Source organism: Salmo salar, chromosome ssa09, assembly GCF_905237065.1.
Source record: "Salmo salar chromosome ssa09, Ssal_v3.1, whole genome shotgun sequence".
Lineage (NCBI taxonomy): Eukaryota > Metazoa > Chordata > Actinopteri > Salmoniformes > Salmonidae > Salmo > Salmo salar.
In genome coordinates, this window is record NC_059450.1 from 119356270 (window position 1) to 119427399 (window position 71130).

At 42.5% G+C, this 71130-nt stretch overlaps 5 protein-coding genes and 1 long non-coding RNA gene across 7 annotated transcripts in view; 4 read left to right on the plus strand and 2 right to left on the minus strand.

The window, feature by feature from the left end:
- The first annotated feature begins 1160 nt into the window (after positions 1 to 1160).
- On the plus strand, positions 1161 to 2320 carry LOC106612740 (homeobox protein SEBOX). Its single transcript, XM_014214197.2, has 2 exons — positions 1161 to 1416; positions 1524 to 2320. Exon 2 carries the CDS (start codon positions 1668 to 1670, stop codon positions 2148 to 2150), a length of 483 nt encoding a protein of 160 aa, XP_014069672.2. The 5' UTR covers positions 1161 to 1416; positions 1524 to 1667; the 3' UTR covers positions 2151 to 2320.
- Positions 2321 to 5971: 3651 nt separating this feature from the next.
- Positions 5972 to 8201, minus strand: LOC106612664 (transmembrane protein 199). Its single transcript, XM_014214059.2, has 6 exons — positions 7606 to 8201; positions 7439 to 7512; positions 7253 to 7342; positions 7074 to 7116; positions 6846 to 6958; positions 5972 to 6758 (listed from the first exon to the last, which is right to left on the minus strand). The coding sequence occupies exons 1-6, from the start codon at positions 7787 to 7789 to the stop codon at positions 6663 to 6665; spliced, it is 600 nt and encodes a 199-aa protein (XP_014069534.2). The 5' UTR covers positions 7790 to 8201; the 3' UTR covers positions 5972 to 6662.
- A 6338-nt stretch (positions 8202 to 14539) lies between these two features.
- LOC106612662 (uncharacterized) lies at positions 14540 to 16414 on the minus strand. The gene is made up of 2 exons (XR_001330340.2): positions 15217 to 16414; positions 14540 to 14933 (listed from the first exon to the last, which is right to left on the minus strand). It is a non-coding gene; the product is annotated as an uncharacterized lncRNA (long non-coding RNA).
- A 98-nt stretch (positions 16415 to 16512) lies between these two features.
- LOC100380766 (polymerase delta-interacting protein 2) lies at positions 16513 to 31351 on the plus strand. 2 transcript variants are annotated; one of them, XM_014214056.2, is made up of 11 exons: positions 16513 to 16752; positions 26035 to 26116; positions 26437 to 26534; positions 26619 to 26718; positions 26832 to 26907; positions 27173 to 27280; positions 28061 to 28206; positions 29019 to 29045; positions 29209 to 29334; positions 29571 to 29650; positions 30023 to 31351. In XM_014214056.2, exons 1-11 carry the CDS (start codon positions 16571 to 16573, stop codon positions 30135 to 30137), a joined length of 1140 nt encoding a protein of 379 aa, XP_014069531.1. In that variant the 5' UTR covers positions 16513 to 16570; the 3' UTR covers positions 30138 to 31351. The 2 variants fall into 2 exon arrangements, with proteins under 2 accessions (XP_014069531.1, XP_014069532.1); XM_014214057.2 differs by having other exon boundaries at positions 16514 to 16752; positions 26041 to 26116.
- Positions 31352 to 32314: 963 nt separating this feature from the next.
- Positions 32315 to 60578, plus strand: LOC106612661 (leucine-rich repeat-containing protein 75A). Its single transcript, XM_014214055.2, has 4 exons — positions 32315 to 34124; positions 41476 to 41613; positions 50351 to 50463; positions 59352 to 60578. The coding sequence occupies exons 1-4, from the start codon at positions 33870 to 33872 to the stop codon at positions 60178 to 60180; spliced, it is 1335 nt and encodes a 444-aa protein (XP_014069530.1). The 5' UTR covers positions 32315 to 33869; the 3' UTR covers positions 60181 to 60578.
- An 8264-nt stretch (positions 60579 to 68842) lies between these two features.
- Positions 68843 to 71130, plus strand: part of crk (v-crk sarcoma virus CT10 oncogene homolog (avian)) — a 6066-nt gene continuing 3778 nt past the window's right edge. Inside the window, 2 exon segments of the mRNA NM_001165381.1 lie at positions 68843 to 69362; positions 69737 to 70299. Coding sequence (NP_001158853.1) covers positions 69143 to 69362; positions 69737 to 70299 — 783 coding nt within the window. The 5' untranslated portion in view covers positions 68843 to 69142.

Genomic DNA, 71130 nt, shown 5'->3' on the forward strand with positions numbered 1-71130 from the left:
TCCAGCTTCGTTCAGAAATGTAAATTTTAGGATTTGTGTACGTTGGTGTATTTAGAGCTTTTCTCAGAAGTTGAACGGCTGTTCATGGGAATGGAAATCGATCACTTGGCTAATTGACTTCAATACACAGGAAGAAAAAGTGTGAAACCAGCCTTTGAAGTTGCTAGGCTTTTTCCTGTGTAAAATAATAGTTAGGCTATAGTTTACTTTTCGTTCATCCTAACAGCAAATGGAGGGCTAAATAACAAATATGACTCTCGCAGTGAACATGGTAGGATACATTAGGCCTATGTAGATTGACTTTGTGCGTCCAACAAGGTCTGCCTGCCCTGCGCTCTAACCTCCACGGGGTTCCTCTTTGCAGTCGATTGCCCTGGGATGAAATCTGACAGTCTGACACAGGGAGTGTCAGACAATAGCGACAGCGGAAACAGCGGGTTTATACACCATTGCTGCTTTCATCTGTTTCTTGTCAATTCGTGGCAACGTCACCATCTGCAATTCAGGATTAGAGAGGTGGGCACTAGGCTCCACTATAGGCCTATAACACCTGAACGTGCCCAGATTAATTTGGAGTGGACCGTGGGCGGTATGGGATTGAGATGGGAGTTCCCGCTATAAGAGGGCACCGCTACCCAGCACTGAGCGCATCATTTACGCATCAACAGACCGAGCTGTAGAATTATGTCTCTCTTCATCAATCATGAATTCACTGCACACAGACTGACTGACCAGAAAGAGATGGATTTTACAGCACATTTTGGAGACCAAGGTCAATGTAAAGGTAGGCTATGTAAATAGTTTTCAAATGTTCAGGCTGTAGCCCTATTCGTAAAAGCTTACCATCAACGTAAAAAAATGTTACAATAGTGACAGTTATATTTGTTTATTGACTTTTATAGTTTCCTTTAGGATTATTTTATTATGAATAGCATTTATTAATTATATTGTCAATATTCTGTCTAGATTTTGCCTAAAATAAATAGAGCACAAAGAAACAAACAAAAACAAAGTCCTAACATATAGAAAGATATCCATTGATATAAACAGAAATGCAGATGAAAAGAAAACGAAAACATACGGTACATTTCGTTTAATAATTGTCTTGAATAATTTTAGAACGCTATACCGGTATTTTGGACTGCTTAAATAATCATCAATGAACCATATGTTTGGCCAATTTCTCACATTTTTGGTTTTTGTTGTTGTTAAGACGTAAGGAATGACAATGGACTTTCATCACCCGAACCTGAGAGAAGCGGGTGTACAGAGGGCCAAAGGAAGCGCAAAAGAACCATCTTCAGTCGCGCACAATTGTCTGAGTTGGAACAAGCTTTCGCTCTGACGCCGTACCCAGACATCACTCTCCGTGAACGCTTGGCCACACATACGCATCTAGCAGAAAGCAAGATACAGGTTTGTGCAGTGATTATAACTAAAAGTGAGTTATTTACACTTTCTGTATATATCTATGCATTTAGGCTAGAACAACATATTTACCTGACTCTACTCATTGTTCATAGGTGTGGTTCCAAAACAGACGGGCAAGAAGTATCAAGAGTGGAAGACTCACCAAATCAACTAAGCCTACTTCTGGAAGAGGAGGTGCAACGTGCCAACCTATCCCAGTGGTCCCCTCCCCTGGTCCCTCCTTCACTGCAACCACAATGGGGGAGATGTTCCGACCAGACCAGATTCAGTGCGACGATGGTCAGCAGTTCTACTCCGACTGGATCCGTCTCTACAGCAACCCTGTGTCTCATACGCCTACACCCGTCTCCCCAAACCTGGCAGAATCCCTACTGTGGGAGGAAGACCGCCGATCTCACCTGGGATCTCTTGCTACTACCACTGCACCCATTGGAAGGCAAGCACACTCCACACGGCCATACCGGGATGGGTTCAACCAGCCCTGTGTGGGCACTTCAGGGTATAGGAACTTTAATCTACAGACTCTAGCTGGGTCACAGGCCAGATATGGTCACCAAACCTCAGTGGACCAGGTTGTCCCCTCCCATCCACAGCAGATGTACTGGGATGTGACACAAGGACAGGGTCATCATCCTCAGGTGGGCCCTCAGACCTCCATCGGATACATCTCAGACCTGATCTATAATGCTGCTATTGTCACCAACTTCCTGGAGTTCTAATGTCCTGTCCCTGCTTACCTATAGCCTTGTTGTCCCAGCTCTGGTGGTGCTGTCTTGCCATGAGTTGGCAAGACAACACAAACAGATGTGGGACCACTAGGCTATACCACTTGCCCAATACAGTACCTTCAGAAAGTATTCACACCCTTTGACTTTTTCCACATTTTGTGTTTCAGCCTGAATTCAAAATGGACTAAATATTATTATTTTTCTCATCCATCTACACACGATACCCCACAATGACAAAGTGAAAACATGTTTTTAGACATTTTAGCAATTTTATTGAAAATGGAATACAGAAATATAACATTTACATAAGTATTCACACCCCTGAGTCAAAATACTGTATGTTAGACTCACTTTTGGCAAGGATTACAGCTGTCTTTTTGGGTAAGTCTCTGAGTTTTGCACACCTGGATGGTACAATATTTGCACATTATTCTTAAAATACTTTAAGCTGTTAAATTGGTTGTTGATCAATGCTAGACAGCCATTTTCAAGTCTTGCCATAGATTTTCAAGACGATTTAATTCAAAACTGTAACTAGGCCACTCAGGAACATTCAATGTCATCTTGATAAGCAACTCCAGTGTACATTTGGCCTTCTCCTGTGAATTTGTCTCCCGGGTCTGTTGGAAAGCAGACTGAACCAGGTTTTCCTTCAGGATTTTGCCTGTGCTTAACTCTATTCTGTTCCTTTTTATCCTAAATAAAACTCCCTAGTCCTTGCCGATTACAAGCATACCCATAACATGATGAAGCCATCACCATGCTTCAAAATATGAAGAGTGGAACTGAGTGATGTGTTGTGTTGGATTTGCCCCAAACATAATGCTTTGTATTCAGGACATAAAGTACATTTCTTTGCCACATTTTTTGCAGTTTTACTTTAGTGCCTTATTGCAAACAAATGCATGTTTTGAAATATTTGTATTATGTACTGGCTTCCTTCTTTTCACTCTGTCATTTAGTTTAGTATCGTGGAGTAACTACAATGTTGTTGATCCATCCTCAGTTTTCTCCTATCTCAGCCATTAAACTCTGTAACTGTTTTAAAGTCACCATTGGCTTCATGCTGAAATCCCTGAGCAGTTTCTTTCCTCTCCAGTAACTCAGCTAGGAAGGACGCCTATATCTTTGTAGTGACTGGATCTATTGATACACCACCCAAAGTGTAATTAATAACTTCACCATGCTCAAAGCGATATTCAATGGCTGCTTTTTTATTTTAGGTGCCCTTCTTTTCGAGGCATTGGAAAACCTCCCTGGTCTTTGTGGTTGAATCTGTGTTTGAAATTCCCTGCTCAACTGAGGGACCTTACAGATAATTGTATGCGTGGGGTACAGAGATGAGGTAGTCATTCAAAAATCATGTTAAACACTATTATTGCACACAGAGTGAGTCCATGCAACTTATTATGTGACTTGTTGAGCACTTTTTTACTCCTGAACTTGTTTAGGCTTGCCATAACAAAGGGGTTAAATGACTCAAGACATTTCAGCGTTTCATTTTTAATTAATTTGTACACATTTCTAAAAACATAAATCCACTTTGACATTATGGGGTATTGTGTGTAGGCTGTAACCCAAGAAAATGTGGAAAAGATCAAGGGGTGTGAATACTTTCTGAAGGCACTGTATGTGTGTTGTCTGTCTCTCCACATTGGCAGAATTTGTGACCAATTGTAACATTTTGTTTTTATTTTGTTGTTAAATGTGTGAATCTTATGTCTTGTGTCTTTCATTAGCTTGTGAATAATCATAATAATCGTTTACTTCATCCAAAGAGGAATACATTGATTTATTTCACCATAGTAATGATTGACTAGAAGTTTAATATGACCTTTTTAAAACAGTTAAATAACATAATATATGGTTACAGAGATAGGGTTACCTATAGGATAGCCCTCTCATAGTTTTATTTTGTAGGGTCTTTGATGGACAAGCAGCTTTCTGCTGAGTACAAGAGGACCCATATGCATTACATACTGTAATGCTACATAGTTGTTTACTGAGGTATTTGTATTCTATCTGACATAGAATCATCTCTCATAGACCCATTTGGTCTGTTATTCATTCTAGGCGGATTTGATTCAACATTTAATGTTTCCAGGGAGTATTATCTTTCAAAATATCCTGATTAAAATGATTTCTTGTGGCAAGATACCATGACAGAAATAATTATTTTCCAAATAAAAACACTTTTTTCCAATAATATGGGTTGGACAGAGAAAAAAATGAATAATAAGAAATAAATTAAAACTGAAGCTCAGCGTCTATCAGCTTACCAGCTCTTTAATTCTAGCTGGGTTTAAGGTCTCCAGTGAAGTATTACATGTGAGTAATACAGTCAAGATATGACAAGAGCACTATGACAGTTCACCCCAGCCTGCTGGACAGTGATCTCTCCATATCATAATAATCTTTAATACCAAATAATCTTTCAATAAACCCTTAATCTGGGTGTCAAATCTCAGATCTTTGAGATACTTTTTTTTATATTCCAGATGTAGTTACATCCTTTAATCTTTCAACTGATATGAAAGGAAATTGTCCAGAGATGTAGTATAGGTGGGGGGGAAATCATAACACAAGCCGAAGTCAGATATCGTATTAAAATGATTTTGAATCACGAAAAGAGATATGTGTTGTCATGGAAGGGATTTAAGTACTACACAGCTCCTAGGGTAACTGTAATTGGTTTGTTTGTTTGTGGCCTGTAAAATCCATCTTTCTCTCTAATTCACCTCGAAACAGATAAGTGCCGATTGGCAGTTGAAGACAATACTGTCTGCCACATCTGGAAGCAGGTAGCTGGATGCTCGAACAGGCTTCCCCAAACTCAGTCCTGAGGCCTCCCCTGGGTGCTTTTGCCCTAGTACTAAACAGCTGATTCAAATAACCAACTCACCAAGCTTTGATTATTTGAATCAGCTGTGTAGTGCTAGGGCAAAAACCAAAAGGTTCACCCAGGGGGGCCCCAGGACTGACTTTGGGAAGCTGGCTGGAATAATATATTCACTATTCATAAACAACCCTATTCTCCAAAGACACTGCCTGTGAGTTTTTCTAGCCCAAGTATAGGCTACTACTGGCATGAATAGAAGTGATAAGCCTTTCATAATGTGAATGTGTTAACTGTACTCAGTCTGATGTGAGACAATTGTTACTCAAAGTTTACCACTTGCCTCAATTTACTGTAAATGGACAGGTACAATGGACAAAAACAACTTTATTTTATTTCCAATAGAACATGGAATATCCCTAATATTACCAGGGCTAATAAGATCAATGTAAGGGTAAAGTGGGACTTATCAAGAATTGTTATGAAGCAGCTCAAAACTTCAAGCCTAACCATAGAGGGGGGTTTGTGTACACACACACACACACACACATACTCATTCAAGGGTTTTTCTTTATTTTTACAGTTTTCTACATTGTAGAATAATAGTGAAGACATCAAAACTATGAAATAACACATATGGAATCACGTAGTAACCAAAACAGTGTTAAACAAATCAAAATATATTTTATATGAGATTCTTCAAATAGCCACCCTTTGCCTTGATGACTACTTTGAAGAATCTAAAATGTATTTTGATTTGTTTAACACTGTTTTGGTTACTATATGATTCCATATGTGCTATTTCATAGTTTTGATGTCTTCACTATTATTCTTCAATGTAGAAAACAGTACAAATAAAGACAAACCCTTGAATAAGTAGGTGTGACCAAACTTTGGACTGGTACTGTATGTATGTGTGTGTGTATATATATATATATATATATATATTTTTTTTTTACATTGAACCAAACTGATCTTAGAGTTTGTAATTACATGGCTGCAAATTTTATTGAGAAGACAAACAATATTGAGTAGACAGAAACACACTGAAGGAGTGTAAAGTACAGTATGAATAAACTATTGTATGAAAAAATCCCTGATCCCTCCTAGTAGGAAATGATCCTACATGTTCTTTTAACAGGTCCTATAAAAGCTAAATGGATGGAAATAAATAGATAAATATCCCAACTTGTTCAGTGCACATTAGTAAATAAATGAGCTGGGAAACACGGAGTCAACATCATCATGATAAAGCAACGATGGTAAAGCACAAACAACTTTTACATCTGGGTCACATTCAAGATCTTCACTCTAATCCGTTTTCAATTCATGAATAACATTGGACAATTCTTATCACTAGTTTTGGGGTTAAGTCAAAGCTGTACATTAACTTCCATTCAGGTAGCCTAGCGGTTAAGAGGTTGGGCCAGTATCGGAAAGGTTGCTGGTTCGAATCCCCGAGCTGACTAGGCGAAAAATCTGTCTATGTGCCCTTGAGCAAGGCACTTAACCCTAATTGCTCCTGTAAGTCGCTCTGGATAAGAGTGTCTGCTAAATGACTAATGTAAATGTAACCCCTTTGATTTCTGTTTTGAAGTCCACTGGTGGGTCAGGTAAGGGCATAGTTCTCCAGCAATGTGTTCTGTTGATTAGAACACAGACTGGTGCTATGGTTCTCCTAGCTCTCCCTCCATGGTCCGTACCAGAACATACAGCTCTGCCAGGCCAACTACGGACGCAGCAATCACTGCAGATATCACCCTCTGAAACACACAATCAAATATGTCAACAAAGATACTGATTCTTAAACAGGGGTTTGAAATGTGAGGGATCTTTGTATGGATTCTTACCGCCGCTGTCTCTGTGAAGAGGTATTGACTGCCGAGATAGGAGCAGGCGAACGTCGCCACCACTGTCACTAGGAAGTTTAAGACCGTCACAACAGCAGCTTTTGCTGAGCGCACTAGACACACACACGTCAACATTAGAGGAGGGAGGGTTGAGGAAAAGGTAGATGGAGACGATAGTGACAATCTTAAGAGACTATTTGCATGCAAATGTTTGAAACCCATAGCAACCTTCTCTCCCAAAGTCCGCCAATGTCTCCCGACGATTCATTTGCTGGGGGGGGGGGGAGAAGTACTCGCATGAATCAACAACCAAAACACTAAACGCTATCATATATTTAGGCTGGCTGCCATGTGTCAATCCAATACGTACAGTAGGCTACATGCTGAGTGTGGACTGTGCAATTCACCTGAGTGTTTACATTCCGTGTGATCCTGTTGTATTCTTCATTGGCCAACTTGGCTCTGATTCGCTGCAGACGAGCCACGAGCACAGGGTTCTGTCACAAAGAGGGTGTAACGCTTTAGTGTAGTCCTCATGACGGAGATCAAATGAAGGGGTTGAAGGAATAACCATACATCGAGGTCTCACTTACTCTGGGGGGCATTTCAACCTTAGGCAGGTGCAATGAGCTGTCCTCCAACAACTCATGAAGGTAGAAGGGTTGACCTGAGAGGAAGATAAAGTACACATAGGCTAGTACTTAATTCGTGAAATGTATGACCTTTGCAACTATGTTTATATAACTGTGTTTATACATACCATTGTCTAGCAGACATTTATGAAGTTTTCTTGCAGTTCTGAAAGACAGAGTTGATGGTTGCTCCTGTTGAAGAATATCTTCCAATTCTTTCTGTAGTTCTGTTGGAACTGAAGCCTCATCCTTCTCCAGCAAGTCTCTTACCCTCTCTCGAAATGTGTTTCCAATCACAAATGACGACGCCATTCTCTATAGCTAACGTTAACTGTCAGATTTATGTAGTTAGTTACAATGAACTGTGCTGACAAGTGGCTGGATTAGCTAGTTGTTGTTCGCCCGTAGCTGGCCGAGCAGAGTTAGCCAGCTGATCTAGCTAGCTACAAGTAGAGAATGCTCTGGCTACAAGTATAGCTAACAACATTAACTAGCAAACCTAAGACCAGGAGCAAACGTTGGCAGTTTATACAGATGATCCATTCCCAATTCTTCACAAATGGATACATTTAGTATTAATCTAATCATTGTATCAACTACCCATTTTAAATTGTCCGATAACGATGAGAGTTTAGCTAATTTTAGTAACTAGAAGTAACGACAGGAGAGAGAAAGCTGTCTTTGAAGCATCTATGTTCACCTTGTGACAGGATCTGACGTACGTAGCTACTTCCACTAAAAAAAATGTTTTTTAAATACTGTGTTACTGAACCTTAATACATCCAAAATATTCAGTATCAACAGAAGTGTACGCCATTTTTATTCCTCTTGGTAGTGGAACTTCTATCTCTAGATATTCTGAATAATGTAAATCCACATGGCTTATCCATTTTTAACAGAGAAATCTAAATGTCCCAACTGGCTGATGATACTACTATTATTTTTTTTAAAGACAAAGACCTGGTCGTCCATGCTCTTAATGCTATCACTGCACACTCTATTGCATCTGGATTAAAACGTTTCTAAATGTGAAATCTTATGTTTATATGACTCTGATGATAAAGAAATAGAAAAATATTCCTGTACAGGACTGTGTTAAATATTTAGGAAAACATTTGTCAAAAAAACAGACAACGTATGAATTGCTCTCCTAAAATTAAGAAAACCAAGAATATATTTAATAATTGTCTACAAAGGGATCTTTTTATACTTGGTAGAGTACTTCTGTCCAAAGCAGAGGGACTGTCTCGCTTTGTGTACCCCACATTATCTTTATTTGTAAATCCCTCTACCTGTAAAGAGATCAACAAGACCTTTCTTGACTTCATCTGGAAAAATAAGTCTCACAAACTAAAAGAGTCAGTCCTCTCAAATAAAAGAGCTGAAGGAGGTCTGGAAGTGTTGGATTTTGTTGACATAAATAACACTTTCAAGATCAATTGGTTGAAAAGATGTTTGATCAATACAAATTCAATTTGGTATTTCATTCCAAACAATGTTTTTAATAAGTTGGGAGGTCTTCAATTTTTACTGAATGGTAATTATATTCCTGATAGATTACCCGCTAAATTGGCTAGGTTCCACCAAAAAGCTTTAATGTCCTGGAAAATATGTTTCCTGCACATTTTTTCCCCACATAAAGCTTTTTTTGTGTGTAATAATTCAGATATAACTGTAAGTCATTGTTCTACCCCAGCGGGCATGAGAGGAATATAGACTTTGTTCTTGATGTTTTTGACAACGGGTAATATTCTTGCATATGAACAATTTATAATATTGAATAAGATTCCAATACCTTTCAGAGAGTTTATTTCTGTGATCAAAGCCGTTCCCAGTGGTCTAACTACACTAATGAAAACTCATCTTAGCTTTGGTAATGATCACAGAGTTTATCCAGAACTCAGATTGGAAGGCGAGGGCTTACTTGAGAAATCTTGTTGTAATAAATACATAAGACAAATTTTCCATTCACGGAACCATCTGACATTGTCTGGAAAAAAGCTTGGTTGATGCCTTACAAATATTGTATACCAAGCAAATTTAAGGAAGTACACTTTAAGATTCTACATAAGATCTATCCATGTAATTCTATGTTGTCCAAATTTGTGGCTACTGATGATATCTGCGTTTTCTGTGAAAAAGAAGGCAAAAATCTAACTCATTTGTTCTATGAATGTCAATCTGTGATAGATTTTGGGGGAAACCTTGCAGAATACTTATTTAGCTTTTTGAACACTACCCATGTTTTTGACATGAAGGATATATGTTACTATAGCAATGATAACAAGACCATTGAAATGATTGTGATTTTTTTTTAAATTTTTGTTGCCAAATACTTTATACACAAACAAAAATTCCATAATTCTATACCAAAATTATTATCCTTAGTGAATAACAAAAATAATAACATCATCATAATGAGATGTTTTTCTGAGTGAATAAAATTGCACTAGAATTGTTGTTATTTTTTACAATTATTTCTTATATATATTTTTGGGTTATTTATATATTTTATTTTTTATATGTATTTATTATTTTCTTGTTTATACCTGTGTTTTGTTTTGTTAGACATGTTTGATGTAGGAATGTCAGTTGTTGTCACGCCCTGACCGTAGAGAGCCCTTTTATTTCTCTATTTTGGTTAGGTCAGGGTGTGATTTGGGTGGGCATTCTAGATTATGTATATCTATGTTCTATTTCTCTGTTGGCCTGATATGGTTCCCAATCAGAGGCAGCTGTTTTTTGTTGTCTCTGATTGGGGATCATATTTAGGCAGCCTTTTCCCACTGGGGTTTTGTGGGATCTTGTTTTTGTATAGCTGTTAGAAGCCTGCAAGACTTTACGTTCGGTTTGTTGTAGTTTTTTATTTTGCCGGTGTTCATTTTTAATTTTTGTGTCTTTGTTTTGTATGTTTGAAATGTTCTTGTCTGTATGCCTAAAACTGTACATGTCAACATGTTTACACAGGGCACAGCCGTAAAAGATATCCAGGTCTCAGTCTGTTTTCCCTGTTAAAATAAAGATTTTTTTTTAAATAAAGGAAAAAAATGTTTGCCAACCACGCTGCACCTTGGTTTCCTTCGTACAACAAACGTGACAGTTGTAGATATTATGAATAAACATACATATATATATATATATATATATATATATATATATATATATATATATATATATATATATATAAAATAACAAATAAAAAAATACTGTAATTTCAAACACAGTTAATAATATACAGTATTTGTATACATGTAGTGGAAATAATTATTGTGTTGATTTTTGTGCAGGTATTGTTTTCAAATATAGCTATTATTTCGATTTCCTTACCACTTTGCATTGTGGTTAATTTCAGGGGAAATAAAATAATGAAGCTAGTTCAATGACAATGCCTTGAAATTAATGATTAATAATTAAAGCCCCACTTAGTTTTCCTTTCTTTAAATCGTCATTTTATGTATAATAAGTCACTGTGTGTTTTATTTAAAAATATATATATATAACTAACGTATTTCCCTGATCCTCCTTGGGCCACTGAAATGCTCAGTCGAACTGTGTGGGCATGGTTATACAAATGTTAATATATTTGCATATACATCCCTACTGGCTGATAGAATCATCTAGAGAACACCCCCTTACCCCTTCAAAAAACTATAAACTAAAAAACAGGAGATCATCACATCACTGGAACTAAGGAGCCTAGCCCGAACCATGAAAAGCAGCCCCAGACCATTATTCCTCCTCCACCAAACTTTACAGTTGGCACGAAGCATTCGAGCAGGTAGCGTTCTCCTTGTATCTGTCAAACCCAGATTTGTCCGTCGGACTGCCAGATGGTGAAGCGTGATTCATCACTCCAGAGAACGCATTTCCACTGCTCCAGAGTCCAATGGCAGCGAGCTTTACACCACTCCAGCTGACGCTGCTCTGCCATGGAAAGCCATTTCATGAAGTTCCCGACGAACAGTTATTGTGCTGACGTTGCAACCAGAGGAAGTTTGGAACTGGATAGTAAGTGTTGCAACCGAAGACAGACAATTTTTATGCGCTATGCGTTTCAGCACTCAGCGGACCTGTTCTGTAAGCTTGTGTGGCCTACCACCTCGCTGCTGAGCCGTTGTTGCTCCTACAGTAGACGTTTCCACTTCATAATAACAGCAATTGACCGGGCAAGCTCTAGCAGGGGATCAATTTGACAAACTGACTTGTTGGAAAGGTGGCATCCTATGACAGTGCCATGTTGAAAGACCCTGAGCTCTTCAATAAGGCCATTCTATTGTCAATGCTTGTTTATGGAGATTGCGTGGCTGTGTGCTCCATTTTATACACCCGTCAGCAATGGGTGTGGCTGAAATAGCCGAATCCACTAATTTGAAGGGGTGTTCCTACACTTTTGTATATATAGTGTATTTATATTCTGGATACTGGTCCGTAAGCTAACTTCCTGCGATTCTTTTGCCATGGTGTTTTGTACTGTGTATTTGAATACTATATTCTCGACATAGCTCCTTCTATTATTTCTACTACTGTACATTGCATTTTATTTATTTAACCCTTATTTTGTGGGTGTTCGTAAATTCACCCTGGAGTGCCAGAGTGCACTCAGAGTGCGCTCTTGGTGTTCTTAAATTCATAGCGTTGTCAGATTGTCTGTTCATAAATTCAGAGTGTTTTGCTCTTGGAGCGTTCAAAACGCATGCTGGACTCTCTGGCCAAGGAGTAGGGTTGATCTGAGCGTTCTGACCTCACAGCGGCAGTAAAGCACCCAAGCTAACAGGCTGAAGTTGGCAAGCTTGCTTGCTAGCTACTTCCAGACACAAATGAAAGAACACCCCACTCTGACCATTTTACTCGCCCTAGAAGAGCTGGTTAGGCTGTTTTCATGTTATCTAAAGCATTGGTGTCTGTAACTGTGCTGCTGGCAACAATTTAATGATGTTTTTTTGCCGACGTTTACTGACACCGGTCATATTCAACAGGTGTTGCACGTTCGTAAATTCCTCAGTTATTCTGCGCTCTGGCACACTCAGACGAGTTTGCTCTGAAATTGGAGTAGATAGCCAGAGTGAATTTATGAACGCACCCTTTACCAGGTAAGATGACTGAGAACACATTCTCATTTACAGCAACGACATTTACAGCAACGAGTTACAGGGGGATGAATGAGCCAATTGGAAGCTGGGGATGGTATGAGGGGGCAGATTTGGAATTTAGCCGGGGGTAACACCCCTAGAGTCCACAGAGACGAAGCTACTGTCCCCAATCACTGCCCTGGTGCATTGGGATATTTTTATTTTAGACCAGAGGAAAGAGTGCCTCCTACTGGCCCTCCAACACCACTTCCAGCATCATCTGGTCTCCCATCCAGGGACGGACCAGGACCAACTTAGCTTCAAAGGCAAGCCAGCACTGGGATGCAGGGTGGTACATTCTGTTCTGACTGTTAAGAAAAATTTCCAATAAAAAAACACAAGAAAACTTTAGTTAAGTTCAGAGAACATTCTAATAATGTTATTTAAAAACATATAGATTTTATTCTCAGCATAAACAAAACTTTATCATCTTTCTTGTTAAGTGTTTTCAGGTGTGCTGGCCTCGCCACTAATTGGCCACACATTTTAATAAGTTCTTGTTTCCTTTGAAATGGAGTCTGTTGGACAGACAAATGAACAGCTTTGTTTAAGTAAAGAAACAAGGCATGCTAGCTCCATCCTGGTGGCGCAGTGGACTAATTCCCAGTGGTGTAAATTATTTAAGTAAAAATACTTTAAAGTACTACTTAAGTAGTTTTGGGGGTATCTGTACTTGACTATTTATATTTTGGACAACTTTTACTTTACTACATTCCTAAAGACAATAATGTACTTTTTACTCCATACATTATCCCTGACACCCAAAAGTACTCGTTACATTTTGAATGCTAAGCAGGACAGGAAAATGGTCCAATTCACACACTTATCAAGAGAACATCCCTGGTCATCCCTATTGCCTTTGATCTGGCGGACTCACTAAACACACATGCTTAGTTTGTAAATTATGTCTGAGTGTTGGAGTGTGCCCCTGGCTATCTGTAAATAAAATGGTACTGTCTGGTTTTCTTAATATTGGGAATTTGAAATTATTTACACTTCTACTTTCAATACAAAGTATATTTTAGCAATTACATTTACTTTTCATACTTGAGTATATTTAAATCCAAATACTTTTAGACTTTTACTCAAGCAATATTTTACTGGGTGACTCACTTTTACTTGAGTAAAGTAAACATACCTTAATAGAAAATTACTCAAGTATGACAATTGGGTACTTTTTCCACCACTGCTAATTCCATGGATAGACAGAAGATTATAGGTTCAAATTTCACAGATGCTGTCACAATAAACAAATGTATTTGTTTTCATGATTCATGTCTAAGGAAACTAACTTCCATGTGTCCTATCTGTGCTTGGAGTTAAAAAATAAGTTTGCCCAAAATAAGCTAGCAGTGTTATTAAAAGACTTATTGAAATATTCAGTGAAAGTTAAGGAAGTTATTCAAAAAACAAATAACCTGTAATTTTGTTCTCAGAGCGTTAATAAAATCTCCCAGGAAAACTTTACTAGAACCAGAGTAAAACATTCTCAGAACCTACCTGCAACCTAAAAATAAACGTTCCCTGAACAGGCAAAATGTTCACTTCCGTTCTTAGAACGTTTAAAAAAACATTCAGTTTTACCGGTACGGCAACTTCTGGCTTTGTTCCCAGAACCAATGGGAAACCAAAAACGTACCTTCCCACAACTTCCAAGGAATCAAATTTGCTAGCTGTGTATCTTTTCAAGTTATTGTTTTAGAACCCAAGCTCTGGAAGGTATAACTTGTTCACATTAAAATGTAGTTCTATTCTGATCCTTACAAAATAAGGAACACGTGTTTTCGTGACTGATGGCACTTTTCTAAAATTCTATGACATTTTCCATGATCAGACACTTTATCCAGATAGTAAATTAAACACCATCTGCACCTAAAACAATTACAGAAAGCACTGAGTCTTACATATGATAAGGACAGACATACACAAGTAATATAATATCCATAAACAATAACTTTATTAAAAGAATAAGGTTAGGGGAATATATTGTCTCATTCAAACCTAAAAACAAAGTGCAAGTTAGGGCCTACATTACTATCATAACCATATCATACATTAGGAGTTAGCAAGACCCGGCTAGAGGGATCTGGGACCAGGCTAGAGCATTTCTACGACCTGCACCACCAGTTTAGCATGTATAGCAGCCACCTCTGTCAGCATCAAACTAGAAGGGTTAGGGAGGAACCAGTTCAGCTGCTTCTCTGCCAGTCGATGTTCACCTGTCTGTCCTGTGTATGTGTGTCTGTGTCTCAATCTCATACTCTTCATCCTCAAGTAGCTCCTCCTCCTCATTTTGCAGGCCTTTCATCAGCGATGACCCTTTAGCACTTAAGAAATGGGATCATGAATGTAAGGGAATTGTGTAGCTACAAGTTATCAACCTGTTTGCAAGGTGACAAACCCCCCCAAAACATTATTTTTTTTACATTTTAATATCTGATAGTCCATAACTGAAATATTTATGCTCATGTATGCCTGTAATTAGTAAAGTCACAAACCAACCAGCTAGACCAGGCAGGATGATTTTATTACCAAACTGACCACAAAGACTGAGCTTTCATAGTCATGTGATATATTATCAAAAGATTAGGCAATACAAAGACCAAATACCCGAAGTGCTGCTTGTACATCCTCATTGATTCACTGGTGAAGAAGAGGCAGGATATTTTTATGCTTAAGACAAATTCCAGAAAAATAGGTTAGAGTTAAATATGTATTAATTCTAACATCTCCTGTAGCTAGTTATTGCCTGTTGACGGCTGCAACAGTATTTCAATCGAGTACATGCTTAAATAACTGAATGAACAACAGAAACAGAATACAATATGGACATGTCTTAATGAGGTACGGCCACGTCTCCGATGAATGCTGATGACAGATGCTGGTAACCCTTTGCTGGGAAACAGAGTGAAACGCTTAAGTTAAATGAGCTTTCAGACCAGCCTTCCTGATTGAACTTTTGCAAACTACATTAAAATTCACAGAGGTTGCCTGCTCAAGACTTAACCTGCTTCCAGCCAAACTAAGCACTGGCAATGCAGACACACGATAACTAGCTACATTGTGAATACGGAGTTAGCGTAACTATGCGTTCAAACAGGGCTGCAATGAAAACGAATGGGCATACAACTAATTATTATCTTCAAGCTTTCAAGCAAGACATGGCAATGGACAAATTGCATCTGAGAAAAGCTGAAAAACGGACCCCTTCTGGCGCAAACTTTATTTTGTTCCGTGTTACAACGTATTGTACGTAGTTTATTATAGAAAACAACGACCTAGCTATACTTACTGTGTAGACAATGTAGTTAGTTACTGTAATAATAGCCTGTTTGCAGTGGGGGGGAAAAGTACCCAATTGTAAAAGTTAAAGTCTCCTAGCAAAATACTACTTGAGTAAAAGTAAAAAAGTACTTGGTTTTAAATATACTTAAGTTTCAAAAGTAAATGTAATTGTTAAAATTAGTACATTGAGGTAGAAATAACACTCTGGAATTGTGTGTGACTGCACTAGGCCTTTAAATGGAGATACTTTATAAACACAAGAGTACCTGATGCTAAGGTTAATCTTTTTAGGCCCAGTGCAGTCAAAAACACGATGTTTATATATATTTCCACACTATAAGGTTGGCATAATACTGTGAATTTGCGAAAATTATGATAGTGGTGGTATCAATAGACCAATAAGAAAGATGTCCAAACCTCCGCCAAAAACAGCTCGTTTTCAATTTTCCCCTCCCGACTCAGAACACTCCCAGACAGTCCTAGCTAAATTCTTGCTTGAGAAATTTCTCTTTGCCAGGAATATTTTTGACCATTTTAATTGAAAATAATTACAGTATTGTTACCCAGAAAGTATTTGATATTGAGATAAAAACGGCTGCATTGGACCTTTAAATCAACTTTTTAATTCGCCCGCTTTTATACACGTCAGCCTCGGCGTGCTTGTGCAGAAGTAGGAAAGATGGCTGCTTGTGCAATACGACGAGGCTTTCTGACTACTGTCAGTAAATACAACAGGAAACACACACATAGAATATTGAGTATTATTGAAGGGAGTAGTGGACTTGAGGTGAAGAGACCCCGGTTACCGTGTTTAGCATGTGGATTGCCCAACATTCAGCAGACGAGGTTTATGTCGTCACGGTAAGGGCTACCTTCTAAGCTAATGTGACCTAGCTAGCGAACGTGAGTTAGCAAGTTAGCTAGCCAGTTCGTCCACTGTCTTGAATGCTGCCCAATGATGCATCAATAGCAGCCACGTTGTATTCCTTCTCGCATCCATGCGATCTCCTCCTCTCACCTCTTTCCTTAGCTTGTGGATTTATATGCACAACACATCAGCTGTATGTGACCAGGCGGAAAAAAACAGCCTACATCGTTTTCACCATATTAGCTAAAGTAACGTCAAAGTCAGCATAGCTAATAGAACAAACGCGTTAGTAAATGCGATACAATCATGCAGTAACGTTAGTGTACAGTCAGTAAGCATTTACACCAGTGGGCCCCTATGGAAATAAATTAGTAATACCAAAAGCTTACCTTGACTTGGAAGACTTCCAGTGTTGTGTTGGGAAGTCGCAGCCAGCTAGCTAACATAGCATTCCCCTGTTTCAGTAGGCTAAACCAGCTAGCTGCATTTGCTAAGTAAGTGATGCTTCTCCATCATTTTGGAAGAAATGTAATGTATTTGTTAAACTATTGTCTTTCTCTCACTTTGAGTCAACTACTCACAACATTTTATGCAGTGCTAACTAGCTGTAGCTTATGCTTTTAATACTAGGTTCATTCTCTGATCCTTTGATTGGGCGGACAACATGTCAGTTCAGGCTGCAAGAGCTCTGATTGGCTGGGGGGAGAATCATGAGCCTCCTATGTTTGGTATTGAAGTCAATGTACCCAGAGGAGGACGGAAGCTAGCTGTCCTCAGGCTACACAATGGCGCTACCCCACAGAGTGCTGTTGAAGCTACTGTAGACCTTCTTTACAAAATAATGTTTTAATCTGTTATTTGGTGACGTGATTATATTTAGTATATTTTTATCTAGAAAGTATACATTTAATATTTTACCATTTAAATTTTTATGAAATTCACTGAGGATGGTCCTCATCCTCCTCTGAGGAGCCTCCACTGATATACACTACCGTTCAAAAGTTTGTGGTCACTTAGAAAAGTCCTTGTTTTCCATGAAAACATAAATTAAATTAGTTGAAAAATGAATAGGAAATATAGTCAAGATGTTGACAAGGTTATAAATAATAATTTTTAATTGAAATAATAATTGTCCTTCAAACTTTGCTTTCATCAAAGAATCCTCAATTTGCAGCAATTACAGCCTTGCAGAACTTTGGCGTTCTAGTTGTCAATTTGTTGAGGTAATCTGAAGAGATCTCACCCCATGCTTCCTGAAGCACCTCCCACAAGTTGGATTGGCTTGATGGGCACTTCTTACTTACCATACGGTCAAGCTGCTCCCACAACAGCTCAATAGGGTTGAGATCTGGTGACTGTGCTGGCCTCTCCATTATAGACAGAATACCCGCTGACTGCTTCTTCCCTAAATAGTTATTGCATAGTTTGGAGCTGTGCTTTGGGTCATTGTCCTGTTGTAGGAGGAAATTGGCTCCAATTAAGCGGCGTCCACAAGGTATGGCATTGCAAAATTGAGTAATAGCCATTCTTCTTCAAGATCCCTTTTACACTATACAAATCTCCCGCTTTACCACCACCAAAGCACCCCCAGACCATTAGATTGCCTACGCCATACTTGACAGATGGCATCAAGCACTCCTCCAGCATATTTAATTTTTTCTGCGTCTCACGAATGTTGTTCTTTGTGATCTGAACATCTCAAACTTAGATTTGTCTGTCCATAACACTTTTTTCCAATCTACCTCTCTCCAGTGTCTGTGTTCTTTAGCCCATCATAATCTTTTCGTATTGGCTAGTCTGAGATATGGCTTTTTCTTTGCAACTCTGCCTAGGCCAGCATCCCGGAGTCGCCTTCTCACTGTTGACGTTGAGACTGGTGTTTTGCGGGTATTATTTAGTGAAGCTGCCAGTTGAGGACTTGAGGCGTCTGTTTCTCAAACTAGACACTCTAATGTACTTGTCCTCTTGCTCAGTTGTGTACCGGGGCCTCCCACTCCTCTTTGTATTCTGGTTAGTGACAGTTTGCACTGTTCTGTGAAGGGAGTAGTACACAGCGTTGTACGAGATCTTCAGTTTCATGTCAATTTCTCGCATGGAATAGCCTTCATTTCTCAGAACAAGAATAGACTGACGAGTTTCTGAAGAAATGTCTTTTTCTGGCCATTTTGAGCCTGTAATTGAACCCACAAATGCTGATGCTCCAGATACTCAACTAGTCTAAAGAAGGCCAGTTTTATTGCTTTTTTAAATCAGAACAACAGTTTTCATCTGTGCTAACATAATTGTAAAAGGGTTTTCTAATGATCAATTAGACTTTAAAATTATAAACTAGCTAACGTAACGTGCCTTTGGAACACAGGAGTGCTGATAATGGACCTCTGTACGCCTATGTAGATATTCCATTAAAAATCTCATGTTTCCAGCTACAATAGTCATTTACAACATTAACAATGTCTACACTGTATTTCTGATCAATTTGATGGTATTTTAATGGACAAAAAAAGTGCTTTTCTTTCAAAAACAAGGACATTTCTAATTGACCTCAAACTTTTGAACGGTAGTACGTACAGTTGAAGTCGTAAATTTACATACACTTAGGTTGGAGTCACTGAAACTCGTTTTTCAACCGCTCCACACATTTCTTGTTAACAAACTATAGTTTTGGCAAGTCGATTAGGACATCTACTTTGCATGACACAAGTCATTTTTCCAACAATTGTTTACAGACATTATTTCACTTATAATTCACTGTATCACAATTCCAGTGGGTCAGAAGTTTACATACACTATATTGACTGTGCCTTTAAACAGCTTGGAAAATTCAAAAAAATGTCATGGCTTTAGAAGCTTCTGATAGGCTAGTTGACATCATTTGAGTCAATTGGAGGTGAGTGGATGTATTTCAAGGCTTACCTTCAAACTCAGTGCCTCTTTGCTTGACACCATGGGGAAATCAGCCAAGACCTCAGAAAACAATTGAGACCTCCACAAGTCTGATTCATCCTTGGGAGCAATTTCTGAACGCCTGAAGGTACCACGTTCATATGTACAAACAATAGTATGCAAGTATAAACACCATGGGACCATGCCGCTGTCATACCGCTCAGGAAGGAGACGCGTTCTGTCTCCTAGAGATGAACATACTTTGGTGCGAAAAGTGCAAATCAATCCCATAACAACAGCAAAGGACCTTGTGAAGATGCTGGAGTAAACGGGTACAAAAGTTACTATATCCACAGTAAAACGAGTCCTATATCGGCATAACCTGAAAGGCCGCTCAGCAAGGAAGAAGCCACTGCTCCAAAACCGCCATTAAAAAAGCCAGACAACAGTTTGCAACTGCACATGGGGACAAAGATCGTACTTTTGGGAGAAATGTCCCCTGGTCTGATGAAACAAAAATAAAACTGTTTTGCCATAGTGACCATCGTTATGTTTGGTGGAAAAGGGGGGAGGCTTGCAAGCCGAAGAACACCATCCCAACCGTGAAGCACGGGGTGGCAGCATCATGTTGTGGGGGTGTTTTGCTGCAGGAGGGACTGGTGCACTTCACAAAATAGATGGCATCACGAGGAAGAAAAATGTTGTGGATATATTGAAGCAACATCTCAAGACATCAGTCAGGAAGTTGATGCTTGGTCACAAATGGGTCTTCCAAATGGACAATGACCCCAAGCATACTTCAAAAATTGTGGCAAAATGGCTTAAGGACAACAAAGTCAAGGTATTGGAGTGGCCATCACAAAGCCCTGACCTCGATCCTATAGAAAATTTGTGGCCAGAACTGAAAAGGCGTGTGCGAGCAAGGAGGCCTACAAACCTGACTCAGTTACTCCAGCTCTGTCAGGAGGAATGGGCCAAAATTCCCCCAACTTATTGTGGGAAGATTGTGGAAGGCTACCCAAAACTTTTGACTCAAGTTAAACAATTTAAAGGCAATGCTACCAAATACTAATTGTATGTAAACTTACGACTCACTGGGAATGTGATGAAATAAATAAATCATTCTCTCAACTATTATTCTGACATTTCACATTCTTAAAATAAAGTGGTGATCCTTAGACAGGGAATTTTTACTTGGATTAAATGTCAGGAATTGTGAAACTGAATTTAAATATATTTGGCTAAGGTGTATGTAAACGTCCGACTTCAACTATACATACATACATACATACATACATACATACATACATACAGTCCCAGTCAAGTTTGGGCACCTCATTGAAGGGTTTTTCTTTATTTTTACTATTTTCTACATTGTAGAATAATAATGACATCAAAACTGAAATAACACCTGTAGTAACCAAAAAAGTTTAAACAAAAATAGATTTTAGATTCTTCAAAATAGCCACCCTTTGCCTTGCCAAGAGTGTGCAAAGCTGTTGTCATTCTCTTAACCAGCTTCACCTGGAATGCTTTTCCAACAGTCTTGCAGGAGTTCCCACACATGCTGAGCACTTGTTGGCTGCTTTTCCTTCACTGCAGTCCAACTCATCCCGAATCATCTCAATTGGGTTGAGGTCGGCTGATTGTGGAGGCCAGTTCATATGATGCAGCACGCTATCACTCTCCTTGGTCAAATAGCTCTTACACAGCCTGAAGGTGTGTTGGGTCATTGTGCTGTTGAAAAACAAATGATAGTCCCACTAATCGCAAACCAGATGGGATGGTCTATCGCTGCAGAGTTTTGTGGTAGCCATGTTGGTTAAATGTACCTTGAATTCTAAATAAATCACAGACAGTGTCATAAGCAAAGCACCATCACACCACCACCTCCATGCTTCACGGTGGGAACCACACATGCGGAGATCATCTGTTCACCTACTCTGTGTCTCACAAAGACATGGCAGTTGGAACCAAAAATCTCCAATTTGGACTCATCAGACCAAAGGACAGATTTCCACTGGTCTAATGTCCATTTATTGTGTTTCTTGGCCCAAGCAAGTCTCTTCTTGTTGGTGTCCTTTTGGTAGTGGTTGCTTTACAGCAATTTGACCATGAAGGCCTGATTCACACAGTCTCCTCTGAACAGTTGATGTTAAGATGTCGGTTACTTGAACTTTATTTATTTGTGCTGCAACTTCTGAGTTGCAGTTATTCTGGGTCTTCCTTTCCTGTGGCGGTCCTCATGAGAGCCAGTTTCATCATAGCGCTTGATAGTTTTTGCGACTGCAGATGAAGAAACTTTACAAGTTCTTGAAGTTTTCCGATTTGACTGACCTTCGTCTGAAAGTCATGATGGACTGTCGTTTCTCTTTGCTTATTTGGAATGTTCTTTCTATAATATGGACTTAGCCCTATTTGGTTTAATACCATCTTCTGTATACCACCCCTACGTTTACCTTGTCACAACACAACTGATTGGCTCAAACGCATGAAGAAGGAAAGATATTCCACAAATTAACTTTTAACAAGGACACCTGTTAATTGAAATTCATTCCAGGTGACTACCTCATGAAGCTGGTTGAGAGAATGCCAGTAGTGTACAAAGCTGTCAAGGCAACGTGTGGCTACTTTGAAGAATCTCAAATATATTTTTATTAGTTGAACACTTTTTTTTGGGGTTACTACATGATTCCATATGTCTTTTATAGTTTTGATGTCTTCACTATTCTACAATGTAGAAAATAGTAAAAATAATGAGTAGGTGTGTCAACTTTTGACTGGTACTGCATATATCTAGCTACTGTAGGAAAATAAATGCTATGCTAATGAATTTAACGTTGATTGCGCAACACTTGGCAAGAAGTCAGCTTGGATAGAAACTTGCAGAACTGAACTTGCAGAAACGGGAAGGTGCCTAGCTATTTATGATTGGTAGATATTTTGCGTAGAGCTACAATGATTGGCACATTGCACAAGCTCCTGTTGTCAGACAAATCAAGTTGTTGTTAGTATATCCCAACTTACAAATCAAACTCTGTTTGTCATATCAAACAGTGTCATATGTTGGCACTTTGTTGCACTTGGTGACACTCACAGCTTATAGATAGACCTTAACTTGCAAGCAAATCTGTGCATATTTTCAGTATTCATAACTAGACAGACATTTTCTATTTACAAGCCATCAGACTGCTGAACACTTGAACTGGACTGACCACCTGCTCTGACTCTCTGCACCTTAGCACACAAACACATAGTGTACATTCATGCTACACTCACATCATGACTGCTGCTACCAGACTCTTATTATCCTGCTCAGTTTATACACCCCCCCCCTTCCCAATACAAGTGTAAATATTGGATTCAAAATTGTGCCTTCCTGTATTATACTTATGAAAAAAATATATTTCTCGTTGCATTGTCGAAGGAACCTGCGAGTAAGAATTTAGTTGGACGATGTATACCATGTGTAGACCCTTCATAAAACTTGAAACAAGTGTTGTTTTCAATATCCAGGCAAGACATGGCTAGTTTCCAAAGAAAATAACAGAAAGGTTGTGGAATGTTACTATGTGCTGCAAGTAGGCCTGTCCCTGACACACAAATCTTAGTCGACCCGAGAGTCATCTGTAGATTGGTCTAAATTTGTAAAGATATTTATCCATATATAGAAACATCCTATGTGTGTTAATCAAATAAACGATATGTACTGAGCTTCTCTGGCGCTTTATTAAGCGCACAGTTTGAAATTAAGACACACAAATGACTAGAGGGAGTCCGACCGCAATTGATTTGATTGTGCCAGGCCGGGCTCAGACTGCGCCGTGTTAAATGACAGCGGTTGACTGCGTGACTATTGCCCGTTGTGGGTCTCTCCTCCATGCTGCCGGGACCACCACAGAACATCAACAGTGTCTGTGTTGCTGAAGCTCTAACAAAATTACAGCCATTTCTGACTGAAAAGTTCTGTTACCGAAATCCCACATTTGTTTAGGAAAAACATTCCATATTCCCTCACAAGCAAAGATTAAATACTGCTGAATTTGTGAAATTGTTTATCCGACTTGTTGTGAGGCTTGGTGCTCACAGAATCAGTAGGCTATTAAACAAACACTCAAACAGGCAACAGAAGCAGGATCTGTCTTATTTCTGTAGATGGATGATTTATAAAGTCAGGAACATTTTAACGTTAGACTGTTGGTTATAGACCTAATTAAGTTGGCATTTCGTCTCCTCGCTTTTCTTAGACAATGAAAGTAAGGGCTGTTTTGTCATCTCTAACTCCACTCCTGCCTCCACCGCATTGTTCTCAACACCAATATGCTGGTTAACTTTGCTTCTATGGACGTAGCAACGTGGTCAAGGAAAGGTGCCAATTCAACAGCGCACTGATGGGTTTCAGAACCACGGACAGCAACCGCTATCCAATGTGGGAGAAAGTGCATTTGTTATAAAATATTATTTGCACCATTTGTTCATACGTAATATAACCATATAGAATTTCACTAGCACGTCTTAGATTGATGGACCGTGCCATCCTCACGCCCCCAACAGTGGATCAGTCCACTCACAGATGTCTTGTACACCATGATTTATTTGTGTTACTGCTCGACTAAAGAAATCTCGGTCGACCAACAGCCTATCGACTGGTTAACTAAATGGGGTCAGCCCTAGCTGCAAGCCTGGTTGTTTTCAGATAGGTCAAAGTGGGAGTGTAGTAGAGGTCTTCTCATGTCCTAAAAGTTGGCTCCGGGACCCGAGAACAATCGGACCCAAACCTGAATGCACCTGACCCGTACCCTAATGGGTCTGAGCCTAGACCAGACCCAATTTGGACCTGAGTGACAAAATTACATTTATCAGCCCTGTTGCTTTTCTGGTTAACGAATAGATCTTTATATGTTGGCTAGGCTTTCTATAAGTCAATAAATGCACTTTATTAGTGTGAAATACATATGCTATAGACCCGACTATAGCTCTGTATAGCCTATCAGCTGTAGTTCCATAGACTCAATGACAATCAAACCTGAAAAGTTAGAATTTTGGACCCGGGCCCCCTCGGGTCTCCAGTGTTTGGGTGAACCTGTGAGAACCTCGAGTGTCGACTTACATAGACACTAAGCCACCTATCTAGGAAAAAGTGACATTAGAACACTAGTAGTAAGTTGGCAACATTTTGGCCTATATTAGCTAGTTCACTTTTTGTTTGAGTGGAAGAACGTAGAGAGCTTTAGACCCATCTACAACGCCTGATCTACTGTTGATTACATAAGAGTGCAGGTTGGCTTGAGCCAGCACAGTAATGAGTCCTATTTATTTGCCTCCCTCGTGCCAAGGGAATAAACGTAGAGGGGGTGGAGGGCTTGGGGTGACATGGACCCCACCATGTTAGCAATTAGAAGACCGATCCAGCACCAGCTTGTAATTCTGTCTATACTTTACGTAAATCTTGTGTAAGGTATTGCTGTCCTGTTCTTTCTCTCTCAATGAGAACTTATTTTTGTTATGATAATCTCCATGAAATGAGGAAACATTGTTACTGATCTGACCCTGTGTTTTTAACAATGTATTTGTTCTGGTATTTCACCAGCCTGGTTGTTTTCTTGTCAGCACAGATATTATAATCCAAGGGTCAACCTCTGCCAGTAATCCCCAACATAGCTGATTAACACACAAGCCTTTGGTCAGATCTCTTCCATATCATCTGCCAATAATATGGATATCTAGAAGAGCCACGCAAAACTAAATCCCCCATCTATATCACTCCCCAATGTTTTGAAGAATAGATCTGTCCAAGTACGAGTGACTTGAACACAGCCAGCTGTTGTTCACAATACCTTATTGATATAATACTGCAAAGGGAATGACAAAGATTAGACTTGGTATTTATGTTTGTTGAACTTTGATAAATCTAGGTGTTTTATTCAATTTCTCTGATTTTTAGATGAAGCTTCAGTCCAAGGGGGATGACTATGAGATGACATGTTGTGTGTACTAGGTTCCATTTCCAAGCTGTTACAACACTTGGCTATGTGAGACTAATGTAGTTCTACAGTGTGATGTAAGGTCTTCTTGGGTCCAAAAGGTTGGAAAAGACAATCCAACCCGAACAGACCCATTCATAATAAAAAAATATTTAAAATAGGGGGACCAGAGAACGATCGGACCTGACTACAACCATACCTAGACCCAACCCATACACTAATGGGTCCAAGTTTAGACCAGAACCAATTGGACCCAAGTGACAAAATTATGTTTATCAGCCAAGTTGCTGTTCTGGTTAACAAATAGGACCTGGGTCGGATTTCAGGTATTCCGGTTCGGGTGGACCCGTGGTGACCTCTAGTGTGATTATTGTTCCTGGTTGTCATAGTGTGGCCTGTGTTTGGCAGGAACAGGCCAGAGGGGAAGGTTCTGGAGACGGTGGGAGTGTTTGAGGCGCTGAAGCAGCACGGCAAATATGAAACGGGCCAGGTAAGAGGGGCAGCACAATGCGTTTACCCACCCAGACCAGAACTATTGGTCAGCCCCCATAACCATAATTATCTTTTGCCTCGCTGTCCTAGATTTTAAACATTAGGGGGCGGCTTGATTCCTCGACACAGATTATGCCTAATCTTGGACTGAAAATAGATTTTTCATTGAGCTTGCTTTTTAGTGTTGGATTAGTCATAATCTGTGTCTGGGGAACTGGTCCTAGGTGAATGTACAGTAGGCCTAGCCTATACTGTAGTTGCCCTTGTCACAAAGGGTGTTTCCAACCTCAAGTCTGTTCCTCCATGTTCTCTCCTCAGCTCTTCCTTCATAGTGTGTTTGGCTACAGAGGGATCGTGTTGTTCCCCTGGCACGCCCGTATCTATGACCGAGACGTCATTCCTCCCATGTCTGACAGGTGCGTATAACATCTTCTTAGAAGTGTGTTTTAATGGTGATATATTTTTTTATAAACATTTTTACACCCATGTCCCGTCCTCAGCAAGCCAGAGCCTCCTGGTTCACACGGGTCAAAAGAGGTGAAGGGGAAAACTCATACTTACTACCAGGTCCTCATCGACACGCGGGACTGTCCTCACATAGTACGTAACCTCTGAACACTACCAATGTAATGCCATTGTTCTTGCTGACTAGGCCTAAATGATGACATACCAGACTGCTAGTCTTCTAGTTGTTTGTCCTGTTGTGTTGACAGTCTCAGAGGTCTCAGACAGAAGCAGTGACGTTTCTGGCGAACCATGATGACAGCAGAGCCCTCTATGCCATCCCAGGTAAACACATGACCCGCTGCTCCCTGTGTAGTAAATGGCTACGTGGTTGGATTTCTTTTCAAACGGGACAATTTGAATTCTCCCACCACCCACAAAAATGCGTTGAGTTCTTATCAGGAAATGGCACTGTCAGTGTGTGTGTGAATAATCTTGGCTGCCATGTGATTTTGTATAACTAACCTAGTTACTTCCTTGTACTACTTCTGTCCCTGCCAGCCTCCCTGCTAACTGGCGTTTTGCCTGGCTGTCAATGTGTGTGTTTCAGGTCTGGACTATGTGAGTCATGAAGACATCCTGCCCTACAACTCCACAGAGCAGGTCCCCATCCAGCACGAGCTGTTTGAGCGCTTCCTCATGTTCAACCCTGACAAAAGTAAGTTCTAGCCACTCGCTGCTTTCCAGTTCCCACGTGTCATTTCATTGTACAGCATAGTACACACTGAGTGTACAAAACATTAAGGACACCTTCCTTATATTGCGTTGCACCCGCCTTTGTCCTCAGAACAGCCCGTTTGTCGGGGCGTGGCGTCTACAAGGTATCGAAAGTGTTCTACAGGAATGCTGGCCCATGTTGACTCAAATGATTCCCACAGTTGTCAAGTTGGCTGGATGTCCTTTGGGTGGTGGACCATTCTTGATACGCACGGGAAACTGTTGAGTGTGAAAAATCCAGCAGCGTTGCAGTTCTTGACACAAACCGGTGTGCCTGTCACCTACTGCAATACCCTGTTCAGAGGCACTTCAATCTTTTGTCTTGCCTATTCACTCTCTGAATGGCACACATACACAACAAAAGTCCTTCTTTAACCTGTCTCCTCCCCTTCATATATACTGATTTTGAAGTGGATTTAACAAGTGACATCAATAAGGGATCATAGCTTTCACCTGGTCAGTCTATGTCATGGAAAGAGCAGGTGTCCTTCATGTTTTCTACACTCGGTGTACATTTCCAGTAATTTTTTGGAACATTCACAAATTCCAACTTCTTCCAACTTAAACATTTAGTAATGCTATAAAGTGTTCAAAGATTTTTTTTAAACATTCACAGGTACTGTGAAGTATACAGTATATCCAGTTATTTTGTGGGCATTCACAAGTGTGTGTGTGTGTGCATGTGTTACAACTGTGTAAACTGAGCGTCCTGTGTGTCCAGCCACCCCAGCTCCCCCGTTCAGTGCGAGGGACACTCTGAAGGCATGGCAGGAGAAGAACCATCCCTGGCTGGAGCTGTCCGACGTGCACAGAGAGACGACGGAGAACATCAGGGTCACCGTCATCCCCTTCTACATGGGCATGAGGGTAAGGATGATGTCGCTGTTTGGACTATGAGGCGCTTTCTCAAAAATCTGCCCTCTCCGTGTAGCTTCTTATTATTTGTTATTTTGTGATATCCAATTGGTAGTTACAGTCTTGTCCCATCGCTGCAACTCCCGTACGGACTCGAGAGAGAGAGGCGAAGGTCGAGAGCCAAGCCGCACTGCTTCTTGACACACTGCTCGCTTAACCCAGAAGCCAGCCGCACCAATGTGTGGGAGGAAACACCATATAACTGGCAAGCGCAGTCAGCTTGCAGGCGCCCGGCCCACCACAAGGAGTTGCTAGAACGTGATGGGACAAGGACATCCCAGCCGGCCAAACCCTCCCCTGACCCGGACAACACTGGGCCAATTGAGCGCCGCCTCATGGGTCTCCTGGTCGCAGCCGGCTGCGACACAGCCCGGGATTGAACACGGGTCTGTAGTGACTCCTTTAGCGATGCAGTGCCTTAGACGGCTGCGCCACTCGGGAGGCCCCCTTGCCACTTCTTTTTATTGCTCTGATCTGAAAGAACTGACCAGGTTCTTCCACCGTATTGTTTTCCCCTCGAGTCTTTTTCAATCTGTGCAGATGAGGGGGAGGACAGGTTAAGACATTGAGAGAGAGCCTCTGTTTTAATTATGTCAGTTTCTATCAAATAAATATTATACCAGGTACTATGAGCTCTTTCCATAACTCAACCCTTTCAATAATGTTCTGCTCGTCCCTGAGTCCTCCCACTCTATCGTGTGATTCTTATGATGATCTTGAATCTGCCTGAGCACAAAGAATAAATACAGTATTTTCTTTCTCAGGATGCTCAAAATTCTCATGTGTACTGGGTAAGTAGCATTTACTTTTTTACAATTCCCTAAAAAAGGACAAATCATTTAAACTTTTACCAATGTATGATGTAGGCCTCGTATATCCAGTCAAGGGTACAAATGTAGACTTTAAGAACGGCAACATAATGTGTACCCGATGCTTATATGGCGTGTGTGTCAGTGGCGGTACTGCATCCGCCTGGAGAACATGGGCAGTGAGGTGGTGCAGCTGAGGGAGAGACACTGGAGGATCTTCAGCCTGTCAGGCACCCTGGAGACGGTCCGAGGCCGGGGGGTCGTAGGTCGGGTCAGTAGTACAACTGCCAGCACACAACGGAATTACAAACTCTCAATGGCTGTGTCTGAACCTTAAGACAATGCCAAAATACTTTCTTCCTCTGTCCTTGTTTCCTCAATTCCTCTCCAAGCTCATTGGATGAGAGCATCTAAGGTCAGAGGAAGCATGTATTTGACACAGCCACTCATACAGTATGCTACTTCCACGACTGAGTAGAGGCTATAACCTATGGTTTTTGTCTCCAGGAGCCAGTCTTGTCCAAAGAGCAGCCAGCCTTCCAGTACAGCAGCCATGTTTCCCTTCAAGCACCCAGTGGACACATGTGGTAAGTACTTCTACACACAGTAACATGTTGGAGCTGCATTATTAACATGAGTTAAGAGAATTGCAGCAGACACAGCAGTACCTGAAATGCAGGTTTATGGATGTTCTGGTCTGAGAATGACTTAATAAACTGGTCTTGCTATTTGAACCTGGTCCTTGCTGTAAACATAAGCTGGGGAAACATTAAAATATTCATTGAGGTTTGAGTGACTCTTGCACAGATTTACAGGCAAGTAAACAAACGATCTAAAACACAGACGGAAACGCAAGAGTAACTCAAGCTTTCCAGCATCCAAAAAATAACATCAACCTTTCTCCCATTTTAGTACAGAGGTGTGATGGTCACGATTCTAATGATGCTCTCTCTATGCAGGGGGACGTTCCGCATCGAGAGGACGGACGGCTCCCACTTTGATGTGCGCATCCCCCCATTCTCCCTGGAGAGCAACAAGGACGACAAGGCTCCTCCTGCTGGCTACACCTTCTGAGGCAACGCAGCAGGAACAGGGCCACATCCCTCAGCGCAGTCTAACAGCCAAGCCATCCTTGAACGGATAAAAACCCTTCCTCTGCTACTTTTCCTCATTAAGATTAAGAAAAGTATTTAATCGACCACATTGAAGTTAAGATTTTCAATGAAAAGGGACAAAACATGTCCTCCCAACACTGTTGTATCTAATGAAAACGTCAGCTTTTTAGTGGAAAGGAGAAGGACAAGCGATCCGTCACAGAGGTTGTTGATATGAGATCGTTCTGCATAGGCAGAATGGCTCGGTGAGCACTGATGGTATTAGCTTGTATTGTTATGAGTGGGAATAAAATATGCCAATTGTTTATCTCAGCCGTAGTTGCTTGACCCAGAGGTAAACGTCTGAAGCCAGGCTCCCTTGTATTTTATTGGTGTTTTTAAGTAGCTCAAATTAGCGGACCCGGTGGGAAACCATTTGAAAGGACTTTACTAAATCCAAATGGAACATGTCCAATAGGAGTCCTACTCTTTAAGAGTCCTCAGTCAAGTCTAGACCTCACGTTGCTCTCTGATCTATAGTGTTCTGCAAATTCCTCTGTTTGGCTTGTCTGTCACTTCTGTGAGCCTCCGTGATGGGGCCTGTGGTGAAACTTACAAAAGGGAACGAGAACCCGGGGCCGTGTCTCAAATGGCACCCTATAAAGTGCACAGCCCTGGTCAAAAGTGGTGCACTGTATAGGGAATAGGTTGCTGTTTGGGATGAAGCCTTTGAATGTAATAAGAAAGTGAATACAGGAGAAATAGTGACCCACGTTGATGTTACCATCTGTAGGTTTGGCTGATTCGAGGGCCGGGTTCAGAAGGGTGCAAATGTTCCGTTTCAGATAGAAATGTCATGCTCAGAGCAGACATGGTTCCTCATTCGATATGAGAGAATCATGTCTGTTCCACACAATGCATTTATGGGAACATTTCATATTGTTGCGCCCTACTGAATCTGACCATGGTGTGTGTGTGTTGGTGAGGGAGGTGTCTGTGAGACTGACTGGCTGCTATGCTGTTCTAGTCTGTACTATCCATCCCTTGAGTTAGTTCTGTGGGTTGAAGTCTCAAACTTATATTTTGCCTTGTTAAAGGAGGAAACTAACTTTTTGATGGGTGATGTGAAATTACTATCTAATGATTGAATGATGATCTGTAAAAAATAAAGTTGTAAAGAAAAAGAAACATCAATTTCAAAGAGATTGTCCATTTGCTGATTGATACGGTGACTGTGTGAGTCTACCCCAGGGTTTCTCAAACCCGGTGCACGTTTTGGTTTTTGCCCTAGCACTACACAGCTGATTCAACTAATCATCAAGCTTTGAAAAGTTGAATAAGCTGAGTAGTGTTAGGGCAAAAACCAAAACGTGCACCCCTTTGGGTCCCAAGGACAGAGTTTGGGAAATGCTGGTCTATCCTTGCAGGAGAGTGCGGCATTCGGCTGACGCTGCAGCTGAGAAATAGAGCTGTGCGCACTCAGCGTATTAGGACAGCACAAGGTCATTACCCACCCCCCAACCCACCCTCTTTCTGTTCATCTACAAACCTCATGTCAGAAAGAAATCTAGTTCCATAGTAACCAGTGGCAATCCCTCCGATTTGAGTTTGAAGCCATCATGGGTCGACATTGAAACTTAATTTAATAGTTTCTAATGCATTTGAGTAGGGCAACCAGCTCAGCTGACGTATCACACATACTGCGGATATACCTGTAGTTGCTTTCAAGGGAAGGTTAGAGTATACAGATGGTGAATAGTATTAGATTATGCTGCACAGAGCGCACACTGCTAGACCAAACCCCTACAAACATGCCCCCATCTTTCCTGTTGTATCTCTGACCTGTGATTTGGTTCTTGCGCATCTTGAAATCCTGATTTGTGAGATCCATTTTATCACTGAACATGAAATGAAAATGTTATCTGATAGTATATTGAATATAATTTTTACTCACGTTTCAAATCGAACTGATGACAGTGAGTATTATTTTTAAATCTGAGAAATAGTCACATATTTACAGAAAAAATACTATACTATTCTATAGTTTAATATTACACTATAATGCTACAACACAACACTGGCCCTAAAATAAAGCGTGTACATTCACGCCGCCAACACCAGAGGTCAATATAATGCAATACAACGATTTTGCACTTCCCGTGAACAGTCCAATGCTGCAGATTTGTCATTTGAAATTCTGCAATTACGAGACTAAAAGTTGCTGTTGAAGTCGTCTTTGCAATGTGGTTAACGTCCAAGCCAAGGTCAGAATATTATTATCTAAGTATTTGCAGGTTATTCTAGGCGCTGGACTACCTCTAAATTAGCCTACCCAATCCACATTCATCGTTCAGGGAAAAAAAGGCAAATGATGTTGACCTAGCTATAGTCGTTGCGATATCCTCTTAGCAGGACGTATTTGTAGTGGGGAGCAGCCTGCCCAACCCTTTCTCAGTGCGGGGACTTGAGGAGAGAAGCGCTGTACACACCGCTCCTCCGACAGTGCGCAGCCTATATTCAGTCCCAACAGAGACACCTTCAACCAGGTCCCGGACTCTACCCTAGGACTCTACACTAGGACTCTACCCTAGGACTCTACCCTTGGCTACCGCTGAGGCCGTTCTAACAGGACATGCCTCGAAGAGCGAATCATTAGAATATAGGAACAACGAGTCCAATATCTTGCCAAGGAATAGGTTGACATCACATGTGAATGATTTGAAGAGGCAGAGGTGAATAAACAAACGGAGCAGATAAAGATGTAAACATGACCGTGTCCTGTCTCCATCGCCACCACCACATACGTTTTGCTTCCCCTTCATTTTCTGCACAGACGCAGAATGCGTGGAATTATTGATTAAAAGGGAAGAGGAATCCAATGTGGACGGGAGGAGAGGAGGCACTCGCAACACTGACAGTCACATCAATTTAGTAGCGGCCCTTCAGAGGATAACCGTTTATATTTGAAGGACAGGAATGAAGTCGTCTCCAGGATAGCACTGTGAGCGAGCGCATCCGACCGGGAGTTTGCTGGCGATCTGCGGGACTGCTGCTCCCCGTATTTGCGGCCATGCTGCGGGAAGCATCCTCCGAGCTCTTCCCGACTTGAGGGGCTTTTACCAGCCGATTGGTATAACAGTGCATTCGTTAAAATGATTTCGTTGTCTAGAAGACGGATAACCCCGAGTTTTTTTTGCAGCGTTTGTTTCATCGTTTGCTAAAGAACCCTGCGCAGAGAGAGCTGATCATATTTCACTTAGCTCTTTAGCTCTGACATTTTTATCCTAACAGAATTCAGTGGAAAACATTTAATTATTTATAGGCTATGTTCGGTGAATTGCATAACAAAAGTTTTGGGTTGTGTCCCGGGTTGAGTGTGTGTCTGTTTGTGTTTATAGTCGGCACGCGTAGCAGCAAATTCGCTCAAGTTTATTATGCGAGTTAGACATTTTATTCAAATCTGAATGCATGTGTTGGAGGTTGTTTCCCCAACTGGTATTGCACTCTGAACAGCTGGACAGTGCACCATTCACTAGAGGACAGGTGTGTTGTCCAACTAGTCAGGTGGGGAACGAACCCAGAGGTCCTATCCACTTTAAGGCCTCAAGGTTTTAATGTTTAGTGCAAAAACAAATATTTTTATGCAAGTCGGCCTTCCATGACTGCCTGGGGAGAGCAAGTAATTTCTTACAGCAGATTCTAACATCCAAACATGGGCACCAAACAGACCAAAGGTGTTGGGGGCCAAGAGGCTGGGCCCAGCCCACAGCACGGGTGGAAACGGACCCATACCAAGGAGAGGGGTGACATCCTCACCTCCTTCATGTTGAGGTCAGGGGACCGGCTGAGTCGTGGAGGGACCCCTCCGCCCTACCAGCGCCGGATAGGCATGATCCAGGAGATGATGCTGATGGCCAAGCAAGGCAAACAGGACAAGGCCACAGAGATGCTGCAGACACTCCGGCAGGTATGTGTGTGTGTTTATGTAAGTGTGTGTGCGTGTGTGTGTGTGTTTCTTGACTGTGTGTGTGTGTGTGTGTGTGTGTGTGTGTGTGTGTGTTTGTTTGTGCACCTGTGTGCTTGTGTTCATGTTTGCCTGTGTGTGCGTGCACAGGTGTGTTTCATCTACAATAACCCCAAATCCCATGTCAGTTCACTGCAAATCCTAGTCTGAGTCTAGATTACATTAACTCTGATAGAAGTCCTTCACTAGGCCAGGAAGACACAGATGGAAGGGAGGTGAGCTTCAGAGGACAGAGGAGGGCAGACAGATTGACTGATGCAAAGACAGACAGATGGACTGATGCAGAGACGGGTAGAGAGGTGAGATCATCAGAAAGCTGGTTGCGCTTTCTCTCAATTAGGTTGTGATTAGCTGTACCACAGACACACTGACACCGTCTGCCCCAGCACACCTCACTTTAAGGGACATACATAACTAGAGGGACTGGCTGTCTGAGTGAGGAGAGGATGTGAATACTAAGGAAGACCAACGCAAACTACACCTCCATTCTATGTCAATCCAGGGTTGTGTTCACTGGGCACGAAAAATGAAGAAAATAGGAAGAAACGGGGAGGTGCGACCTGAACTTGTCCAATATGAAACGGTCCAATATGAAGTGTTTTTCTACGGTGTGCCCTGATGAATACGACCCAGCATTCGAATACAGTCAAATGGCCAAAGGATATTAGATCAACTTAGATGACAGATAGCTGTTGGTGTAAATGTCTATCTACAGTATCTGCTGTTATTGTAATACCATAACAAGCCGATGAGATGCATCCTGCAACTCTCCCCTGTCCCTCCCGTCCCGCACCTCCTTTGTCCCTCTGTCCATGGTTTTTGTGAGAAAGTATAACTCATCCTGGGCTGTGTCATGTTGTTAAAACAGCTGCCCAGAGGCTCGGCTCGCCTTCACTGCTGCTGTAATTAGAGGAGTGGCAACAATTTATGGCCCCTCTGTGATGCCATTCAGCATGGCTCGATCGGCCTGTGGGAGGATGGAGAGAGAGGAGGAAAGTAGGGAGAGAGTGGAGGTAAGGAGTAGAAAAGGAGGGAGAGAGGAAGAAAAAGAGAGAGGCGAGGAGAGGAGGGAGAGAGGAGGAAAGTAGTGAGAGGAGGAAACAAGGGAGGGAGTGGAGGAAATGAGGGAGAGAGGAGAAAGGAGAGAGATGAGGAAAGGGAGAGAGAGGGAAAGGGGGTTAGAGTGGAGTAAAGAATAGATAAAGAGGGAGGGAGAGATAGTTTGGAAGAAGAGCTACTCCTACTAATGTACTTTTACCTCATAACATTTATCTCCAGACTAAATTGAGAACGAGAACCTAACTATGCATGCAGCTTTGCGATGTGGTTTAGGCCCACATGAAGCTATATCCACCAGACCTATACACTTTATATTGAATATCGGACATGATTTCATTGATTGGTTCATTCCTTTTGTTGGTATCACTCTCAAGGGTTATTGATTTTCATTACTTCAACACTAGGTATAATTTGTTACGATCAAATTAGTCTCACGTCGACAGCCTGGCTGTCATATTGTCACGTTCTATGTATACATTTTGAGCTTTGCCAAAATAGAAGCCTGGACATAGAGGCTATGTTCCAATCAATCCATCCATGTAGTATCCAATCTTAGAGGATGGAGGTTCCAGGCTGGAGGCCCTGGCTGTGTAAGCTTAAATCTTAAGGGTTATCCTGTGGATCATAGTGGTGAGGTCAGACAATCCTCACCCTGTAAGGGTTTTTTGGTGCCCTCATTGATCGTGTCCCCGCTTATAAATATCTCAGCATCTGGACTGACAAAAATATGTCTTTCAAAAAGCATGTTGATGAGTTAGAAATTAAGAATTAAATAGGCTTCTTCTTTAGGAGCAGGTCTTTGACTAAATAGCAGAAAACATGTAATTCAGTCAACATTCATTCCGCTTATTGACCATACCTTGACTAGTTAAATAAAGGTAAAATCAGAAATAAAACATTGACTATGGCAATATAGTCTATATGAATGCAGCTATATTGAAGTATTGAAGTATACTGTATTGAAGTATACTGTATTAAAGTATTGAAGTATACTGTATTGAAGTATTGAAGTATACTGTATTGAAGTATACTGTATTGAAGTATTGAAGTATACTGTATTGAAGTATACTGTATTGAAGTATTGAAGTATACTGTATTGAAGTATACTGTATTGAAGCCATTGGATGCAGTTCATCATAGCGCCTTGTGCTTTATTACGGGCGATGGGTTCCGTACACATCATTGCATTTTGTATCAGAAAGTGGGCTGGCCCTCTTTGAAGTCTCGTAGATCGATGCTTTGAGCTCTTTTTGTCTATAAAGCCCTCTTGCATAAACTTCCAACATACCTTACCTCATTGTTAACCTTCAGACGTATAAGTTACCAGACCCAGACTCAGGGATGGCTAACCCGGAGATCCCTTCCTTCTCTAACGAGTTAAGTAAATCAGCTTTGAGTTTTTTTGCGCCTCATGTGGAATGATACCCAAAATTCCTTAAATATGTATAGTATAATTGATGTGTATATAGATATGTATAGTGTAATTGATGTGTATATAGATATGTATAGTGTAATTGATGTGTATATAGATATGTATAGTGTAATTGATGTGTATATAGATATGTATAGTGTAATTGATGTGTATATAGATATGTATAGTGTAATTGATGTGTATATAGATATGTATAGTGTAATTGATGTGTATATAGATATGTATAGTGTAATTGATGTGTATATACACTGCGTGCACAATTATTAGGCAAGTGAGTATTCTGATCTTATCATTGTTTCTATTCACATTTTCCAACTCCAAACCATATAAACTTGAATGCTTATTGGATTGAATCATTTTCAGGTGATATGTATTTGTGTAATGAGGGAGGGTGTGGCGAAAGTGAATAACACCTTATATCAAGGTGTGCATAATTATTAGGCAGCCTCATTACCTCAGGTAAAATGGGCCAAAAAAGAAATTTAACTGACACTGAAAAGCCAAAAATGTAAAATGCCTTTCAGACGGATGCGACACTATTGAGGTGTGACCACCGGACATTCAAACGTTTTGTTGCGAATAGTCAACTGGGGCGCAAAAAACGCATGGGGAAGAAAAGGCGCAAATTAACTGAAAAAGACTTGAGAAGAATTAAACGTCAAACTACCAGGAACCCATTATCCTCCAGTGCCACCGTATTCCAGAACTGCAACCTACCTGGAGTGTTCAGAAGTACAAGGTGTCAAGTGCTCAGAGACATGGCCAAGGTCAAGAAGACTGAAACAAGACCACCACTGAATAAGATTCACAAGTTGAAGTGTCAAGATTGGGCAAAGAAATACCTAAAGACAGATTTTTCAAAGGTTTTATGGACAGATTAAATGAAAGTGACTCTTGATGGACCAAATGGATGGGCCCGTGGCTGGATCAGTAATGGACACAGGGCACCACTTTGAGTCAGGTGCCAGCAAGGTGAAGGAGGGGTACTGGTATGGGCTGCTATCATTGAGGATGAGGTAGTTGGACCTTTTCGGGTTGAAGATAAACTGAAACTCAACTCCCAAACCTACTGCCAGTTTCTGGAAGATTCTTTCATCAAACAGTGGTACAGGAAGAAGTCCTCAGCATTCTAGAAGGCCATGATCTTTATGCAGGACAATGCTCCATCACATGCATCCAAGTACTCCACTGCTTGGCTAGCCAGCAAGGGCCTCAAAGATGCCTGAATAATGACCTGGCCCCCTTCCTCACCTGACTTAAATCCTATTGAGAAGTTATGGGCCCTTCTCAAACGTGAGATTTACAATGATGGAAGACCATACACCTTTTTGAACAGCATTTGGGAGGCTGTGGTTGCTGCTTCAGCGAAAATTGATCGTGAACAGACCAAGAAACTGACAGACTCCATGGATGGAAGGCTCATGGCAGTTATTGAAAATAAGGGTGGCTATATTGGTCACTGAATATTTTTGAAAGGCCAGAAATGTTATATAATTGTCATTTTGTGTTACTTATCTGTTACGCTTACTTTAAAAATTGAGAATAAACAAGTGAGTTGAGAGAAATTATTTTTGTAATTTAGTTGCCTAATAATTGTGCACACTTATATTTCCCTGAGAAAGACAAAACTCACTTATCCTTTGTTAAACATTCAGGTTTGAGGTTCAATAACATTTTGTATTGACTGAGAGCATTGTGTTTGTTCAACAATAAAATGAATCCCGAGGAATACAATTTGCCTAATAATTGTGCACGCAGTGTAGATATGTATAGTGTAATTGTTGTTTATTGATGTGTTCTGCGAAGGAGACTCTGGTCTCAGCATGACTCCCTGCTTAAATTTAAAAAATCCCTGCTAGTTGTTGTTCTGAGATCAGAGCCTCTGTTTACAAAGCATCTCATAGTAGGAGTGCTGATCTAGGATCAGTTTTGTATTTTCGACCAGACTGAATTAGATTATATGGACAGGGGGGACCTGATCCTAGATCAGCACTCCTACTCTGAGACACTTTGTAAACGTAGGCCCAGGCTGAGCTGAGATGAGGCCAGGGAGGGACACAGTGTATTATCATGTCATTATCAATCTTCTGGCTCTGCACTCTTAGAATTTTTTTTTCTCCAAAACGGTTCCTTGGCTGTCACCATAGGAGAACTCTTTTTGGTTCCAGGTAGAACTCTTTTGGGTTCCTTTTTTTTCTCAGAGTCCAGAGGGTTCTCCTAAGGGGACAGCCGAAAAACCTATTTAGGTTCTAGATATCACCTTTTTTCTAAGAGTGTGGCCCTCAGTTTCAACACACACCTACTACACTTAAGTGATAATGCCCTCGAAGCCGGTGTTTGGAGGATATATTGGCACGGGTGTTGTTAGGCCCGAGAAGAAGTCAAACCGTGCCAATATATCCTCCAAACAGCAGCTTCGAGGGCATTATCACTTTTATACAATGGGTTACCAACATATTCAAATAATGATTGACATATTTTCATAAACACTTTTTATGAATTTATTCATACTGTTTCATCCTTCCGTGAGATATAGTCCCGGCACAAATATAGGGTTGCTACCCAAGCCGGCTGGTCATTTGTTCTATTGGTTCGGGTGCCAGAGATGCGACCCAGTCGTTCAGTATTTTTGTTCTGTATCTATGGATGCGACCAAGTTGTTTGTTCTAAATTCTCTATTGCCATACTAGCTGGCAACGTTCTTATCCCTTACTTGCTAGCTAGTCAACTACGGCTAACTTACAGTCACGTCAAACAGTGCAGCCAGAATAACAACAAAGTAGCTGCATTTGCGTTTGTTTAAGCTGTTTTCTTGTGACATTTATTTGGATACATCCATAACAATGAGCTAATGATGGCTGATTTCTCCTGGCATAGAAAATGTGCTCTCTGTTGTTCAGAGGAGTTAGCCAACAACACAGCTAACACAATCACTTCAAACTGAATCTGGAAAGACTGCAACTAGCTGCACTTCATTTAGTTTGACCTATATTCTATTGACATTCCTTCTATATATCCATAAAAATGATGCCAGCTGATTCATGATTTCGAATGGCTGAGAAAAGTCCCGACTCCTGACATGTTCATTACTATGGGACAGCTGGAGATAGAATTTCTATATTGAAACAATGTTGCAAATGTCGGCAAAAAAGTCAGCAAGTTTTATACAAATCTCTGCAGTTGAAAACCAAATGCTAGTCTCAAAAAATGGGAGATAATGTCAAGATGCTTTTTATAGTGGAGATCAAGTTTATAAATTGCCTGGCTAGGCTGATGAGACAGTGAGTGGATTGTGCAGTCAGATGAAACAGAGTAAATAGGCATTTTAACGTCATAGCTTTAGCAGGTGGTAACTTGTGGAATAGACACCGGCTGGAATACGGTTTTAACCAATCAGCATCCAGGATTAGACCCACCATTGTATATAGTATAATCCCCATAACCCTGAGTCCACACAGGCAACAGGTTGATTAGAAACTAAACTGTTCATTCTGATACTGTTTGTCCTGCTAGTTGATTTGGGGGTACAAGACAGAATGAGAGAAAGAGATGTGTGGAGAGACTGAGAGAAGCATCTCAGTTCTCTGGCAACCAGGTGCACTCCGTTGTTGCCCGGATACCAGGGAAATTCCCATTAAATGGGAATTGATGAATGAAGGGGCAGCTCTCTTAACACCTAATGTACCCGAAAAACCCTTAATTTCTCCTCCTGAGTCAATTTTCAGTTATTTTTTTACATGGAGTACACTGCTTTGATGTTGAATGTGGCTTATTTATGTGGGAGGAATACTCCCTGATAAATTCAAAAGACAATTTATTGCCCTCACAACCCTCCCACTCACCATCACCTTACAGTTCAAATAATTTTGTGACTTTAGTTGTCATAGTCATTCATTTTAAATACAGACTACTGACATAAAAAATGCATGGCCTTTTCTTTACTAGAGGGTATTGCTCCTCACGTCATTTTCTTTCTTTCCGTCCTTTCTCTTTCTCCACCTCAAAGTGTCGTTCTGCCTTTACCATGTTGTTTTCACCTTGGCTAGAACCATAGGCCGCCCCTATCCCCCGCCAACCCTCGCCAATTCGTGACCAATCTGGAACTGCAGCTACCTAAACCTGCTGTGCCGAGATAACACACAGAGATGGCAGATACATTTCCATTGAGGGGTTATCTATTTGCATAGCTGCTTGATTTCTTAAAACTCGCTCGCCGGGCACGGGGAGAATTGGATCCCTCATGTCCTGTGACTCATCCAGCTGTCACGGACGCACACACACGTTAGGGAACCTATAAGCAAATTCGAGGTCTTTGCATGAATTGACAAAGACTTCCTGTGCCTGATGGAAAAGCTTCAGGCTCCTGACATACAGCAAACACACTCTCTTTCCAGGTGTCCCGAAATCTACTATCTGTTAGTATTTGAATCAACGCTACTGGATAAGCAGGTTTAAGTGTTAAGTTTGCTTAGCAGTGGTACATTTGTGAGTGTTTCCACTTTTGCCCACCCCACCTCTGAGTACAAGTCAATAAGGATGTATGCTAGTTTCCTGTATGTCCGTCAGTCACTGTCACATAAACTAATGCAATATTGATATATTATGCAGGAGATTGATTATGTGTATTATATAAAATTTGCCCTGACAATGTGGTATAACCTGGGAAAAACCCAGGGCCTGAGTTATAGGCGATAAGTAGGAGGCAGAGTTTTTCCTGGTCCGGGTCACATGGTTAGTGAAAACCGCTGGCTGTAATCATGTAACACGGTTCTACATCTCTCCTGTCTCTCTCTCTGTGTGTAGGACTTGGGGATGGAGTCCACGTCTCTGGATGACGTGCTGTACCGTTACGCCAGCTTCAGGAACCTGGTGGACCCCATCACCCACGACCTCGTCATCAGCCTGGCCAGATACATCCAGTGCCCCCCCAAGACAGGCCCGGTAGAACACCGAACACTCCATGCACACATCAACGTGTTAACACAACACGTGCAAGTACACACGGGCACACACACATATACACACACGCGCATGCGATGTGTGTTGAGACCTAGTAAAAAGTGCATGAAACGCAATATATTATTAATCCATTATTACATGCTACTCACAGATACTCTGCCCCATCACAATATTACCTCTCAGCCTTATTTACTTCAGTGTGCTGGTGCAATGAGACCAGATCCTATCCTCCAGTCTTTGGCTGGGAAAGTAGGTTATTAATGTGCTGTAAGTGTGGTTGTTATGGTGTGTATACATTTGTGTGTATCTCGGTGTGTGTATATCATTTCCGTGTGTGTGTCTGAGAGAAAGAGAGAGAGATACTTTGTATATATAGTGTATGTGGACACCCCTTCAAATTAGTGTACTTGGGAGCTTCATGAAATGGGTTTCCATGGCCGAGCAGCCCCACACAAGCCTAAGATCACCAATGCCAAGCGTTGGCTGGAGTAGTGTAAAGCTCGCCTCTTTTGGACTCTGGAGCAGTGAAAATCTGGGTTTGGTGGATGCCAGGAGAACGCCACCTGCCCCAATGCATAGTGCCATCTCTAAAGTTTGGTGGAGTAGGAATAATGGTCTGGTGCTGTTCTTTGTGGTTCTTGGCCAATAAGTAACTGCAGCTACCTAAACCTGCTGTGCCGAGATAACACACAGAGATGGCAGATACATTTCCATTGAGGGGTTATCTATTTGCATAGCTGCTTGATTTCTTAAAGCTCGCTCGCCGGGCACGGGGAGAATTGGATCCCTCATGTCCTGTGACTCATCCAGCTGTCACGAACACATACACATGTTATTCGATGATTACATTTCTCTAAAACAGGTTATAAGCTACATGTGCACCACCAAGTCAGAACAGCAGGCTAAATTAAGAGGGGAAAATAGACCAAATGATTAGGGTGAGGCACATGGGCTACTAACAGCTTACTATACAACATACACTTAGTATTACTTTCTTAGCTACAGTGTACAGTGCCTTCGGAAACTATTCAGACCCTGTCACGTCCTGACCAGTATAAGGGTTATTTGTTATTGTAGTTTGGTCAGGACGTGGCAGAGGGTATTTGTTTTATGTGGTTCGGGGTGGTGGTTTATTTAGTAGGGCGTTTGATTTATTATTTCCAGGTTTTTGGGTAATGTTCTATGTTTGTATTTCTATGTGGTCTCTGGTCTTTTGTATTTCTATGTCTGGTTTATTGGGGTTGGACTCTCAATTGGAGGCAGGTGTTTTCTCGTTGCCTCTGATTGGGAGTCCTATATATGGGTATGTGTTTGGTTTAGTGTTTGTGGGAGATTGTTTCTTGTTTTGCGTGTGTGAGCCTGACAAGACTGTTTTGTTGTTCGTAAGTTCTTCGTTGTTTTGTTATTTTGGTGTTCACTTTATTTACAAATAAATAACAAGATGAGCATCCACATTCCTGCTGCGTTTTGGTCCTCCATTCCCGACGACAACCGTTACAGACCCCTTGACTTTTTCCACATTTTGTTACGTTACAGCCTTATTCTAAAATTGATTACATTAAAAACAATCCAAAATTTTTGCAAATTTATTACAAATTAAAAACAGAAATACCTTATTTACATAAGTATTCAACCCCTTTGCTATGAGACTTGAAATTGAGCTCAGGTGCATCCTGTTTCCATTGATCATCCTTGAGATGTTTTCACAACTTGATTGGAGTCCACCTGTTATAAATTCAACTGTTTGGACATGATTTGGAAAGGCACACACCTGTCTAAATAAGGTCCCACAGTTGACAGTGCATGTCAGAGCAAAAACCAAGCCATGAGGTCGAAGAAATTGTCCTTAGAGCTCCAAGACAGGATTGTGTCGAGGCACAGATCTGGGGAAGGGTACCAAAACATTTCTGCAGCATTGAAGGTCCCCAAGAACACAGTGGTCTCCATCATTCTTAAATGGAAGATGTTTGGAACCATCAAAACTCTTCCTAGTGCTGTCCACCTGGCCAAACTGAGCAATTGGGGGAGAAGGGCCTTGGTCAGGGAGGTGACAAAGAACCCGATGGTCACTCTGACAGAGCTTTAGTGTTCCTCTGTGGAGATGGGAGAACCTTCCAGAAGGACAACCTTCTCTGCAGCACTCTACCAATCAGGCCTTTATGGTAGATTGGCCAGACGGAAGCCACTCCTCAGTAAAAGGCACATGACAGCCCACTTGGAGTTTGCCAAAAGGCACCTGAAGGACTCTCAGACCATGAGAAACAAGATTCTCTGGTCTGATGAAACCAAGATTGAACCCTTTGTCCTGAATGCCAAGCGTCACGTCTGGAGGAAACCTGGCACCATCCATACGGTGAAGCATGGTGTTGGCACCATCATGCTATGGGGATGTTTTTCAACGACAGGGACTGGGAGACTCAATCAGGATCGAGGCAAAGATGAACGGAGCAAAATACAGAGAGATCCTTGATGAAAACCTGCTCCAGAGTGCTTAGGACCTCAGACTGGGACAAAGGTTCACCTTCCAACAGGACCACGCCCCTAAGCACACAGCCAAGACAACGCGGGAGTGGCTTCGGGACAAGTCTCTGAATGTCCTTGAGTGGCCCAGCCAGAGCCCGGACTTGAACCTGATCGAAGATCTCAGGAGAGACCTGAAAATAGCTGTGCAGCAACGCACCCCATCCAACCTGACAGAGCTTGAGAGGATTTGGAGAGAAGAATGGGAGAAATTCCCCAAATACAGGTGTGCCAAGCTTGTAACGTCATACCCAAGAAGACTCAATGCTGTAATCGCTGCCAAAGGTGCTTCAACAAAGTACTCAATAAAGGGTCTGAGTACTTATTTAAATGTATTATTTCAGTTTCAACATTTTTATAAATTAGCAATAATTTCTAAAAACCTCTTTTTGCTTTGTCATTATGGGGTATTGTGTGTAGGTTGATGAGGTAAAAAAATAAACAATTGAATACATTTTTGAAAAAGGCTGTAACGTAACAAGGTCAAGGGATCTGAATACTTTCCGAAGGCACTGTACATATTTCCCTGGCATATTACATAATTTATGCAGCAGCATACAATACATTTTTGGACTCACCTTGTTGTGTTGTGCTGACTTGAACAGGAAGGTGGCACGGTGGTCCTCTCTTGACATCAAAATTCGTCATCAAAGTCTGGCATTCTCTGGATTTATGGTGCTTTCAAGACAACTGGGAACTCGTAAAAAAACAAGGTTTTTATTATAATGATGTCAGTGATCTTCTGGTGGTTGTGCTAGAAAAAGGCCAGAGTTCCCGACTTACAATTCAAAGTTGGATGACCATTCAAAACGTATTTTCCCAGCCTGAGCTCGTTTTTTTCCCGAGTTCCCACTTATCTTGAACTCAAGTCAGATTTCCCAGTTCCGAGTTAACAGTTGTTTTGAGCGCGGCATTAATCATGCTGGATTCACAGCATGGCCAATGTTGAATGTTTATCATTCAACATTGTACCCAGAATTGGGACCACACACCCATTACACTGAATAGCAGGCTAATGATTGCGTTGCAATGCTTGCAGTTAGCCACTGATTCCTTCCAAACCACTCATTGTTACATTTGTGATTTCCAACTTGTTGTATAATGTTTATGTCCAATGGCCGATGAGCACCGATACGTTTTATCTATAATTTCTCTTCAATATTTCTCTCCATATGACAAGGATTAAAAAGGATATGCCAGTAGATTGTCGACTTGATTCATGATAATGACTGCTAGCTAAGATTTTGAAAATTGTGATGTTGACATGATCAGTCCAATCAAAGTTACTGTAGATATAATGTGATTTGACGTCATTTTATCTGTGGCCAATGACCTGGAGCCTTCTTGGATGGGCACTTCTAGTGTAACTCTAAGGTAGCGCCCATGGGGCTTGAATATTCTAGCTCTACCCTTAGATTTGTCAGTGACGTTGTGTCACCGTGAGTGACAGAACATGGCGCAACTAAAGAAGATTACCAACCCCTACGCTCTGTATTTTCCGCTGGCTGCCCCACCACCACAGAAAGCACTGAGCTAGGCTGAAACACCTGCATTTTGGAGCTGCCTTTCTCAAGAAAGCAAAAGAGACCATGTTTGTATGGAGGCTTTATTAACTCAATGATCATTTTTTTCATACATTGTTTGCAAACTGATATGTGACACGTATTAATGCCAAAATAACATGCAAAACAGGCAACCTCCTCCTTATTTAATTTTTTTGCTCTGCCCCACCAGCCATGAATGACGGGTCACCACTGAGTACAGTGTATTGATGATCAGCTGGTGAGATGCTGTGACTGAAATCTAAATGCACTCACATGAATGCCCGTAGGGATGTGAGGAGGGTCTCTCTCTCTCTCTCTCTCATCCACCTGTTCCTCAGTGAGTCTCATTGACAGCCTAAGTCAGAGAATGAATTAGACCGGCTCAAAACTCCACACGGCATGAATAACATACCATCTCTGCATTTACCCACATACTGTATGTGATTAATAACAACACAATCATACCCAGAAGGATTAAAATGACCTACCGTTGAATAACAGACTCCCATAAGGATTTCAATCTGTTTTAGTTCAATCTATATATTATTATATTGAGATAGTTATGATGGATAAAGAAGGATTATACTTTTTCATTACACCCATGCCTAATCCTAAGCTTTTTCTAACAATCATGCTTCTGTCTTGCTCACTGAGCGAGATGATGAAAGGAGTTAGCGGTGGATAGATGGATGTGGCAACTAGGAAAGAGAGACAGATTTCACTCGTCATCATGGAAGGAGAGACGCATGTCTTGCAGGGAGTGATAGAGAGAGACGGAGGGAAAGCCGGAGATGGGGAGAGGCAGAACGGTGGGAGGAACGATAGACAGACAGGCAGGCAGACAGACAGACAGCGGGGGGAACGACAGATAGACAGAGGGGAAAACAAAAGACAGACAGACCAGCGGTGCCTTGTTCTCCTGTATGAGTCACACACTGAAAATACTGGCAGCCTTCCCAGCCTCGGTGCTGCTGTTACTGCTCACAATGGAGCGAGCCCAACATAATATTACCACACACACACGGTAAACATCTTTATTTTTGTCGTAATCAGTGGTCTTTATTTTTTTTATATAGCGCTACTGATATTGATTACTGCATTGTTGGGAAAGAGCTTGGAAGAAAGTAATTTCACTGTAATTGTGTGCTTGATAATACAACTTCATACTTATAGAAAATGTGTCTGAAAGACTGATTCAGCCCACATTCCTCCTCTTACTGCTCTGCTTGGCCACAATTTGAACCCAAACTTTAAAAAAAAAGAATAGCTTGGCAGATTGTGAACCCAGGTGTTTATTTTCGACTTCTCTTTTTCTTTCCCAGTCTGCTGCCGTTTTCAGCCCTGTAACAATTTACGAAATTAAATTCAAAGAACTGCGTTTGTACTGTGAGGGAACTGCTTGTGCTGAGTGGTTCATGCAAGAAAACACAGTTAGGCTTTGTGGTAAACAGTAAGGATGAGCGATGGAAGGTTGTTATTGATAACACCATGCCGACGCGTAACACCATGGGGGAACTAGTAGTCCACCTGCGCTACGAAGAGAGAGACTATTTTGTTTCTGGGTACAGATGAGAGAAACAGATTTATGTGTTGATGTAGTGGAGGGAGAGAGGGAAGAAAAGCAAGAAAGCATAGAAGGCAGGAAAAAGGGGAGAGAGTAGCTGAGAGATCAATCCTGTGGAGGGGTGGTGCGGGGGGAGGGGGAGAGGAAGAGGGAGAGAGAGAGTGTGTTTTAGTGTACACTGTAAAAATAGAAAGTCTCAAAACGCCATGATTGTGTAATGAAACCATGAAAAGTATTGAACCTAGGCTGAGATCTGGTGTTTGGAGGGTGTTTGAATGTAAACCCAATGTCAGTGTTCTGATACACTGAATGGGTTTTAAAAATTAACTGTCTCAATAAAGTGTCAAAATACCCCCAAATATCTTTAAAAAAAAATGTATGCAAGTCGTTTCAATGATTTGTTCATTTCATTTTACCAAAATAATGGAAATCCAACTTAATATGTTGCTCAAAATGTAAGTATATTTCATGAATATTTTACACAATGTTGTATTCATGTTTGAAGAAAGAAAAGTATATTTCTATATTAGTATTAAGCTTGTTGTGTAATGGATCATAGCTATCAAAACCGTCAGGCAAACTGAGGTTCAGTGAGGACGGCACCCAGTCCCACATTCAAGATTGTCAATGTAAGAGGCAAGTGCAGAATCCTCAGTTCCTGCAGTTCAACCTCCAGTTACTGCTGGTGGTTTGAATACTGTGCTTGGCAATGCCTGCCGAAAGGTATATAATGGCAAATGATCAAATATATAAAACGATATTAAACATTAAGACACTTCAGAAAAAGCATGTCATTCTCCACTAGACCGGATTCAAAACATCATAGTGGTGTTTAGAAGCATTAGAGAAAGGAAACGGCACCAAAAGACAAGGTATCTAATTCTGCACGGAACACCAAAATAGTGTTTTCAACCTTTTCTGTTAGTGCTCCCAGTCCCTGGCAAGGTGTTGCACAATACTTGATTAAGTGGTCTATGTAATGTAATGTAATGTAATGTTTCAAAACATCTCAGGATGATGTGTTTCAATACTCCAGCAGAGTTGGTGGCAGCTCAGTTGCCACAGTGTAGAGAGGAGAGGAGTGGAGAGTGCTGTGAGGCCCAACGGTGAGGTGATGAGTTTCTGATGCCTCTGTCAGTAGGGGACTGCAGCCTGTCTGCAGGGACAGAAAGCAGAGCAGCTCTGCCCTGTGTCACAGTGACACTCACGCACACACAGACACACACACACACACACACACACACACAACTATATATATACACTCACACAGCCAGCCATACTACACAGGGGAATGCTTACTGACCGTACTGCACTTCCTTTGAGATGGTTTTGATTGGGTCTTAGGAAAGGAGACAGTGGGGAGTCGGTAGGTATTGAATTCATTATCTGTCTCTGTCATGTTTATTGTGAAGGTCAGGAAGTCAAATAGAACAGAACCGGAGAGAGGTTTACAGTGCAGATTGCATCCCAAGGTGTGTGTGTGTGTGTGTGTGTGTGTGTGTGTGTGTGTGTGTGTGTGTGTACGTTTGTGTGCGACGTTTCATTTTGATACAGTGCTATACAGCTGATAGATAGCTACATGACTGAAGGAAAACCAGAGCCCCATATATATGTAAATATATGTCTCTGATGTCTCTAGATGTCTCATCCCTACTACCAGAACAGTGTTGTTCTACAGTACAGTGTAATCCTGTACATGTCTGTCCTGTCTGTCCTGTCTGTTTGTCTGTCTGAGACAGAGTCTGCTGGTTGTTGTAGACATATCTAGGCCAGTGGACACAGCATGGAGAGGAATCCCTCGGTAGCCCAGCATATGCTGCTAGCCTGCTGCTGCCTGTATCAGATCAGTGGGGAGAGGCCCGCATCCCAAATGGCACCCGGTTCCCTAAGTAGTGCACTGCTTTTGACCAGATCCCTATGGGCCCTGGTCAAAAGGAGTGCACTATGTAGGGAATAGGTTGCCATTTGGGACATGGTGGGTTGGTGCAGAGTATTGACAATCAGTAACAGACTGGTCGATACCTCCTGTTCCCCTACTACTCCCACAGACTACGTTCAGATGGAGAGACACCACAAACAGGTTTATTACACAGCCAAAATGAGATAGATACTTAGAACGGCTAATAACGAATGACTGTAAATATCTCATATTTGATCAATATGTGTAACAATATTGTTACAGCTAGCACTTGTGGGACCACATCTGCTCAAAGGAAATTGCAAAAGCTATAAAATTCTGTGTTACTGTACTATGGGCATCCACACACACTCATATAATCCACAAGATGCGTATTTGGCGGTACACGTGCTTGGTATAGTTACCACGTCAGTAGGGCTCGCTGAACGAGTGGAGGAGAAAGTGGAGACATCAATAATGTAATATGTCTTACCTCCAGAGGACACAGGCAGGGAGCTGGAAACAATAAACACACATAGAGACACAAACACACACACACACACACATAGAGACACACACACACACGCTGGGAACAAAGCAGCAACAGGGCAGACCCTTGAACCTCTTACCAATCTCTCCCTGAATAACAAACCTAAGTGGCCTCATATAATGGCTTCGTTTTCATTTCTAGGGATCTTACCACCAACAGCACATACTGGCCTTCTGGGACGATGACCTAGGTGCAGAATAGCAGAGATTAACCAATAGGGCGTCGATATGACCTCACAGACAATAATGACCTGTATAATATCTTTGCATACCCGTGCCATCCTTCACTTTTTTCCTCTAACGGCCATGGTAAGAGCATTCCATGTTCTCCGTAAAATGTGTTATATGTCCCTGTGGGTTGTGTTTACCTGTGTAGTTGTTGTGAAAACCTGGTGTCGATATGTAGTGCTTCTGAAGGGAGGGAGGGAGAACAGGGTATAACCCAGGGCCTGAGTCCATCAGGAGGCCACACAGTGTTCAGTGCAGTCCCTCAGCTCCTCTCCTTTCATCACAGACCAAGGAAGAAGTGTTTGTTGTCTACAACTCAGCTCCTCTGGTCCCCTGTCAGCCAATATTAACCTACACTGTCTGTTTTTCTCTCTTTCCCTCTTACATTCTTTCTTTCTTTCCTTCTCTCTCTGCCAGGGGGAGGATTCTCTGGGTGCCATGGAGAAGGTGTGTCGCCAGCTGACCTATCACCTGAGCCCACACTCACAGTGGAGACGGCAGGGCATACTGAAGAGGAAGCCGCAGGCATGGTGAGGAGACAGGGGACACATCGTGCGTGTGTGTGTGTGTGTGTGTGTGTGTGTGTGTGTGTGTGTGTGTGTGTGTGTGTGTGTGTGTGTGTGTGTGTGTGTGTCACATGGGCATGTGGTACCCTCTGATGGGTCACTAGCGCTAGAGAGAAAGTTTGGTCAAAGGCAATATGCACCCACAGAAGAAGCTATGATTATTTATTTATATGTGCGAAGGTTTGTCAAATGTACGTTTCTCATTTCCTAATGGAATTCTGGGTCACTGTGGACTGGCGCACTCTTTGGCCTTCACGCAAAAACTGCAGGCTTGCACGGGGCAGGCCTTTTTTGTTTTTAATTAATGTGAATAGTTCGTGCAAATAAAAGGCTTGACGAGGCATCTTGGGCCGAAGGATCGGACTGAATCATCGTTTCACCTGGCATCCTCCATGATTTTCCAGTTCCTTCCTCATTGGTAATGCAGAGGAAGTCACGAAAATGCCACATAATCTGGTGTATGTGTCTGTCTAACTCGACCAAAACAAGATACCCTATGTGTCTGGCTTGGTCCAGTCTAACTCAACCAAAACAAGATATCCTATGTGTCTGGCTTGGTCCAGTCTAACTCAACTTAAACAAGATACCCTATGTGTCTGGCTTGGTCCAGTCTAACTCAACTTAAACAAGATATCCTATGTGTCTGGCTTGGTCCAGTCTAACTCAACTTAAACAAGATACCCTATGTGTCTGGCTTGGTCCAGTCTAACTCAACTTAAACAAGATATCCTATGTGTCTGGCTTGGTCCAGTCTAACTCAACTTAAACAAGATACCCTATGTGTCTGGCTTGGTCCAGTCTAACTCAACTTAAACAAGATACCCTATGTGTCTGGCTTGGTCCAGTCTAACTCAACTTAAACAAGATACCCTATGTGTCTGGCTTGGTCCAGTCTAACTCAACTTAAACAAGATATCCTATGTGTCTGGCTTGGTCCAGTCTAACTCAACTTAAACAAGATACCCTATGTGTCTGGCTTGGTCCAGTCTAACTCAACTTAAACAAGATACCCTATGTGTCTGGCTTGGTCCAGTCTAACTCAACTTAAACAAGATACCCTATGTGTCTGGCTTGGTCCAGTCTAACTCAACTTAAACAAGATACCCTATGTGTCTGGCTTGGTCCAGTCTAACTCAACTTAAACAAGATACCCTATGTGTCTGGCTTGGTCCAGTCTAACTCAACCTAAACAAGATACCCTAACTGATGATGTAGTGTGTGTGTGTGTGTGTGTGTGTGTGTGTGTATATTCCTGTGTAACAACTTCCAAAGTGTGTTATAGTGGAACTGTTTCCATATAGCGTGTAATGGGTCCGTTGACCCTGGAGGTGGTGTTTATATCCCCAGAGCTCTAGCCTGTTCTCTCAGTTCCTCACCACACACACCACGCTCACCACACACACCACACACACCACGCTCACCACACACACCACACACACCACACACACCACACACACCACACTCACCACACACACCACACACACCACACACACCATGCTCACCACACACACACACACACACACCACACACACCACACTCACCACACTTACCACACACACCACACACACACTGGGGTGCAGATGTTCCTTAGCTCTCTGTCTCCAGTCTCACTTACCTTTACAGCTCTGAGCTCTACTATCGCCTGCTATTGTTCCACAGCGTAATCACCATAGAAATAGGATCCGTAGAAGGGACAACACTACGCCTACGCAGTAGCCCAGACAACAGGGTTCTAATCATGTTAGCGCTGTACACGGCTCTGACCATAGAAATATAATTATATTTATATGGCTCTGACAAGACAGTGGAATTACCATATCATTAAAATGATGACTCTTCTGGTCATTGTACTTCTATGGTAATCACAATGGACTTTGAGATTTATGCACAGTGCTGTGATTAACACCCTGTTTCTGTGAACTACCTCGTGGGTGTCCTTCCTCAGTACGGTGTCTGTGTGTTTGTCTCTCAGGAGAGATACATTCTATTTGTCCATTCTACTGTTTGTCAGATCGAGTCTGATGTCGTTGATTATGGACTGGGTTTTGGACTGGGTGCATAGACAACTCAGGCCAGTTTACTGTCACCCACCAGTATGCCATTTGAAAAGGTTTTGAGAAGTTTATTGTGACACAGTTTGATAGTGATGAAAACTTCTTCTCGTCACGTAGTCGGAAGTGCCTGGGTTCTATTGTCGAGGAACACTGTGCATGTTAATGCCTGCCGGGTACTCCGTGACTCCACCATTCCATCCGTAATTACAGAGGTAGCTAGAGGAAACCTCTTTACTATCTCCACCTCACTGCATATAATCAGACCTAGGCTTCAAATACTTTGACTGTTTGCTTTAGTCTGCCTGGACTGACAGGGGGCGGGCTTTTGGGACAATTGGGACTATTCCGTTGGCTCTATTGCGCAAGGCAAACTCAATGCGAGCCTAGCTAAAGTATTTGAAATTATTGCAAATAGTATTTGAACCCAGGTCTGCATATAATGTGTTCTGTGGATCACTTTAGCTTTATCTCCGTGAATCTTGTCTCCGTGCCCCTGTCTCTGTGGTGGAGGAGTCGGGGCCCTTAATGCCTTTTGCCATGCCGCTAGCCGCTAGCTAATTAGCATGGGGGACAGGAGCACTGGAGGAGAGGGCTCATCTCCTCCTCCTCCTTCTCCTCCTCTGCCGTTGCTGTCTCATACACTCTGCCTCAGCTCTGGACTGGTCATGACCTCAGCACCCACCGCGCGCACACAAACACACGAAAGGACACACACACGTATGGATGGACACACACATATGGAGACACGAACGCACACACAAACACACACACTGCTTCTTCCAGGGGAAACTGCTTGACTGAGTTGTGCCAGCCCCTAAGCTCCATTTCCAGTTCAAGTGGTTATTGGTTAAAAAAGTTCTGGGAAACCTAATGAGTGAACTTCCCCTAGTTAGATACTGAACCATAGTCTTGATGAATGTTGAGGGTGGCTTTGTAATTGGGCAGTGGCTGACTCAGTCTTAAACAGGAAATATAATTTGTCCTGGGGGCCTCTCGAGTGGTGCAGCGGTCTAAAGCGTTACTACAGACCATTCCAGGTTCATTCCAGGGCTATGCCACAACCGGCCGTGGCCAGGAGTCCCATAGGACGGCACACATTTGGCCTCATCGTGCTCCAGCGACTCCTTGTGGCGGGCCGGGTGCCTGCAGGCTCACCCTGGTAGCCAGTTGAACGGTGTTTCCTCTGACACATTGGTGTGGCTAGCTTCTGGGTTAAGCTGGCGGGTGTTAAGGAGCGCGGTTAGGCGGTCATGTTTCGGAGGACGCATGATTCCACCTTCGTCTCTCCCGAGCCTGTTGGGGAGTTGCAGCAATGAGACAAGATCGAAAATTGGGGAGATAGAAACGAGATGTGGTTGTGCGTGTACATTACCCTCCTTAAGGTCCCGTGTGGCTTAGTTGGTTGAGCATGGCGCTTGCAACGCCAGGGTCGTGGGTTCAATTCCCACAGGGGACCAGTACGCAAAAGTACAAAATGATATTCACTCACTACTGTAAGTCCCTGTGGATAAGAGCGTCTGCTAATTGACTATGTCCTTATATGAAAAAAAGGATACTAGCTGTTGTTCTTTAGAATTTTAAGCCTTTAAATTAAGCTTTAGGCATTGGAGTGAGGATCAGCTAACTAAAAATAACAGCGCTGGTCCCTGCAGCAAGACTGTGTGAACTGACAGTGATGACCGCTGGAAGCCGAGAGAGAACAGATGCTTAGCCACCAAGTAAGAAACTGTCAAATTAAGACTAGCGCGCATGTGTGTTTGCGCGTGTGTGTATGTTAGGCCTACACAAATCAATGAGTGGCAACTGTACTGATCTGAGAAGTAGAGTTGAATGTGGTGACAGAGATAATGAGGTGAATGGAGCGGTAATGGGGGCCAACCGTAGTTCTGCCCGTCTCCCGTAGAGACAGATGACCAGGATAAGGTGAGACACACACACACACACACACACACGGGGGAAAAGTGATATCATCTTTGCTGTCAATGGACTAGCTGACACCTAAGTGTAATTTAATAACACACTCATTATATTGCAATGGCACTGTGCTGTCACTAGGGTTGCGTTATGTCACTGAACAATGGTGTCACCAGGTCACCAAGGGTCACAGGGATTTTAGAGTGGATCTGCAGACTGGAGCTACTATACCAGGGATCATCTTTAATAATGAAACACTATTCACTTTAATAATGTTTACATACTGCTTTACTCATCTCATATGTATATACTGTATTCTGATCAATCTAGTATTTATATATTTCTTAATTCCATTCATTTACTTTTAGATTTGTGTGTATTGTTGTGAATTGTTTTTAGATACTACTACACTGTTAGATATTACTGCACTGTTGGAGCTAGAAACACAAGCATTTCGCTACACCCGCAATAACATCTACTAAACACGTGTATGTGACCAATAACATGTGATGTGATTTGAGATAGAATCTATTGTCTATCCTTGAGGGTAAACGGTGATTTACTCTTATTATCATGAACACACATTCATGTGACATCATTTGTTTGTTATTGGGGTTAAATAGATCAACTGTGTTTTACATTAGAAACTAAATTAGATGAAAAGAAAGGATAAAACTGTAAAACGTCTTGGTTGGCTAGGTCGGTCCCCGTGCGGTACGGGGCGGCAGCGTAGCCTAGTGGTTAGAGCGTTGGACTAGTAACCAAAAGGTTGCAAGATCAAATCCCTGAGCTGACGTGGTATAAAATCTGTCGTTCTGCCCCTGAACAAGGCAGTTAACCCGCTGTTCCTTGGCCGTCATTGTAAATAAGAATTTGTTCTTAACTGACTTGCCTAGTTAAATAAAGGTCAAATATATATATATATATTTTTAAATGTAGTATGTGGTACAAGCATTTCGCTACACCCGCAATAACATCTGCTAAATATGTATACGTGACCAATGACATTTGATTTGGGTCCTCACTCCTCTGTCTGAGAGGAAGAGATCTTGGCTCAGTGTTGCTCTAGCATAAAGCGTGGGATTTAATGTATGTTGTTAGTCGATCTTCTCCAGAAAGGTCCCCATGTGGTATGTAGTATCTAAGCCCTGAGGTCCAGACTCCTGTGTCTGAGAGGGAGAGAACTCAGAGAACGCTCAGCGTTGCTCCAGTCTAAAGCGTGGGATTCTGGTCGGAAGCCAGGCTGATAGTGTAGGATTGATGTCCTGTACGCCGGTTTCATCTGTTTCTATTTACGTTCTGCTGTCCTTTTTAGATTTGTTAGTTAAAACTATCAGGGGAGAAGTCACAGGGAGAATGCTGAAAGGGAGCCAGGGATTCATCATGAGGTCATAACCCAGGGACCATTGACTTCGACTCATAGACAAATAATAAATGGAACGGATATTTAAGTCAACATTCCATGTTGGGTGGGCCGTCAGCCATATTGACTGTACTGTCAATTGTACACTGTCTGAAAGATTTTCCCATTCTAGTAATTCCATTTGTTTGCTACTACCCAATTCCCATAAAAATCCATTAGCAAAACTAAATCTGGACTGATTTAGCAGCATAAGTGGGACTACACCATGTCTCAATGTTGTTGACGGATTAGAGCGGAGTGCTTGACCCATAGAATTAGAATTATAACGGATATTCACGTTCAAGTCAATGTTCTGTGATTAGTACCTTCTTGTAATTCTATGCCTGGACCAACTAATAAATGGGTCTCTTTGGCTCACATCCTGGCACTACACAGCCATTGGGAGGGAGATTTACTATTGTTACGGTAAATTCCTAATTAAGCAAAATAAAAAGGGGGTGGGGGGGTGTTGAGTAATAATTGTGGTCCAGACCTCACATGCATTGTATTGTTTTCATTTGTACCTGGAAGATGTTCAAGTCTGATCTCACTTTTCCTTTTTATGGCATAAAATGCAGAGCAGGCCTTTGTTCAGTTCATTCACTGCCAAGCACTAGACTTCTGCTGTGCTGTGAGTGCATTTTCACTTTGGAACATTTGTTTTTCTTCTTCTGTCTCCTGAGGTCTTGATTATCTGGACCCACTCCTTTCTTTCTATTTATCTCCACTTTCTTTCTAGTTTTCATTTCATGGTCATTTTTAGGTTGAGAGTCTCCAAACTGAGCAAACGATATTGCCAATCAGCATTTTACTTCTTGTTGTAAAGTAAGTAGCCTCGTGCAAGCTGGAAAAGCTCATTGGAGTGACAGCATATCTCCTGTTTCTATAGCATGAGGCAGCTTGATGTACAAGTACACCCCTCTGGGCAGCGAACTAGTCTATCGCAGGGCCTTACCCCCAATCTGGTTCCCTAATGCTGAGTGCCAAGCAGAGATGCATCAGGTCCCATTTTCACAGTCTTTGGTATGACTTGGCATTGAACTCCCAATCTTCCAATCTCTGGGCAAATACTCTAACCACAAGGCCACTGCATTGTCTACTGCTTGTTGATTGGTGGCAAAAAGACCCCTCTGTCTCTCCTCCGAAATCATCCAAACTCACATCGCTGGAATCATTGTTATTATGACTCATAATGACCAAATTGAAAGACACTCCACACCTGGGTGTCAGCCACAGTATTAAGACACAAGCTTATGCCAAAACGCGTGAACACTCTAGCTGTGCCACAGGGAGCCACTTGTTTGTTTCGGTGAGGTCGGCAGAAAATCTCCCTCGTTCACTCTCAACGCATTTGTTTGTTTGGATCATATGGACAGATTTGCAAACTTACATTTACATTTAAGTCATTTAGCAGACGCTCTTATCCAGAGCGACTTACAAATTGGTGGATTCACCTTATAATATCCAGTGGAACAACCACTTTACAATAGTGCATCTAAATCTTTTAAGGGGGGGTTAGAAGGATTACTTTATCCTATCCCAGGTATTCCTTAAAGAGGTGGGGTTTCAGGTGTCTCCGGAAGGTGGTGATTGACTCCGCTGTCCTGGCGTCGTGAGGGAGCTTGTTCCACCATTGGGGTGCCAGAGCAGCGAACAGTTTTGACTGGGCTGAGCGGGAACTGTGCTTCCTCAGAGGTAGGGAGGCGAGCAGGCCAGAGGTGGATAAACGGAGTGCCCTTGTTTGGGTGTAGGGCCTGATCAGAGCCTGAAGGTACGGAGGTGCCGTTCCCCTCACAGCTCCGTAGGCAAGCACCATGGTCTTGTAGCGGATGCGAGATTCAACTGGAAGCCAGTGGAGAGAGCGGAGGAGCGGGGTGACGTGAGAGAACTTGGGAAGGTTGAACACCAGACGGGCTGCGGCGTTCTGGATGAGTTGTAGGGGTTTAATGGCACAGGCAGGGAGCCCAGCCAACAACGAGTTGCAGTAATCCAGATGGGAGATGACAAGTGCCTGGATTAGGACCTGCGCCGCTTCCTGTGTGAGGCAGGGTCGTACTCTGCGAATGTTGTAGAGCATGAACCTACAGGATCGGGTCACCGCCTTGATGTTAGTGGAGAACGACAGGGTGTTGTCCAGGGTCACGCCGAGGCTCTTTGCACTCTGGGAGGAGGACACAAGGGAGTTGTCAACCATGATGGCGAGATCATGGAACGGGCAGTCCTTCCCCGGGAGGAAGAGCAGCTCCGTCTTGCCGAGGTTCATCCGTCATCCACACTGATATGTCTGCCAGACATGCAGAGATGCGATTCGCCACCTGGTTGTCAGAAGGGGGAAAGGAGAAGATTAATTGTGTGTCATCTGCATAGCAATGATATGAGAGACCATGTGAGGATATGACAGAGCCAAGTGACTTGGTGTATAGCGAGAATAGGAGAGGGCCTAGAACAGAGCCCTGGGGGACACCAGTGGTGAGAGCACGTGGTGCGGAGACAGATTCTCGCCACGCCACCTGGTAGGAGCGACCTGTCAGGTAGGACGCAATCCAAGCGTGGACCGCGCCGGAGATGCCCAGCTCGGAGAGGGTGGAGAGGAGGATCTGATGGTTCACCGTATCAAAGGCAGCAGATAGGTCTAGAAGGATGAGAGCAGAGGAGAGAGAGTTAGCTTTAGCAGTGCGGAGAGCCTCCGTGACACAGAGAAGAGCAGTCTCAGTTGAATGCCCAGTCTTGAAACCTGACTGATTAGGATCAAGAAGGTCATTCTGAGAGAGATAGCAAGAGAGCTGGCCAAGGACGGCACGTTCAAGAGTTTTGGAGAGAAAAGAAAGAAGGGATACTGGTCTGTAGTTGTTGACATCGGAGGGATCGAGTGTAGGTTTTTTCAGAAGGGGTGCAACTCTCGCTCTCTTGAAGACGGAAGGGACGTAGCCAGTGGTCAAGGATGAGTTGATGAGCGAGGTGAGGTAGGGGAGAAACGCAAACTGAAACGCAACACGGACTGGCAGACTACTAATTATGCAGAAACTAAAACATCCCTCTCTCTCTCTCTCCCCATCTCTCCTCCTCTAATCATCTCTCTGCAAACCTTTCCATGCAAGTGGGTGAACCCATTTCTCACCTCTCTGCCCCTCAGCACATGAAGTGTCAGGAAATGGTGAAACAACAGTATTACAGATAACAATGTAATTGATCTACCTACCTGCCGCTATGCCTGGGGCTCCATGCTCCTGCTGTCCTTGTCTCATCACAGGCTCTTCTAACGGTCTAGTAATGTAATATCCTTCCTGTCAGGGCGATGTTGCTCTCACCCTGATAGTTTTATTGACTGTATGATATATGGATCTTTGCCATGTTTTGTTCTTGGGAAAATTACAATTTGCATACACATTTTGCATTGGAGATATTCAATAGATTTATCTACAGTTTGGTCAACACGCATCGTGACATGTAACTGATTACTTCTCCCCCCCTTTCCCTCCCAGTCTCAAGGTGATGCTGTCGACCCCTCCCCCTAACGGGGCGCTGGACCTGTCGGGCATCCCCCTGACGGTGCGTGACATGGAGCGCCTGTGTGCCTACCTGCAGCGCCACGCGCCCATCATCTGCAGCCTGGAGCTGGGCTTCACCGAGCTCACCGACGACGCCTTCCTCCTCCTCCTGCCCACGCTGGCCGCCCTGTCCCGCCTGGAGACCCTGGCCCTCAACGGCAACCGGCTGACACGTGCCGTCCTCAAGGAGCTGACGGACAGCCTGAAAGACCCGGCCAGCTTCCCCAGTGTCACGTGGATCGACCTGGGCAACAACGTGGACATCTTCTCCCTGCCCCAGCCCTTCCTGGTGAGTCTGAGGAAGCGCTGCCCAAAGCAGGGCAACCTGCCCACCATCCTGGAGTTTGGTGAGAGCCAGGCCAGCGAGCCCGAGGGGAGGGTGGGGGATGACGATGACAGGGATGACACCAACAGGACAGAGAGCATGGATGAGCTGAGGTCGGAGGTGGAGGGGGAGATGGACGGAGAGACGGAGATTGAGGAGATGATGGAAGAGTTGCTGGACTTTGACCTGGAGGTGCAGGGGAAGGAGGACGAGATCGAGGACAGCATGTGGACAATGGAGGAGCAGAGGAGGGAGGAGACACGGGGACAGGGAATTAGGAAGATGGTGGAGAGGGCGGAGCTAGAGGAGGAAGACACACAGAGTCAGTCCTCCCACTTGTCGTGCTCCAGCCAATCGCAGCATTCTTCTGGAGTGGTTGAACTGATGAAGGAGGAAGAAGGAGAGGAGGGGACTGATCACTTAGACCACCTGACCTGAGCAAGAACCCCGGTACACTCTGCTTGTAACTTCCCCTCCCACATTTTGTCTAAAATGAGAAGAGAGCAGTACCAGCAAGCAGTGAACGTTCGTATAACGTTAGGTAACGTTCTTAGAATGCATAGGTAACCGGAAATTGTTCCCTGGGTTGGACATCTGGGGGAGGGGCTCTGTCATCTCAACCAACTGGAATGGTTCCAGAATAACCAACCGATCTGGGTGGACTGTTGGTCCACGGATGCACAGTTTAGGGAGATGACAATCCAGGTTGAAAGAGGACGTTTGTGATAACTCTCATTGTTGTTTCATTATGAATTAAGATTATAATCCTCTGTAGTAAAGAGTAATAGATATATTATATATCAAATGTAGAAAACAAATAAACATTTTCTAACGTACATGTGGGTATGTCATATCTGGCACGTATGAGATGTTTCATTCAGGTTTTACTCCCTGCTCATCCTGTCCTATAGATGGATGAACGCCTATGTGCCAGTCACTTGTTCCCCTGTTGATGGAGAGACTGTATGTCAAAGAGAGAGACAGACAGATGGCTGACGGACGGACAGACAGACAGGTAGAAAGACAGACGGGTAAAAAGACAGAAGAAGAGCGGTAGACACAGACGGCTTTGGTCTGTGAAAAAGCTTGCGTCTTTCTCTCTGATACTACAGTACGTCTGTCTCTCTGTCTCTATGACCAGCACTCTCTTCACCAAGCCTACCTACACAGTATTTTTTTATGCATATGCGTGCACCAGTGTGTCGATTTCCGATGTGATCTGAGTGCAGTGAGGAAAAGCACTGTTTAGGCTAAGGAAAAGGATTTAGGAGCTACGGCGACAGGCGCTACGGCGACAGGAGCTATAACAACCCATCTTTAGTAGCCTCACTTGTTCCCTTTATCCCTGCCAGTCATGTAGAGTGCACGTATCACTTCTAACCGTTGTATCAACACGTTTAATAGGATTTTGCTGTGTGGTTACAACAATGCCATCTAACATGGTCTCTAGGCTACGGCTATAGAACATTCCCTCATTCTCAGTAAATATGTAGCTCTCGCACAGCGTATGTTTTCCCATTTGTAACAACGGTCTAATAAAGCGCTTTAAGAATTAGGATTATGCGCTTCATCTCCTTTGTTAATTGTGTATATGAGGTACTTTATGCCTTTAAGGGCAGTGACATGGGGCTATGTGTCAGCTGAGGTGAATGCAATTGGGTCCAGATATTCAATGTCAGTTCTCAGAAGTGTAATTCCTCAAAACTATTATCATCCCCCAAACAGATAGACATTTGTGCTGATAATGTGGTTACTATACTGTAAATGATAAGAGCGTGCATTCTGTTCTCGGGTCTACTCCTATCTGAGACGTGTCTTATTCATTCAAGTCTTTCTTATTTCAGTGAGAGTCCAGTTGAACACAACGTTGTGTGTATGTGTGTCTATAGGAGATGTAATAGACGAGTACACTGTCTGTGTTCCACAGTGTCTCCGATGAATTTCTTTGTGAGAGTGCTTTGTCTGTCTGGTTGCAGTCTCTTGTGTCTCGATGGCTGGTTTTGGGAGGATAGACTCAACTGCTTCCTTAGGTCCCCAGACAGCGTGTAACAGTCACCAGAGACACTGCCAACAGTGATAAGAATTGGAAGATGTTTCTCTGCAACTCAGTCCATGTTATCTGTCATACTGAGAAGCTGTGATAATGCAGTTTCTTTGTATAAAAGTTTTAGAACACCTACTCATTCAAGGTTTTTATTTTATTTATTTTTTTACTATTTTCTACATTGTAGCATCATAGTGAAGGCATCACAACTATGAAATAACACACATGGAATCATGTAGTAACCAAAAAAGTGTTAAACAAATCCAAAAATATTTTATATTTGAGATCCTTCAAATAGCCACCCTTTGCCATGATTACATATTTGCACACTCTTGGCATTCTCTCAACCAGGTTCACTTGGAATGCTCTTCCAACAGTCTTGAAGGAGTTCCCACATATGCTGAGCACTTGTTGGCTGCTTTTCCTTCACTCTGCGGTCCGACTCATCCCAAACCATCTCAATTTGGTTGAAGTCGGGGGATTGTGGAGGCCAGGTTATCTGATGCAGCACGCCATCACTCTCCTTCTTGGTCAAATAGCCCTTACTCAGCCTGGAGGTGTGTTGGTTATTGTCCTGTTGAAAAACAAATGATAGTCCCACTAAGCCCAAACCAGATGGGATGGCGTATAGCTGCAGAATGCTGTGGTTGCCATGCTGCTAAAGTGTGCCTTGAATTCTAAATAAATCACAGACAGTGTCAACAGCAAAGCACCCCCACACCATAACACCTCTCCTCCATGCTTTATGGGGGGGAAATACACATGCGGCGGAACCAAAAATCTCCAATTTGGACTCCAGACTAAAGGACAAATTTCCACCGGTCTAATGTCCATTGCTCGTGTTTCTTGGCCCAAGCAAGTCTCTTCTTATTATTGGTGTCCTTTAGTAGTGGTTTCTTTGCAGCCTTTCGACCATGAAGGCCTGATTCACACAGTCTCCTCTGAACAGTTGATGTTGAGATGTGTCTGTTACTTGAACTCTGTGAAGCATTTATTTGGGCTGCAATTTCTGAGGCTAGTAACTCAAGTTAACTTATCCTCTGCAGCAGAGGCCACTCTGGGGCAAACTACCTGCCCTCCAGGACACCACAGGAAGGCCAAAAAAAATAATCAAGGACAACAACCACCCGAGCCACTGCCTGTTCACCCCGCTATTATCCAGAAGGCGAGGTCAGTACAGGTGCATCAAAGCTGGGACCGAGAGACTGAAAAACAGCTTCTATCTCAAGGCCATCATACTGTTAAACAGCCATCACTAACAGAGAGGCTGCTGCCAACATACAGACTTGAAATCATTGGCAACTTTAATACATTTTATAAATGGATTTAATAAAGGTATCACTAGTCACTTTAAATAACGCCACTTTAATAATATCTACATGTCCTACATTACTCATCTCGTATGTATTGTATTCTATACCATCTTCTGCATCTTGCCTATGCCGCACGGCCATCGCTCATCCATATATTTATACGTACATATTCTATTCATCCCTTTACATTTGTGTGTATAAGGTAGTCGTTGTGAATTTGTTAGATTACTTGTTAGATATTACTGCACTGTCCGAACTAGAAGCACAAGCATTTCACTACACTCCCATTAACATCTGCTAACCATATGTATGTGACCAATCACATTTGATTTGATTTGGGGTCTTCCATTACTGTGGCGGTCCTCATGAGAGCCAGTTTCATCATAGCGTTTGATGGTTTTTGCAACTGCAGATGAAGAAACCTCCAAAGTTCTTGACATTTTCCGTATTGACTGACATTCATGTCTTAAAATAATGATGGACTGTAGTTTCTCTTTGCTTATTTGAGCTGTTCTTGCCATAATATGGAATTGGTCGGTTACCAGAAAGGCTATCTTCTGTATACCACTCCTACCTCGTCACATCACAACTGATAGGCTCAAATGCAATAAGAAGGAAAGGAAATTCCACAAATTAACATTTAAAAAGGCCCACCTGTTAATTGAAATGCATTCCAGGTGACTACCTCATGAAGCTGGTTGAGAGAATGCCAAGAGTGTGTAAAGCTGTCAAGGCAAATGGTGGCTATTTGAAGAATCTCAAATATAAAATATATTTTGATTTGTTTAACACTTTTTTGGTTACTACATGATTCCATATGTGTTATTTCATAGTTGTGATGACTTCACTATTATTCTACAATGTAGAAAATAGTAAAAACCCTTGAATGAGTAGGCGTTCTAAAACTTTTGACCGGTAGTGTATACTTGTTTGTTTGGGAATCTCTGGCAACTCTCTCCTCACTGTCCAGTGCCCACAGGACTGCAATTTCCCCTCCCAAACCAGTGGATGATTATTAGTGGAATATTAAATCAAAAGAAGTTAAATGTGCCTGAGTTAATGGAGCAGACTAAACAGTTCAAAAATACAAATAAACCAAAGGTGTGTACTGGAATTTCTAGACTTTTGTGTACTTACATTTCGCTATTATGATATTGAGTGTATCATGGATTCATAAGGATTCTCGCTCTCTCTCTCTCTCTCTCTCTCTCTCTCTCTGAAAGGGAAAAGGGTTAAACGATTCTAAAAGCATGTATGTATGCAACTTTTGAGTTCTTTGCTCTCTCTCTCTCTCTCGCTTTCTTTGTTCCTTGCTCTCTCAGTTTAGGTGATGAATTGGAAAGGAAACTTCTGTGTATTTCCATGAAATGAAAATTCAAGTGACTTGCTGTCTTGCCAATGCCATGAAATAAAAACAATAAATACTGTATTCTGGTAAACATATCTGTTTCTTCTTTTTCTACATGTTTTCTTTATTATACTATCAGTCTTTCCCCTCTTCTTGGTCTCATTATATTGTAACAGATTATGAATAAAATGCCTGAGCAGTGAGCTGCATAAATAATCCCTAATTCTCTGCCTGAAAATATTTTGGAATGTTGCCTTGGACTTCAGCTCCAAATTTCCTCCAAAGCACTTTTTCCAGAATAACTTCGCATTTTTCCCCATATATGGAGTTTCAGGGCTATTTCTTGGATCAATAACTAGAGCAGTCTGTCTCTCCCACTCACACAGACAATGAGCAAACAAAGACTCAGACGTATTTAGTTGGTAACAGAGTTGGAGGTGGACACACATATGGGGCGTGGGTGCTGCTCTGCTGACCCCCCTAGCAGACAAGTTGTTCTGTGATTCTCTGCACTATCCGTCCAGAGTCCAGAGGATGTAACACAGTGCTCCAGAGTCAGGGTTTTGTGAGGCATTATGGGTCATCTCACACTAGGTGGCCACAATAAACGTAGCTAGTTTCCATCGCATCAGTCCAGATGCCTAAGACATATATTCAGGAAAACCCCAAATGCCTTCTTAATCTTTTTTTAGTGAGGCGTGAGGAAGAAAAGGTGGTTGGAAAGGAATTTTTTTACTTAAAGTTGGTACTTCAAGGAACATTTGTGAGGGCCACTTCCTAGGGAGCTATTGCTCCAACTGAATTACACCGGGTCCAGTATTGATTTTCAAATGATACCATTGGAATGATGCCCAGAAAATGATATTGAAAACACATTTTTTGGCACTCTTTTGGGTCTCTGGTATTAGACTGACATCTGGTGGTCACTTTTGGAAACATCATAAAAGTGAAAACAAAGAGCGACTGACTGCCTCTGGAAAGCAGCATCTTGTTTTGAAAATGTCCTGTGTGGCATCAATATGAGTCAGAAACATGTATTCTAGTGTCATTTATTATTGCTCTGCATGCGACCAAATCAAAATGCACATGGTCAACTTGGTTTAACATTTGACAATATCCCTATGGGGCAAGTTAGGGATTATCAGTCAATTTTTTTTAAATGCCAATACCTCCAAATTTCTATGACTTAAAAACCTCAAACCTACTATAAATTGTATACATTCATAAACAAATATTGAATGCATTTAATGAGACAACTAAAAGATGGGCAACTTGAAAATATTGTCCCGTTTACACTTTGTAATATATTGACGTTGCCTAATTAGCCCCAGAGATAGGCTATCCAATGTCAAACCAACCTTACCATGGCTGCACACCAGCTGGTTGAATCTAATTGGCGAACGAAGTTGGCTAGGTGACTTCAAGACACAAGACCTGGTTAGACTATTTCAAGTTATCTAGAAGGGTGATGTAACTGTGTACTGTTTAGGGAGAGTGAATGTACAAACCATAGACTGCTTGCCACGTGCGAACACACACAAGTCACCCACATTAAACCCCCTCCCCCAAGACAACTCTCGTTTCTTTACCATGGCTGCTGCATTTCAGCTCCCTTTTAAGTGAAATAAAGTCAATTGAGACCAAGGGGCCAGAGTTATAAAATTCCTTAAGACACAGGAGCTGGTTGAAGCACAGCGGTGGGAGTGGCGAGCTGTGTCTCCATGGCGGGAGCTGGTGTGCTAGGCCCCACTACAAAGCTGAGTACCATGGACTGAACAGGCTGGATCTGAACGGCTGGAGCAGAGTGGAGGGGTGCTCCCCCAGAGTGAGCTCTGGTAGCTCCTCTAGCTCTGGAGAAAGCTGTAGCACCTCCTGAGGGACTCCACAGCAAGGGTGAGATCTGAGACCGGGGCTGAAGATTGAAGCTGATGTGGAAGGGCGTAGCGTCTCAAGCATCTTCTGACGGCTGGCGTCGCGAAGCTGGTCGCGCTGGCACCACAGAACCTCATTCTGGTTGTAGTACCTGTTGCATGATCATCTCTGAGATGATGTCATAAACTTCTTGGGCAGCTTGGTGGCACAGCTCCTCGTTCTCCCCCTCGGAGACATCTTTCTGTTGTAAGAGGAGACAACTGTTGAAGGACTGTCTGTGATAGTCAGGTGACAACTAGCAGTGTTCAGCAATTAAGTAGTGGCGATAGTCATCAGGTGGTCTGGAGGAACCTTCCGTCTTCCTGACTGAGTCAATTAGCTCATCAGTCTCGTCATTCTGGATGTGTAAACGCAGTGAGCCCTCCAGTCGTCACTAGCGGTCCACGCTCAGGTCGATGCTGATCCCGGTGATCTCTGGTCGAGGTTAGCCTGAGGTGGGAACCTGTTGAATTAGCCACCGATAAAAAGTCTGAGTCTCTGTCCTCTATTCTGCTGGTCAGCCTGAGTGATGACTTGGACCGGTGATGAGTCGTTGAAGGGGACAGCGGGATACATTCCATCTCAAGTGCTCAAGAAAACCCTGTAGCTGTTTCCCCTAGTAGGAGTGGTGTGTTGTTATGTGTGGTGGTCTGTGCCTTGACCCGTAGCCATCTTCGTAATTATCAAGATATTGTGGCAGGTGAGCTGGTCATCGTGGACAGACCACATCTTGTGGAGGATTCTGCATGTTAACTGGCATCCTTGTGCTGTAGGAGTTACTGGATTCGGCTCCAATGACCATGAAAAATATGTGTAGGTTGTCAAATCTAAGTAGCATTCAAATAGGAGGGAAAATGTAGGTGTTGGTTGATGCCGGTAGTAACCACTACTGTCGGGTTAGAACAACAAGGAGGCAGTACTCCAGTTTAAAGGGTTTTAATGGACAGAAAATATCCACACACACAACTCTGAGCACTCTTGAAACTGACAGATTATGGTTGTTTAGCTGCACGCACAATAAAACATCAGAACAGCAAAGGTATGCAGGAGGATGAGTAGCGGGAGGTAAAATGTAGTGCTTGTCAGGATAGGGAAAGCACATGTCTGACATCTGCCCTGTTCAGTGCTGTGGTCTTGCACTGAATGTCCCGGGAATCTAGGCTGCTGATAGGCTAACATAATAATAATTGGCGTGACCTTGACCAATAAGAACTAAAATACATTTAGGACCTTCTGAAAGGGGGCTGAGCTGCCTGACAAAAAAAACACCAGTAGAATGTGCTAGAACAGATTACTGAAGCTGGCCGTTTTAACAAAACCCATCACTGTGACATATTAATCCATTGACTGGCCATCCCTACATGTACGATGTCAAACCCACTGCCTGACATTCATATTCAAATCCCTCCTCGGCAAGACCCCCCTCTCACAACTAAGACTCCCCACCACCAACAGCAACCTGAGATCCAGCAATTATATAAACCTGCCAATCCTCAAGTCCCTCAGTATCTTTGGTGAAACTGATGTTCAATTCTCCGCTGCTAGAGACTGGACCATCCTTCAAAAAACACTGAAAATAAGCTCTTTTGTGTTCATTGGTACTTTTAAAAGCAAACTGTCTGAGAGTTTAAAGGTGCACTATGCAGAAATCGCTCTGCCTTTTCCTGGTTGCTAAAATTCTAATAGTTTGCCAAATTTCAGTTAATGTGACAAAACAACCAAGTATAGTGTAGAGAACCATTGTACCATCTAAACCGCTGTGAAATATGTATTCTATAACCAAAAATATTGTATTTTCAGCTGTTTAAAGCTGGTGTACAAAACCAAAAGTAAAAGATGCAAAAATGAAACCTCAGAACATGAAGCATAGAAATAGCCACATAGAACATATCTACTGCTTCTTAGACTTGCTTCAACTTGATTGCCAGATCTATAACTCGTATTTCTATGTGAATTTGGTTTGGTCGCCTAAAAGGTTACATATTGCAGCTTTAACTGATAACTGCATGTGTTTCCCCCTGCCTCTTAAACGCTGGCTATTGCTGAATGTTTTACTGACTGTTTTACTGACTGTGCATCATGTGTATTTTGACTGTTGTTTGTATGATATTGTTTTACCTATTTGTGTGTTATATGTGCTGCGCCCGCTCCCTGGCAGGTCGTCATTGTAAATAAGAATTTGTTCTTAATTGACTAACCTGTATAAATAAATGTAGTCGCGCATAATTGCCCACATCAGTGGCCTTCAGGCCTAAAGCACATCATATTTGGGATTTATGGGCCATCAAATAGACCACAAATTAGATAATCCATGGGTTGGATGAATTAATACAATGTGTACTGTTATTATTATTATCTCATATCCTATCAAAAATAAAGTAATATTTGACCTTATCAACATGGACACCCTCATCTGACACGTTGCTACGTAATTTATATAAACGTCATATCCGGCTAATGGGGTCAGTTTTGTTTCCCCGGATCCGCCATTTCATTTTTTGAAGTTACTTGTGGCAAGTTACAAGATTTTATTCAAAATTGTATTGTTTTACAACTGAGTTGGGTAAGTTATAATCGATATATCATTTTAATCAGGTGATCAGACACGTTTTGTACGAGGACCGGCTTGTGGATTTTAAATTGATGGGCATAAGCAAGTTGCGAATGTCGCCTATTTTCCAAACGTGTTCTCCGCGCTAAAGTTTTTGTATGAGTTGAATGCTGTTTGTGGATAAGGGGAGGCAAAGGGAAGGCCCGTGAAGCCTCGGCTTTGGAGTGGGAGTCATGGCCGGAAATTTTGACGCAGAGGACCGTGCAAGTTGGTACTGGGGAAGATTAAGTAGACAGGAGGCAGTTTCACTTTTACAAGGACAGAGACACGGAGTGTTTTTAGTGAGAGACTCAATTACAAGTCCAGGCGACTACGTGCTGTCCGTCTCAGAGAATTCCAAAGTCTCGCATTACATCATCAACAGCATCAGCAACAACCGGCAGTCTGGCGCAGGTAAGAGAGACATGTTTTGGGGCTGCGGAATAAAGAAGCCCCCAGGGTATCCTTTCTTGTAGAACTTCAATGCAACCGGATGTACAATAACGCATGCAACCCAATGATAAAAGATTAATCCAGCAAGACACTCGCCTTTGATTTGGCTTTATTTGGAACATAACTTTAGATTAACTTCCTACAAGTGAATCAACCAAACAGTGACGCTTGGATTAACCAGACGTCAAATATCTAGTCGACTGCCTTTTATGGGCCATAAATGTGGTAATTCACATGCCAATGAATGAGGCCTAATGCCTTTGGCCAGTGAAATGGTTTCTGTGGTTGTTTCCTTCTTTTCTACTCATCCCTCTTTCCCCACCATCCTCTCCCAGGCCTAACGCCTCCACAGTTTCGCATAGGGGACCAGGAGTTTGATGCCCTCCATTCCCTGCTAGAGTTCTACAAGATCCACTACCTGGACACCACCACTCTGATAGAGCCCATCAACAAGGCCAAACACTCTTCCTTGGTCAGCGCAGGTGCTGGAGGCCCACCGCAGCGGCTGGAAGACGAGCTCGTCCGCGCCGTCTTTGATTTCCCAGGCAACGACGATGAGGACCTTCCTTTCAGAAAGGGCGACATCCTGCGGGTTCTGGAGAAGCCTGAGGAGCAGTGGTGGAATGCCCAGAATTTAGAGGGGCGTGCCGGGATGATACCTGTGCCCTACGTGGAGAAGTACCGACCGGCCTCTCCCACCTCGGGGGGCTCTGGAGCAGGGGGTCCCGGTGGGGTGGGCTCGGTAGATGGCTCCAGTGTTCAGGGACCTCCTCTGCTAGACCCGAGCCAGTATGCCCAGCCCACACCTCTGCCCAACCTGCAGAACGGACCCGTCTTTGCCAGGGCCATCCAGAAGAGGGTGCCCAATGCCTACGACAAGACCGCCCTTGCCTTAGAGGTACCTACCCTAGCTGTGTTCTCTCGTCTCCTCTTTCCCTTTATTCATCATCTCTGTCAGATTCTTTGACCCTCATTTTGTCATGGATTTTCCTTTGTCCACAGCCTTCAGTGCAATGAGGCTAATCATTATTGGTCTTGTAAAACATAGATTTCCTTTGGCATTATGTCAAGATTAAGGCCAGGGAATCAAATTACTTTTTTATTATGCCTTCTGTAAAGTCATAATCTGGAGAAGTCCCTAGGTTCACTCCCAGTAGGTCATTCCAAGTTATGCCTTCCATTTCCGTTCAATGCTGGAAGGAATGAAGGCGTTGGTATGTGGCCTCTGTGACCTGTTGTCTGACTTCCTCCTCAGCTTCTTAACCAGTTGCATGCCCCTCAGTGTCCCAGCTGCTAGGCTTGTTAAAACAAGGTAGTCTGGTTCATGTCCATTAGTCACCAAACAGAAGAAAACGGACTAAAACCGGGAGGGACTTTCCTGATCTTGTCCAGTAAGCAATGCTTGTTTTCTTCTTCCATTGTTAAACGTTTTGCTACAGGTGTGACCTAATGAATACGAACCAGTCTATGGAGGGTGGTGGTCAGTCAGTGAAATCAATAGCCAACTGCTCTGAAGTTCATTAGAGAATGCTGCCAGAGGCTCCCTCCCTGCCTGTCTTAACTAACTGTCCGGAAGGGGAAAGAGGCCTTCCAAAGCGGAGTTTGTAGTGGGAAGGAAATACTTTGTGTAGAGGAACATTTCCTTGAATTTCTCTAATGACATTACTCTGAGCCAGAGCAGCCTCTGGGCGACAAGCCAGCAGTCTCAGCTGCTCCTCTCTCCTCTTTT

Bases quoted from the DNA above. Each gene is read 5' to 3' on its own strand.
- LOC106612740 (XM_014214197.2), top strand. From the start codon at position 1,668: ATGGGGGAGATGTTCCGACCAGACCAGATTCAGTGCGACGATGGTCAG.
- LOC106612664 (XM_014214059.2), bottom strand. From the start codon at position 7,789: ATGGCGTCGTCATTTGTGATTGGAAACACATTTCGAGAGAGGGTAAGA. The intron at 7,513-7,605 runs GTATGTATAAAC...TCTTCCTCTCAG, and splicing joins TAAATGTCTGCTAGACAATG to GTCAACCCTTCTACCTTCAT. The intron at 7,343-7,438 runs GTAAGTGAGACC...TCTTTGTGACAG, and splicing joins AGGTTGAAATGCCCCCCAGA to AACCCTGTGCTCGTGGCTCG.
- LOC100380766 (XM_014214056.2), top strand. From the start codon at position 16,571: ATGGCTGCTTGTGCAATACGACGAGGCTTTCTGACTACTGTCAGTAAA. The intron at 26,535-26,618 runs GTGCGTATAACA...TCCCGTCCTCAG, and splicing joins ATTCCTCCCATGTCTGACAG to CAAGCCAGAGCCTCCTGGTT. The intron at 26,719-26,831 runs GTACGTAACCTC...TTGTGTTGACAG, and splicing joins CGCGGGACTGTCCTCACATA to TCTCAGAGGTCTCAGACAGA.
- LOC106612661 (XM_014214055.2), top strand. From the start codon at position 33,870: ATGGGCACCAAACAGACCAAAGGTGTTGGGGGCCAAGAGGCTGGGCCC. The intron at 34,125-41,475 runs GTATGTGTGTGT...CTCTGTGTGTAG, and splicing joins TGCTGCAGACACTCCGGCAG to GACTTGGGGATGGAGTCCAC. The intron at 41,614-50,350 runs GTAGAACACCGA...TCTCTCTGCCAG, and splicing joins GCCCCCCCAAGACAGGCCCG to GGGGAGGATTCTCTGGGTGC.